Here is a 72,089-nt window from a genome sequence, read left to right on the forward strand (position 1 = left end):
CATTCAGATTTTGAATGTAAATATAGTTGATGTCGTGTTGAGGAAGACAGTAGAGGTGTGTGTGTGTGAGTAGAAGCGCAGCAGCGCAAGTGTATGTTTGTAATACGCAGCAGCGTAGAATGAGTTTGAATTTGAATGAATAGAGTTGAACTGTTTTGTAAATCCCTCTGAACAGCAGAGGAAGAATATTGTATCAAGCTTTTCATTTTAATGAATACAGATCCTAGTTTATGGGTGTAATATTCTGTTCTGGTAAATAATTTTTTTTTGCTTCCCGCTGTGTGAAAATCCTGGAGAGAAACAGAGCTTTGTTCTCTGTGTGCATTTTATATTGTGTTTTTGGGATTTTGACAAAAAAAATTCCCAACACAACGGTATATGGCAGCATCGAAACTGCCTTCTTCCACCAGATCCGCACTGAAGATTTTGAGCCTCTCCCCAGCGCCCGGAATGTCCAGGAGATGCCGCACCTTCGCTACGTTCCCTGGGACATGCACAGTAGCGTGGACAGTGTGAGCCCGTTGCAGTAGGAGCTTGACCAGCGAGGAGGCCACAAACCCTGTTGCTCCGGTCACACAAAAGGAGGTTTTGCATGCGGGAGTTGCAGAGGCCATTTTTCTTTTCTCCGTGTCTACTCAAGATTATTTAATATATCGGGTATATTCTTTGTTAGAGAGCGAAGTGATTTAAGTTGTTCCGGCAGCCGGTGTTCATATGTCATTCTTCTGGTGGTGTTAGTTGCATAGTGAGAAACAATAATATCTTGAAACAATAATATGTTGAAAAATCTGAGGTGGAGGGAGAATATAAATATTCTGAACAGAGTTGTTGTTCTCAGTAACAATGATGGATAGCTAATAAATTCAATGGGCAAAACATAGCAGATCAATTTCCGCTTTACCAAATCCATGGATAGCTAATAAATTCAATGGGCAAAACATAGCAGATCAATTTCCACTTTACCGATGGTTTCTATTTAGATATAGATACAAATCGTAGGCGCCTCCAGATTTGGAGTCGTCACACAAGCAGTTATAGTGAGCCTCACACAGGGCCACGCTACACACAATTTACTTTTGAACGCTGTAGAGCACACTCAGCTATGGGATGATTTGCAAAAATCACACTACATGTTTTCCAAAATTTACAGCAGCTTCATGCAAATTGCACTCAGCACTTAACCATACCTCCTTTCACCAAACCAGCGGCGGTGTTAGGGAATTAATCTGTCAGGCTGGCGTAATTAATTCCCAGAGGAGATGCTCCATTTACGGGATATCATAGAAATATTTCAAAACCCCATCCATTTACGCATTCGAAGCATATTTGAAAACCCCATCCCTGACATTTAAACGCCACTCTATCATTCTGCTGTTTTCACCAATAAATCGCCCCACTGTTTGCTGCGTCATGGTAAATATTATAGTCGAGTTCTGCAATATCTGGCAGAAATGAAAGCAGATCAGCTGCAAAGGGTGATGGTTTCTTCGGTCCGTGGTAGAGAAGAATACAATTGTACAATTATTCAACAACAAATGAGGGTTTCTTCGGTCCATGGTAGAGAACAATACAATTATTCAACAACTAATGAGGGTTTCTTTGGTCCATAGTATGTACATGGTGTAGCACAATGCAAATATTCAACTATAATGAGATTTATGAAGAAGATAATGGCTTATTATTGTGTTATTTAATATATTATAGGCGAGTTGTGCAATATTTGGCAGAAATGAAAGCACATCAGCCGAAGGGTCATGGTTTCTTCATGGTAGAGAACAATATAATTATTCAACAACTAAGTAGGGTTTTTATGGTCCTTAGTATGTATATGGTATAGCACAATGCAAATATTCAACTATAATGAATCAATATTTTTTGGTTAGTAAAATTGTAATTCAATATTATTTAAAATATGTTTTTCAATATATAAAATTTAAAAAAACAAATAAGTATAAACATTTCATTTTTTTTTGTTAAATTCATCAAAATGGGAAAGAAATCACACAACACAAACAAAAACTGTTGCTACTAAAAAATAAAATTAGTAGATTAACTTACAATTCAGTTTCATGGACAATAGTATGGAAAAAAAATAAGCATATCAGATAAATAAGATGGAGTCAACTAAAAACACCTATCCATATGGAAAAGGCATAGGCATATCACAAAAATGAGATGGAGTCAACTAAAAACACCTATCATACATTTTTCCGAACAATTTTTTATTATTAAATTAAAATATAATTCTTTTCCAGAAAAAATACACATGGATTTTTCAACACACAACTAATTTCATAAATAATAGCTTATCACTGTTTCACTAATCACTGTTTCAAATAATCACGGTACTATTCCATTTTTATTGAAACAAATCACTTCAAAACATCATAAAAAAAAAAATTGTTCGACCTAGGAATATCCATATAACAATAACATGGAAAATATTCACTAAAGTTCAAAAGCATTATATCTTTAAATAACATATCAGTCAGAGTCTATAGATGTGCCTAATAAAGGCACCAGATGACCATATTTTTTATCTGCCATCTTTCTGTCCTTGTGCCGTTTATAACGTGGTACCCGATTTTCTCCATTGTTCATATAGAAAAGCGTGACGGCAACTGGGCGTCCAAGTTTATGGTCAGCCCCAAAACGTCTTGTACGGAAGTCTTCCCGCTTCTTCTTCGATTTCAAATCAAGGACGGACTGTCTGGACTCGATAGAGGTGTCGAATATGGTGACAACTAGCGTGTCTGCTTCAGTCCTCGGAGGTTCATACGAATAGATCTCCTCCTCTAAAATTACTAATATTGCAAGACAGCGAAACCATACGTATGTTAACATTACATTACCGGGGGATTCAATCTTTGAATGTAAATGTTGAGGTGAAACAAATACAAATAAAACAAAACATATCATACCTTCTTCGGCATCCATATTTATTTTCACCATGGTTAACCTGCAAAGCAACATAACGATTAATACTTTTATTGTGAAATGATTATAAGTGCAAAATAATGAAGGAGAAGTTGAGTGGAGGATTATAGCATACCACTGTACATATTCTCCACCAGGACAGTTACGATCAGTCATTACCTGTTAATGTGAATTTATTAACAAGTTATTAATTGATTCAATTGGACAAAATATAGATAATTATTTGAATATCATTGTGCAACATATGGATTGAAACAGAAACAAAGTTTAGGTTACCAATACTGCCGAGTGAAGATCCCTGAAATTTTCATAAGTCTTGTGTTTAATACTGATAGGTCTCTCTTCAATTTCCAAGTGTGTTACAGCTTTTTCACCGAATTTTATTTGCTTATTCTTGTAGCACAAAGTAAACTCCAAAAGGGGATCGAAAGGGTCGACGATGCATTCAATTACACAGTATTCCTCTAGCTTTCGCTTCATGTTCTCCATCGTTTGTCCAACTGGAAGATCACCAATCACGAAGACAAAGGACAATTATTAAATCTTTGTGGTTATTAGTATATTTTTGTTGTATATAAAAAGCAATCAAGGGATTATACGGAGAAACCATGTAATTCATAATTTAGATTTAGGAATAAATAGGTAATAAATGTAAGGAAGAAATAATATAATAATAATAAGTTGTTATTAAATAATTTAATGAAAAATATGGGGTGTTGTGTGATTTATTTATAATATATGGAATGAGAAATTGTATATATATTTTCCAAAAAAATAATTAATAAAGCCCGCAGACCACGCAGTCTGCTCAGACCGCGCAGTCAGAAAGCCAAACCTCTTGCTCTACTCAGTTGTTCAGTGACAGATCAAAGGCTAATGGACATTCCAGGGGCGTCAAGGCCCTCCCCCAAAGCAAGTAACCCACAGCAAGGACCTGAAAGGACCATTCTTTTTGGTTCTGTTAATGAGCAAGTGACAAACAGTTAATGAGGAAGTGATAAACAAGGAGATCCCGTGACGGAATGAGCACACTGAAACATGCAGTCAGGGATACAAGACAAAAGGAATACCCGGACTGCTAGGGTTCTCAGAGAAGAAAGCGCTGGGAAGAGAAGAACTGGACTGCTAGGGTTCTCACCACATCTCAGATGGCCCAGTATGCTCAGTTCAGAAAGCCATCACTGACCTGCCCTCTTGCTCTACTCAGTTGTTCACTGACAGATCAAAGGCGAATGGACATTCACATGGGCGCCCTCCTCCAAAGCATGAGGACCTGACCATGACAGAAGGAATACCGGGACCTAAGGACAAACAAGAAAGGAGCTCCTAAGGTCTTCTCTACTACTTGCAAACCAATAGCAACAGATCACCCAGAATGGGAGGACAGAAAATAGAAGAACTAATCCAATATATGAGAGATCATGTTCTCATTGGGAAATTTATAGGGTTCTAGCTGACCGAAAAAGCCCTATATGGTTGGATTGCAGCGAAGTGGAAACCTAAAGGAGATGTTACTCTGCACCTAGGCCCTAAAGGATTCTTCATTGAGATTTTCTTTTGGGTGGAAGACAAATACAAAACCCTGGTTGAAGGATCCTACTTCTTCAACTCAGCTGGTCTATACTTAAAGCAATGGACAGCCAGATTTAATCCGGACAAGTAAGACCTCACCCATAAGAATGTACTCACTTAGACATGAGTACTCGGATGAAGATATTCTCAAAAGACATAGGAAATGGTCTAGGGGAATACATAAAGGCAACAGAAAACACAAAAATGGGAAGACTTGTCCATCATAGTAGAGAGAACTTGCAAAAACACCAAGCTGTTTATGTACTGAATTTATCTATAATAATAAAGAGAGTTTTTCTCTTCTAGAAAAAGAGAAAGGAAAAATGCCAAATAATTGATACTGTGTTCTTATATTTCAACACCTAGAATTTATAAGAAATCACACCTCAAGATGATTTTAAGACATGGTCTATGATAGCATGGATTCAGTTTGTCAATGAATGTCACTAGCCACCTTCATATTGCCAATGAAGGTCACTAGCCACCCTCATATGAAACAACAAGCGACCATAATAATGAATAATTGAATTCTTTTGTTATAAGTTAGGTGAATGGCTCCATAATGAACATAATGCTTATTTGACAGACATATCAGTAAAGAGAATGATAGGAGTTTTCAGATGTGAACAAGATTTAACAAATTATACAATTACATGTCAGAGAGTGTTCTGACTACAACTTTCATTAATTTTGGGCATGGATCTCAATCTGTAGCTTTAAGATCCTATTAACATTCTACAGTCAACCGTAGATCTAGATCCATACACCTTGTTTTTCCTTCTAATGCACACAAGCATGCTCTACCATGAGTTCATTATGGCCTGAATTCGTATTTAACAAAAGTATTGATGAGATGGGATAATCAGAGGTGCCTTTAAGGCTCAACCAAAGCCCGTTAGGAATTTCTTGCTTGACTACCCCTCTTCGAGCTGTCAAACCCAATACCCCTCGTCGAGCTCGTCAAACCAAAAGGTAAGGGTGGGCGTTAAGGCTTAACTGTTATGGGAGAGGAAAAGGTAAGGGTGGGCGTTAAGGTTTAACTGTTATGGGAGAGGAAAATGATGGAAGCTCACTTGGGCCATATTTGTAATTATCTCTATATACATGTGGTCTAAAGTTCTCAAGGCTATTGGGGGAATTGGCCATTACATATTGTGCGAGATCGACTGTGGACATCCATATGGGGTTTCTTTTCAAGTAGAGGAAGAATTCAGTAGAGTATTTAGGGTTCAGTTAAGGTTTTGAAAAGTATTCAAAGATCATGAGAAATTAGTCAGTTACTACTACCTCTACCTGGTCATCCGTGAATGACTTACTTAATGCAGTTGAATCCCAAAAATGATATCTAATATAATGCACTGCGTAAACAACCATACTAATTAAAATAGGGAAAATATCTATGGTCAAATATCTATAATAAGAATCAATAAACATGGAATAGGCTGAAAAGTATTATCAAAAGTAAATAGAATACATACTTGGAAGCAGATTCCTTGGTGGGTGTTGGATGAGAATAGGATAGGACTCCTTCGGCAACCTTGAAATTTTCTGATAGATATATTTCTTCACGGACCTTGAAATGTTTTTAGATACTAGTACTTTAGGTCATTATATATGGTTACATTCTAAGGGTTCAATCCCACTAGTTCTTAATACCAGGGGTCGGTCAATATAATGAGACATTTTTTCATTTTTTTATTATTATTTTATTTTTATAGGGTTATTTTTATTTTCTTAATACCAGGGGGTCGGTCAATATAATGAGACATTTTTTCATTTTTTTATTATTATTTTATTTTTATAGGGTTATTATTATTTTTTTTAACTTAATTAGTGTACATTACATTATATTAATATTTTTATTTTATTTTATTTTTAAAATTTAATTCAATTTTATTTTTTTATAATTTTACTTAGTCAAAATATTAACTATTTAATATTTTTATTTAATTTTATTTTTAGATTTTAATTCAATTTTATTTTTTTATAATTTTACTTAGTCAAAATGTTAACTATTACATTAACACAAATAAAATAACAAAAAATAAATATCCATTTAAATAAACAATTAGCTCCAAGTTGTTAAGTACCTCTCCAATTGGGAGGTCACATGGTAAATTCTCCTCTAAGCCCTTAGGGTTAAGTTGTGCTACTCTTGCCTATAGGCTTTAAAAGATTCCCTTCCCACATTTTCCTTGGATGTCGAGTAATGTTTACCTTGGTAAAATATTTAAATGCTCTAACTGAAAAATTAATTAACTAGGGGGAGAAATTGCAGGGATTGTGAAAGTGGCTAGAATCTAGCTAAAAAAATTTCAAAAAATCACTGGGTGGAATCCATGTAAAAAAATTTTAAAACATTTTCCTTGGAAGTAAAAAAAAAAATGAAAGTAATGTTACCTTGGTAAAATATTTAAATGCTCCAAAGGAAAAATTAATGGAGACTGAATCTAGCTAAAAAAATTTAAAAAAATCAATCGGCGGAATCCATGTAAAAAAAATTTAAAACATCTTGTAGAGGGAGTGTTTGTGTTTTCTATGGTGGAAATGGATTCACCACTATCAAAAACATCTAAAATTTTGAAGTTTAACAACTATAACTTGGATTTACAAAAATCATTGCCTAATTTTCTTTAAATATGACCTCAATTTCCATAACTTCTCACCCTCATTTTTTAATCACATATTTAGTTTATCAAGTACTAAAAGGGATTAAATTTATTGACATGTAAATCTTTTTTCAACTTTGAGATTTGTTCTATTGGCTCTTCTTAGGGTGGTTAAAATTAATATAACAATATTGTAAACAACAATATCCACACCTACTTTACTATAGATATTATTAACTTTTTAAATAGACTTTTTTAAATAACTTTAAATATTTAAATGTTGAGTCAATTAATAATAAAAATTTAAAAGTAATAAAAATAATAAAATTCAATGAGTTATAATGTAATTTTATTTTTATTAATAAAATAAACATTTGATTAGATAAAGGAAAACCATAATATATAAATATATATCCCACTTTTAAGCTATAAATTAAAATAATGATTTAGTAACCATATTTAAATTTAATTTATAAGGACATAAAACTTAATAGTTAGACTATAAAAATATTCTTAACCATGCATACTCCTCCCATTTTATGGTGGATATTATTGACTTCTATAAAGACTTAGTTACAATACCATTTATAAGTACACAAACCATAATTCATTTCAAAATAAAAATATTTTATCAATATTTTATTTAATGTTAAAGTAGGAGTTATCTTTTCAAGTTTTGTGGGTAATTGGACGAAAACATTTGTCACCAAATATTTGTGGCGAATTAGACATAAACATTTGTGGCCAAATTGTTACACTAAAAAATGTCACCATGACTATTTAGAGTTAGTATGGCTCCATCCACTGTCATACTATCCTCCTTGGCAAGTCTCATGCCTCTGCTCTCCATGTCAAACTTCAAGAAAGAGAGAAAAGTCATTTAAAGTCAATTATCTTTGGTACGCAGTTTCTCTTAGCCTTACCTGCGTGTACGCAACCCAAGTTCACAATACCTGCGTACTTGTACGCTCTGTATGTAAAGGGGTGGGTGCGTACTCCTGTAAAGGTCAAAAGGCGCAAGTTTCACTCCAAAAAAGTTACTTGTGGTCATTTCTAGAGTCTTCTAGAAGCTTGTTTGACGTGTATGAAGCGCCTCGAGATGGTTCATGTATCCCTACCAAAGAGGAACTTATCCCATCAATAGGGGAGCCATCCCATCCAACGAGGGGCTTATCCCATTGATGGTGGACCTCAATAACTTCCTCTATAGCACTATAAATACGGGCATTGGGCCAAAGGAAGGAGAGGTTGAAAGCTGAACATTCCTAAGGGTAGATGCTCGTGGAATTAGGACTTTCTTGTAGAAGCTTGTAAGGAGAGATTACCATCTTTACTTGTTTCCATTGGGAGGTGGGTGAGCTCATCAGAGTAAGGGAGAACTCTTGTGGACCCTGGGAGGAGCTTGCACAACACCAAGGCTCAGGTTGTGATGGTTCCTTTTGTTACCTTTTAATACAAATTAGTCCATTCTTCTCAACAATTTGTTATTAATGAGTTGTTTCATATACGCCTTGGTCTATATGTTAAATATGTTTTATTTTATGTGATATTCAGGTGCTATTTAAACGTTTGATTGTTAGTGAATGCAGGTTTCGAAGCGAAGGAGGAGCTCATCCGGATCAACGAAGCTGGACTACTACAACAGCGTTGGATTACAGGTAGGATCTAAACACTTGATTTCTCATATTGTAAAAGCATATTTAGGGAAGGATTGCTCTTATTTGTCTTGTTTGTCATTAGAAAGTATTAGGCTTCTAGGAAGGTCAGTTGTGTCCGCACTAACGACTCTTTCCGCGTGACAAAATGGCGACTCCGCTGGGGACTCCATGAATGTGTTTGAGTTCTTTTTGATTTGATATTTTGGTCTGAGAAAAATTGCTTGTTTTCTGATTTTTGGTTGTCTAGGTGTGTATTTGGGTGGGTTAGCTTAGAGTCAATTTAGTTTTTTATTTTTCTTAGCTTTGCCAGCAGTACGCAGTTTCTGGGTTTGGCACAGTGCGTACTTGTACGCACTGCGTCTTTGTGCACAAGGCGTCCCCGCACCTGTGTCAACAGATCACCTGCGTACCCCTGTCAAACTTGAGAAAATTTCATTTTTCATCTTTTTGCTCTTTAGATTTTGTTTTTACTTTGTTTTTACTCCCGAGATCCATCAGTTTACTGTCAAAGATCTTCACGTGAACTTTTCCCGTTAGTGTCGAGGGTTTTGGTGGAATTCATAGGGATTTTGCCTTAGGGTTTGATTTTTAACTGGTCCTGTAGTGACTTTGGCGTTAGAGGTTGTCAAAATTTGGATCTCCCTGGTTTTGATCAGTCCTCTTAGGAGTCGGGCCTGTCATAGAAGTCACCCTAGTGAGAGACCTACCTTTGTGTCTTCTCTTTGCGAATCTCGAAAAGTTTGTTTGTTAAAACCTTGAATTCCATTCTTGAGAAAAAAGAACAAAAAGATTTCGATTTTGTTTTTTGGTTAGTTTATGATTCTGCATGAACTGATCCTTAGTTGCATTTCGACTAAGTAAAACATCCGGGAATCATCCTTGTAGGCTTTTGTCCTCATTATTTTTTGCTTTTAGGTAAATTTCCTTTTAATTTGCTTTTGAGTAAATTTGATTTGATTGTCTTAGATTTGTTAAATTCGATTTGATAAAATAGTTTTACATGCTTTATTAATATAGAAAAAACACAAAAAATTCTTTTGGAAAAAGTTTGCTTTGGTAGCATTTGTAGACTTTTGGGAGAAAAAGGAAATTTCGTAGAGTAATTAGTGGTCATGAGTCGTGTGTTTTGAAAAGATAAAGAGAATTGTTTCTTTGATTGTCTTTACTAAGAAAGTTGTTTTCTATAAATTTTGCACTTCCCAACTCTCTTAGTTAGGAGATTCATTGAAAAGAAAAGTAGTGTAAATCATCTTAGGTGCATCTTTCTAGTGGTTGCGAGTCGAGTCTACACACCACTAGTTTCATCTTCACTACCTTTTGTCTTTAAGAAAAACCACAAAATTAACGCTTAAAGTAAAATCAACTTAGTAACTTTTATTTACTAGGGCTCTGAAACATCAATTTAGATCAGGTTAGTGTCTTGGAGTAGGAGAGTAATTACCTCTCCAAGACAACAAAACCAAACAAGTAGCTTATCTTGTGATAGAATAAATCCAATTGTCTCATTTGTACTCTCGGAAAGCTCCTCTTAAAGGAGAAGCACGAGCTCGTGTCCGAACCAGTGAGGGGATCAATCCTCCCTCGTTGGGAACGACGCCAGACACGCACGTATTACAAACGGTAAACCTCGGATTAACCATTGTCGAGGAGCCAGGGGTCACTTGTCGGTAAACCTTGGATTATTGTCAAGGAGCCGGCAAGGGGATTGAGCTTGATACTCTGCCCTTGCGTGCTTCCTCTAGGAAACCAAATGTAATAGTACTACTTTAGGCAGTATTCTCACAAAGGCCTGGCCAGGATGCCGCTCAGTTGTGGTAGATGCATCGGGAGCATCAGGGGGGTTATCCATTGCATGGAATACTCAAGCAATAGACTTCTCAGATTTCCATGCCTCTCATCACCTGATACAGGCAGCCTTCCATATTTTGGGCACGAATGTTCATGGCAATCTCTCAAATGTATACTTCCCACAGGACACAGGAAGCAAAATAGCACTTCTAGACACCATCGATGCATTGAACAATAACAGAAGGCACCCACTCTGGATAATTGGAGGGGACTTTAACATGATCACCAAGCTAGAAGAGAAGATAGGGGGGAGAAACAGGCTGGAATAAGAAACCACCCACTTCAAGGATTTCATTCAAAACGCCTCCCTCATAGATGTGCCCTTCTGTAATGGAACGTTCACATGGAGCAATCGCAGAGCCGGAAAACACCAAATCGCATCCAAACTAGATCGCATCCTTATCTCAGGCAATGCGATTCACCTCGGAGGAGACTTTACAGCCGCAATTCTTCAGCATACTGGCTCGGACCACTGGCCGATCGCTCTTCAATGGCAGCGACCCGGAGATCAAAAGCGAAGACCCTTCCGCTTCGAAGGATTCTGGCTCACGCACCCTGAGTTCAAAGACTTCGTCAAAACCACATGGACTTCCTTCACTCCTCCAGAAGGGTCTAAAATGTATATATTTCAACAGAAGCTCCGGTACCTTAAAGGCCACTTAAAGCGATGGAACAGAGAAACCTTTGGAGATATTTTCAAAGCACAGCAAGATCTCAATCGGGAAATGTCGGACCTCCATCAGAAAATAATCACAGGGGGACACACTGAAGGGACCCTGGAACAGGAACGAAGCATCCACAGACAGCTTGAGGAAAGGCAGAAGCAGGAGGAAGTCTACTGGAAACAAAAGTCCAGAATAAGATCGTTGAAGGAAGGAGAACGCAACACCAAATTCTTTCACAGAACCACCATTCAAAGAAGAATGCACAATAACATCCCATTTATCCAAAAGCAAGGAGGAGAGAAAATAGAAAAGCATGAGGAAATAGAGGAAGAATTTCGCAATCACTTCAACCAGATCCTTCAAGAGCCGGAGGGAGACAGAAGGCTAGCAATTGAAAAAATTACTAACAATGTGCCTAGGATCATCAAGGAAGAACACAATTAACTTCTCCTCCGCCCAATACTGCCTCAGGAAGTGGATGAAGCGATGTTCCAGCTCAAAGAAGGAAAGGCACCGGGACGAGACGGATTTACCTCCACGTTCTTTCATACCTTTTGGGAGCTGATTAAACAAGAGGTATGGAAAATTGTGGAAGAATCGAGAGCCCTCCACTGGGTGCTGCCCTCTCTCAAAACAACCTTTATAACCCTAATCCCCAAGGAGGAGGACGCTATCACGCCTGACAAATATAGGCCGATTGCACTCTGTAATGTGATATAAAAGGTCATTTCTAAAGTGGTGGCTAATCGGCTGAATCCTCTGCTACCGCTGCTCATATCTCAGGAATAGTCTAGCTATGTGGAGGGCAAACAAATCATGGACGGCATTCTCCTCATGCACGAGATCATACACTCCCTCAAGCAATAAAAGAAAGCAGGTATGCTTCTTAAACTAGATCTTTCTAAAGCTTTTGATAAACTCAGCTGGACCTTCATACATCAAATGCTAAAAGCTTTTGGTTTTACCTCCATGTGGATCCGCTGGGTCATGAGCCTAATAAACTCCACTCATTTCTCCATCCTTGTGAATGGCATCCCTTCTCGGCCCTTCAAACCATCAAGAGGAATCAGGCAAGGGGATCCCCTATCTCCCTTCCTATTCGTTCTCATGGCAGAAGGGCTAGGCCGTCATATCAAACAAGCTCTTCAATCTCACCAGCTCAAGGGTCTTTCAGTTCATAACACCCCGGCCAATTCCCATCAGCAATTCGTTGATGACACCATGCTTTTTGGTTATCCTTCAGCCCAGGAAGCCACTTGCCTCAAATCCCTGCTCAATGACTTTGCTGCAGCCTCTGGCACGGATGTAAATTGTGCCAAATCGCAGATATTCTTTTTTCATACGCCTCCTCCTGTTAAATCAGCTGTTACTCGCATCCTTGGATTCCCTGCCGCCTCCCTTCCCTCAAAATACCTTGGCGCCCCTCTCACAGCCTCAGCTCTAAAGCATTCCGCTTGGCGAACCCTCATAGAGAAAATGGAATCTCGTCTCAACCTTTGGACACATAGATCTCTCAACCTAGCCAGCCGGGTTGTGCTCATTAAGTCAGTCCTTCAGGCAATGCCTATGTACCTATTCTCAATCCTTGCGGCACCCAAATGGGTCTTAAAAAGAATCAGGCAGCTTCAACGCAGCTTTCTTTGGGGAGGGTCGGCAACTAATCGGAAATTGGCCTTGGTCAAATGGCCTACAGTATGTCAACCAAAGGAAAAAGGGGGTATTGGGCTGAGAGACCCAGAGCATAGTAATGCCATCATGAGTGCCAAAATATGGTGGCACTGGATCACTAATCCAGAAAAGCCTTGGGCAAGGATCTGGACGGCTAAATATGCCAATAACAGACCCCAGGAGGAGCTCATCCGGTTTATTCCCACGGAAAAAGGTTCGCTAATTTGGAATGCGGCCAAACAGCACTACCAGTTAATACAACAACACAGTTTTTGGGAGGTTAGGAATGGCAAAACAGCAAGGTTTTGGACAGATGCATGGAATCAGATGCCAAAGCTTATCCACACTCTCCAAGTACCACTGGATCATGTTAGGCAGGAGCAGCAGCAAGAAAAGATCCATTACTACTGGAGGCAAGAGATGGAGCACGGATTCAGGAAATGGAAACAAGGAAATCATTGGGCTATCACCACTAACTTGCAGGATACAGGGGATTTGGAGAAGGAGCTTGACAAAAGAAGAGTCCGATATGATGAAGGAAACGACATTTTGAGATGGGGATATAGACCAAAAGGCGACTTCTCCACTTCAGAAGCCTACAATATAATCTGCAACAATAATATCCCCTCTGATCCTATATGGAGCAAAATATGGGGTTTTCGTTCATGGCCCAAAATCTCCTACTTCCTGTGGTTGGTCGGTCACAAAAGAATCCTTACCTGGGATAAACTAAGGAGAAGGAATTTCCACGGACCATCGATATTCCCCAACTGTTGTCAAAATGAGGAAACACTTCAACACCTCTTGGACTCCTGTCCCCTAGCCAATCAACTGTGGGAAAAGGCGGGCTTCAGATGTCAAAAAAGATGCAGAACAAAGAACGACATAACGGACTCCCTAAGGCACTGGCCGCAGAACCCTTATAAGATCGAACTCCTCAATTGTTTGTGGAACCTGCTCCCTGGTCTCATTTCCTGGAATATATGGAAAGAAAGGAACAAACGGATTTTCAAAAATCTGAGCTCTAGGACCGAAGAAGTTTGGATCAAACTATGTGGGAACCTGAATGAGACGCTGATACTTCACTCCTGGACAACGGAAGATCTTCCTTCTCTAGACATTGAAAAAGGTATTCTAAGCAACTCACAATTGATCATTCCTCAAACACAACACAGGAACAGTACTTCCACAAGCGGCAGTACAAACAAAGATACTTGGAGCGCTCCCCCTAAGTACTCGTTCAAGCTCAACTTTGATGGAGCCTCCAAAGGTAATCCAGGGAAGGCAGGCTTTGGAGGCATCCTCAGGAATCATGAAGGTACACCCTTGCAGATATACTTGGGATCCTTGGGCTGGGACACCAATAACTCGGCGGAAATTGAAGGATTATGGCAAGGACTCCTTTTAGCTGGAAACCTCAATCTACAGCCCTTGATCGTGGAAGGAGACTCCCAGATTCTTATAAACATGGCTAAAAGAATGCAGAATGGCTCTCAAGTGAAAAAAAATCTCAAACAGTTGGAGACTGGCAGCCGGATTAGAAGCCATCGAACAAGCCCTTCGCAGCAACAGGGCGATCTCCTTTTCCCACACAAAAAGAGAAGGCAACAAGGTCGCCGACCTTGTAGCCAACATAGGGGCAGATAATGATCATATTCTCCTCACAGGAACCTCGACCATCATAACACACAATGCTCAGGCTCAGGAATTAGATAAGCTGGTCCAACGTGATGCTACCTACCCGGATGCGGGTGACACGACTTAGGAGGAGGGTACGCCACCTCGTAATCATGGGCGGCCTCAAGTATGATATGGTTATTAACTGCAATCCGCCGCCCTATATGGCAAGCGTGAGAGAAGAGGCGCGAAGGGACGGCAATTCATTGCCGGGACTAAGCTTCATTTACTGTTTCAGAAGGGAGTTATGGCATGCGAGGATCGAGACAGACCAGCGAAGCATAAAAATGACAAGAATATGGAATGTTATGCATCGGATCGAGTTTGAATTTTGGAATTGGGTTTCTGGACGTCAGCTCACAGAGCTCAGGCTCAAGAGATCCCTTCTGCAATTGGAGGTGGGTACAGGGTTGCAAAGGTGGGTGAAGGTGGTTTCACTCCCCCCATATCCTTCTCCCCTGCTCTGTTGCGCTCATCGAACAGTAAGGAAGACATGGTTCGGCCACGACAGCGTCTCATCAGCCGCCGAGGCTCTGGAAGAGGCGGAACTTCACGCCCCCTGGTTGCTAATCCACCCTCACGCTGCTGTCGCTGTATGTGTCACCAAGTGGCTGAAGCACACCCCATCCAATCGAACTAGTTTATGGACTCCAGAACTCCTGATTCGGGCTCTGCCCCGCTACTTGCGTTTGGAACAGCAGTATTCTCCTTCAGCAGCGCCCAGGGCAATTCCAACATTAATGCTCATGTTTCGGTCCTATTATTGGAGGAACCGAAAGAGGACGTTGGGGAGAAACACCGCGCACAAGTTCATCATGCCGAAAGCTCCAGGGTTGCTGAGGGAAGGTCAGAGGAACACCCTGAGCCGGAGGTTGTTCCACCATCGACTCAACCAGCGTCTACTTCACGTAAGGCCAAGGTTGACTGGGAACCTCCCCCAGAAGGCGAGTACTGGATTTATGAAGAAGAGTCGGATGAATAGGCATACGCTCGATCAAGCTCCTGCCCTCAGACAATGATCAGGTTTTTTTGTGAACTGTCACACTCATTTCAATGGCTCAATATATGTCTTGGATGTCTTTGCTTGGCTTTAGAATTATATAGTTCAGTGTTTATCCACACCCTCGCGAGGGATCTCGCTGAAGAACTTCCTTTTCTCTCTTTCGCCCCTGCGTGGGATGACTAATTCTGCTTTTTCTATTCCCCAAAGGTTTAAGGCCCCTGCGTGGGTAATCCGTCTCAGTAATGGTGCCCCTGCATGGGTTTTTGGTTGCTATGGTGTTGCCCCTGCGTGGGCGTTCAGTCTCGGTGATGTTTCCCCTGCGCGGGTAGTTTTTTTGATCACTATCAGTCCAGAGTGCCATCCTTGGCCTCTGGCGACATGAACTCTTGGCTGTAACTGTTTTTCGTGTTTATGTAAATAATAGAAGTAGCATAGTATTAACGATAAAAAAAAACATCTTAGACATTCAACCACACAAAACCTGTGACTACTCTTCTCGGCTCAATCGATGAGTCCTCCTCAATATGGCAAGCTGCTCTGCAAACCCGTACAGAATCACATATGCAGCGGGGGTTCAAGGTATTATTACAGAGAAACAAATCTTAACTCTTCATGCAAAATGCAACTCCAAACCCTTGGAGACTTTAGCTCAATCTCTGCTCTGTTAAACTCGCCTCCCACGACGTTGTTGGCTTTTTGAATAATTAACTTCTTGGCTGTTAAACTCGCTTCCCACGATGCTGTTGGCTCTTGAATAATTAACTTATTTGTGTTCTAGAGGACAGAATTGAAATTACAATGTCTCCTCTACCAATCCCTTCAACTCTTGGGTCAGTCATTTGATCAGAGAAGACAAATGTGTTGGGAATTTTCTGTTTAATTCCAAAACAAAATAACTTGAACAGAGAATGATACTCTGTTTTATCACATGGTCTTAACACAGGGAAGCTTAAAATTGTTTGCTAAAGAAGAACAGAGTTTTTCAACACACATAAAAACTTTTTGTATTCATTAATAAAAGACTGCCTGTTACAGACTTCTTCCTCTCACAGAGGGATCTACACAAAAACACTTTGGTTCCTCGCAAAAAACATTACTCTGTCTCTTTGCAAACTTTACTCTGTGTGAGATGAAAATCTTTACACTACTCTGTGTAAAAATAAAACTTACATTTACTGCTGTAAAAATCTCTTACATTTTCTTGCTGATTCTATTGCATTTGATATGCAACTACAAGTCTAAAAACAATTACCTTACAATTGCGCTACTCCGCATTCTCTTTTGTTTCAACGAACAACACAAAAATCCCATTTACGTTGTTGCATCTATTTTTCATTACATTACATATGTGTCCTCTCAACAAAACATTTCCCTTACCCTCACAATGCTCTGTGCATTACATCCAACCTGCTGGAAAAATTCTCCTTTCACCTTCGCTCCTGCAAGTTTCACGTTTTTTTCATATACAATGAACAACAAAAACTAAAACATAACAATACATTTTTTGTGCCATACTGCTGTGAGTAATAAAAAAAAAAAATTAAAAAAAACTTTACCAACTTTTACCTATCACATTAAATTTACATTAATTACTTTTACGGAGAAACTGGCGGTCAAAACAAAACTTTAACTTCACGCAGATTCATTGTTGCAGGCTTGTATCAACCATTGATTTAATCCGACGGTTTTCTACCATATCGCGTGGTCCATTTCTGCTGAAGTTTACGCTCCAATGAAAATCGGTTTTGGAAAAGTTGTTGTGGACACGCGTGAGGCAGTGAATGTGATTGGAGCCGTTTGAGAAAATACCACCATTGTGAGAAAGGTGGTGCGATGGAGAACACGCGGTTTTCGGAAATAAATGCTGTCTGCAATCGTTGTTGCCATGGTGGAATCCAGACAGCGCTGCAGTTAAAATTATTATTTCAACACTCCCCTTTAATTTCAACTACTGGGTTATCAGTTAAACCCAAACACTTCCTCAAAAATTCAAAACTTTTCTGCCCCAAAGGCTTGGTCAGAATGTCAGCAACTTGCTCCTGAGTTCTGCAATGTTCTAAGACAATTTCTCCATTGTTTACCAATTCCCTGATATAATGAAACTTTGTGTCAATGTGTTTCGTTCTCTTATGAAACACTGAATTCTTGGATAATGCAATAGGTGAGCTATTGTCACAAAAAATCACAGTTCCTTTTACTTGCTCTTGACATAAGCTCCTTAACATCCTTCTCATCCAAACTGCTTGACATGCTGCTGCTGTAGCTGCCACACATTCTGCCTCTGCTGTAGACAATGCTACAATAGGTTGTTTTTTAGAAGCCCATGAAATAACTCCTAAACCCATGTGAAAAACATAACCAAATGTGCTTTTCCGATCATCTACACTTCCAGCCCAATCATTATCCGTGTATCCAATTAAATCTGAACATTCTGAAGCAGTATATAAAATGCAAAACCTTTTAGTACCTTTAATATACCTCAGAATCCTTTTTGCTGCCTCCCAATGTGCTTCTTTGGCCTCTCCATGAATCTCGAAATTAAACTAACAACAAATATTATATTTGGCTTAGTTGCAGTTAAATACATGAGGCTGCCAACTATGCTTTTGTACAAACTAGGATCAAAATCCTTGCGACTGTCCTCTTTGCTGAGTTTTAATCCCATCACTGTGGGAGTGATTCCTGCCTTGCTCTCCTGCATGTTAAATCTTTCCAACACTTCCTTAACATATTTTGCTTGTGAGATAAAAATCCCATTTCCATTTTTTTCTACTTCTATTCCTAAGAAGTATCTCAGCAAACCCATGTGAGTCATTTCAAATTCTTCTTTCATGACTCTATTGAAATTTTCAATAAGTTAAACATCATTGCGTGTGAAAATAACATCATCAACATACAACACAACAATTAGTAATTTACCATCCTTTTTTATGATGTAGAGGGTGGGTTCTCCCTCACAGTTTTCAAATCCATTTTCCAGTAGATATAATCTATCCTACTGTACCATGCTCTTGGTGCTTACTTAAGCCCATAAAGAGCTTTCTTCAATCTACACACTTTGTGTTCTTGTGCTTTCTTTTCATAGCTTGGAGGTTGTTCAATGTAAACCTCTTCCATTAACACTCCATTTAGGAATGCTGACTTCACGTCCATTTGGTAAACTTTCCACTTGTTTTATGCTGCTATGGATAGAACTGCTCTCACTGTTTCCATTCTTGCAACCGGTGCAAAAGTTTCCTCATAGTCTCTCCCATACTGCTACTTATATCCTTTGACAAAAAGTCTTGCCTTGTGTCTTTCTATTTTGCCTTCAGCATTACTCTTGGTCTTGTAGACCCATTTAACTCCAATGACTTCTTTACCTTTTGGTAACTCAACTAAATCCCATGTCTTGTTTCTTTCTATGGCATTGATTTCCTCATCCATAGCTTCTATCCATTTCCTATCTTTAATTGCATCTTCAAAATGAACAGGGTCATCAAGATGACAATATAGAACAAACAAAGAGTTCATACCTTCATTTGCTGCCTCTTGTTCATAAATGTCACTTAAATTTCTGAAGTTTTTACCTCTTTCATTTTGTGTACAAGTGCTTGAAGAAGCACTTGAATTTCCTCCTTGTGGTGTGCTTGAAGAAGCACTTTCATTTCTCCTCAAGGGTGTCCCTTGCTGTCCTTGTGTTGGTGCTGCTGTTTGGGGATGTATTTCAACCATCTCCTCATCATTTACATCATGTGACAAAGAGCTTTTAGCATTCATTGTTTTCTCTATGCTTCCATCCCAAGCTTCCTCCTCAATGAACTGAACATCTCTACTTACAATAAGATTCTTGGTGGATGGGTTATACAACCTATAAGCTTTGGATTCCTCACTGTATCCAATGAAAATACATTTCTCCCCTTTGCTATCCAACTTCTTCCTTAGCTGATCTGGAATGTATGCATAGGCCACACATCCAAAAACTTTCATGTGGGTGACTCCTTGCTTTCTCCCACTCCATGCTTCTTCCGGCACTCTGTTCATCACTGCATTTGTAGGGAATCTATTCAAAATGTACGTTGCACAATGTACAACTTCAGCCCAATAATCATTTGGCAAATGCTTTGCCTTTAACATATTTCTCGCCATGTCCATGATTGTCCTATTCTTCCTTTCGGCAGCTCCATTTTGCTGTGGAGTGTACCTTACTGTAAATTGCTTATGAATTCCATTTTCTCTACAAAACCGTAGAAATTCTTTGGAGATATACTCACCTCCTCTATGAGTTCTCAGAACTTTGATATGCAGCCCACTTTGGTTTTCCACAAGTGCCTTGAAATTGCAAAATCTTTCAAACACTTCACTTTTGTTCTTCAAGAAATAAACCCAAGTTTTTCTAGTAAAATCATCAATGAATGTTAATATGTAGTGGCTTCCTGCAAGTGATGGAGTTTGCATCGATCCACATAAATCTGAGTGGACAATTTCTAAGGGTGCTTTTGCCCTTATGATTTTCCCTCATGGAAAACTTTTTTTGTGTTGTTTCCCCAAGATGCAACCTTCACAAAGGCTGTCTAGTTTCTCTATCAATGGTAATCCTCTTACCATTCCTTTTCTGCTCAACAAATTAAGACATCTAAAGTTGAGATGTCCAAATCTGACAACCAATTTTCATCTTTTGGTTCACTTTGGAAAGCCTCTTGAGTCACCGCTGTAATTACTTCTTTATTTTTTAAATTTGCTTTCATTCTGAGAGGGAACATCATGTTCCTTGTCATCTTCACTTCAACAATACATTGTTTGCCGGGTGCTCTATCTATGATGGTGCATACATCATTCACAAAGAAAACATTGGAACCCTTTTGAATAAGTTGTCCAATACTTAAGAGGTTACATTTCATTCCAGGAACATAATAAACATCTGATATGGTTTTCTTTTCACCTTTCTTTGTTAAAACTTTTACTTCTCCTTTTCCCATAACAGAAACTTTATTATGAGTCCCTAGTGTGACTTGTGACTTCACGTTCTGATCTAACATAGAAAACAAGGCTATGTTTCCTGTCATATGGTTGTTGCAACCGGAGTCTAGGAACCATACATCTTCACTCTTTTCTTCAGCAATATTACAGGCTAAAAACAAATTGTTTTGGCTGATGTTTTCTCTAGTAAAATTTGCACTAGTTCTATTACTCATATCATGCTGCTTCTTCCTACATTCATTTGCATAATGCCCATATTTTTTACAGTAGTAACATTGGACATTGGATTTTTCATACCTTTCTCATTGAGCATGATGTTGTCCACTTTGTTGGCTGCTGCCTTGGCCTTGGTTCTAATTTTCATTGCTACCTCTTCCTTGAGCATTTGCTGGACTGTTTCTTCCACCTTTGTTTTGGCTTCTGCCTCTTCCTCTTTTGTTTCCTCTGCCTTGACCTCTTCCTCTCCCAAAGGACATCTGGGTCTTGAAGGCATACTCTAGAGATGAGTTTTCATTCCTTCTCAACCTCTCATCATGTGTTATGAGTGATGCATGTAGTTCATCAACTGAGAAGTTTGTGAGATCCTTTGTCTCTTCTATGGTGGTAACAATCACATTAAACCTTGAGTGTAGGATACTCAATAGTTTCTCCACAATCCTCCTTTCTTCAAAAATCTCTCCATGAGACCTTATGTGCGTGACCAGACCAATCACATGTGTGAAAAATGAGTCAATATTATCTCACTCCTTCATGCATAGATTCTCAAAATCTCTCCTCGGCAACTGTAGTTTTGATGTCTTCACTTTCTCCATGCCTTGATAGGTTGTCTTGAGAGTTTTCCATGCTTCTTTGGATGTCTTGCCTACTGCTATCCTTGGAAACACACTCTCATGCACTATTTGATACAAAAATAAGAGGGCTTTAGAATCCTTCTTCTTATAGCTCTTCAAGAGATCTTTCTCTGCCTATGTCAAGTTATTAAACTAATCTTCATCTGCTGGCTCTTCAAATCAATCCTCAACAAATTCCCATAAGTCTTGTGAGGCAAGCAAAGCTTTCATGGTTATTGTCCAATAGTTATAATTTTTCCCATTAAACTGTGGGAGTTGAGTATTAAAGATACCCATGCAAGTCCTGCCTCCAGCCATTCTTGCACTCTTCAAAATACTTGACTGTGTATTAAAATAATTGACTGTCTTCAAGAGCGACACAAAAACCTAGCTTGAGAAATACCTTGGATTTTCTTGACTGAGTCTTTACTCTCCTCGAGAAGTTGCTGCAGCAAGAAACCCTTCCTTCAGCTTCTTTGACACCTTCCAAGAGCCTCGACAAGCTGTGATACCACTATTGGAAATTTTTCTCTTTAATTCCAAAACAAAATAACTTGAACAGAAAATAATACTCTGTTTTATCACACGATCTTAACGCACGGAAGCTTAAAATTGTTTGGTCAAGAAGAACAGAGGTTTTCAACATACACAAAAACTTTTTGTATTCATTAATAAAAGACTGCCTCTTAGAGACTTCTTCCTCTCACAGAGGGATCTACACAAAAAAACTTTGGTCCTGACAAAAAAAATTACTCTGTCTCCTTGCAAACTTTACTCTGTCTTAGTTGAAAATTTTTACACTACTCTGTGTAAAAATAAAACTTACATTTACTGTTGTAAAAATCTCTTACATTTGCTTGTTGATTCTATTGCATTTCATATGCAACTACAAGAAAAATAATTACCTTACAATTGCGCTATTGCGCATTCTCTTTTGTTTCAATGAACAATACAAAAATCCCATTTACACTGGTGCATCTATTTTTCATTACATTGCATATATGTTTTCTCAACAAAACATTTCCCTTACCCTCACACTCGTGTGTGCATTACATCCAACCTCCTCGAAAAATTCTCATTTCACCTTCACTACTGCGAGTTTAACGCTTTTTTTTATATACAATGAACAACCAAAACTAAAACATAACAATACATTTTTTGTGTCATACTCCTGTGAGTAATTAAAAAAACAACTTAAAAAAAACTTTACCAACTTTTACCTATCACATTAAATTTACATTAATTCCTTTTACAGAGAAAGTGGCGGTCAAAACAAAACTTTCACTTAAAGCAAGTTCATTGGTGGAGGCTTGTATCAACCGGTTGTCAACCATATCGCGCCATTTCTGCTCAAGTTTACGCTCGGATGAAAAGGGATTTTGGAAAAGTTGTTGTGGACAAGCGTTAGTAAGTGAATGTGATCGGAGGAGTTTGAGAAAATACCACCATTGCAATAAAGGCGGTGTGATGGAGAATAGGCGGTTTTCGGAAATAAATGTTGTTTGCAGTCGCTTTTGCCATGACAGCCGTGCAGTTGAAATTATTATTCAACAAAATGTTCGTTCTTCTGGTAGAAGCCTCAACACGAAGTTTTTTCCCTTTCATTTTTTTGACTTCAACCCAATTGTTGTGGGTTGAATGAGCAATAATCACTTGAAGATTGGGGTTCTCCACACGGGAGCCCTCCTTTTCTGAATCCGAGGAGGAGGTCAAATGGACGCATTTCTGAGTGGTAGCTGTGTCGGAGGACTGCTTGGGACCATCGATGGAAGGGACCACACGATGAGGGGCTTGATCCATTTCTGCATCGCTACTTTCGTCTTCAGAGCTGGAGGAATCAGAATCCAAGACTCGAGGTGGAGAGCAAGGGGCCCATCGTTTGGACTTGGGCTTGGAGAGGTTATCGTTATTCATTTTTGCTCTCCAAATGCCCTCATTGGTGGCAATGAGTGTCTAGGACTAGACAAAGTCATTTATCTTGAGATTGATTTGGTGTGGAAGTCCTTTGCTCAAATCTAACTCCACACATACTATCGCATATGAGTAGAGATCTTAGGATTCCGGCGAGTAGTCTCCCATCATGAAACTGCCCAAGGTGTTGCCTATAGCTCTATAGACACCAGTATGCCATAAGTGGGCAAGTAAGTTTGGAAGCCTCATCCATACAGGTGTCATGGTAATGACTGCAGTTGCTGGATCAAAATCTGGGAACCAACGAGTCAAGAAGAGCCCCCTAGTTCCCATGAAGGAGGGGCCTTCTTCTAAGGCCTTTTCATAATGCTTACTATTATCAAATAGGACAATGAAATAACATTTTGAACAAAAATTGACCTTACAATGATGAGTCTAGTTTGCATGGATCCATGCATAGAGATAGTGAGATAGCGGCCATAGTCCGTTAAATCTGCAAATGATGGCTCTTTCTGCAAATTATTGAAGTTGGGTTGCAAGATCTTCATGGTTGACTTCAGAAGAGTGAACTTCTTCGAAGGGTTACCACCAAAGAGCTGTTCCTAGTTATGCTGTAAGAAGAGAGGGGAATAAGGTCTTCAAGTTGTTTAACTTGAAAGAGAAGTCTCTCAAGGCCTCAAAGGATCCCTATCCTTAGTTCTAGATGGAGTTTGAGATCCAACACCAGATCTGAAGAACTGACCCATTGCATGATGGTTCTGCGGATAGGATGAGAAATTTGGATCTGAAAAGAGTCAATGAAGTGCCTAGACCTAGTGCCAGGGCTTCTTGTGCTTCCGCCAACAGATCTGTTTCCATCCGGGGTGTCACACCTGCAAGATCATGGCTGATCTGTCTATTGAGAACCCAATCTCATTGATCTATGGCGGATCTGGAGTTTTTAAACATGATCAGATCCGCTACTTAACTCATAAAAGCATAAATAACCCAACGCGCCATTGTGGAAGGCGCAGTATTGAGAGCTTTGATCCATGCAAGAGGCTTCTTGTCGGGGAGAAAATCCAGGTCTCTCCGGCAAGTTTCGTCAATGCACTGATTCTGCTCCTCTGACTCGTTTATGGAAGCTGTGCACGTAGACGATGTGACCACAACGCGCTTTACAGTGTTGGCCGTTGAGCAAGCCCTCAGAACATTCATCGTTTCGTTGATTGATGGCTTCATCACGTCGCGCTCGGTATCGTTGGGGTTGAAGTTGACGGGACTGGCCACATGGAAAACGCCATCACAACGGTCTATGGCAGCATCGAAACTGCCTTCTTCCACCAGATCCGCACTGAAGATTCTTCAGCCTCTCCCCAGCACCAGGAATGTCCAGGAGATGTCGCACCTTCGCTACGTTCCCTGCGACATGCACAGTAGCGTGGATAGTGTGAGCCCGTTGGAGTAGGAGCTTGACCAGCGAGGAGGCCACAAACCCTGTTGCTCCGGTCACACAAAAGGAGGTTTTGCATGCGGGAGTTGCAGAGGCCATTTTTCTTTTCTCCGTGTCTACTTAAGATTATTTAATATATCGCGTATATTCTTTGTTAGAGAGCGAAGTGATTTAAGTTGTTCGGTGTTCATATGTCATTCTTCTGGTGCTGTTAGTTGCATGGTGAGAAACAATAATATGTTGAAAAATCTGAGGTGGAGGGAGAATATAAATATTCTGAACACAGTTGTTGTTCTCATTAACAATGATGGATAGCTAATAAATTGAATGGGAAAAACATAGCACATCAATTTCCACTTTACCCAATCCATGGATAGCTAATACTAAATGGGCAAAACATAGCAGATCAATTTCCACTTTACCGATGATGGTTTCTATTAAGATATAGATACAAATCCAAGACTCTAGGTGGAGAGCAAGGGGGGGCCCATCGAAAATATAGGATGCAGTATTTTCGTAATAGATTGATTTGGTGTGGAATTCATTTGCTCAAATCTAACTCCACACATACTATGGCATATGAGTAGAGACCTTTGGATTCCGGGGAGTAGTCTCCCATCAGAAACTGCTCAAGGTGTTGCCTATAGCTCTATAGAAACGAGTATGCCATAAGTGGGCACATAAGTTTGGAAGCCTCATCCATACAGGTGTGATGACTGTATCAAAATCTCTGAACCAAGGAGTCAAGAAGAGCCCCGCAGTTCCCATGAAGAGGGGCCTTCTTCTAAGGCCTTTTCATAATGCTTACTATTATCAAATAATGGCTCTTTCTGCAAATTCTTGAAGTTGGGTTGCAAGATGTTCATGGTTGACTTCAACAGAGTGAACTTCTTCGATCTTATCAACCAAAAAGGGTCTGGGGGGGTTTGGGTTCTTAGAGTGTACTGCATCTTTGTATGAGAAGGGATGTCAACCAAAAAGGGCTTAGGTTTAAGGGTCTCGGGGGGTTTGGGGTTCTTAGAGTGTACTGCATCTTTGTATGAGAAGGGATGAGCTGTCCTGCTGCACCTCCTCCTCCTCTGAGAGGAAGGGTTACCACCAAAGAGCTCTTGCTAGTTATGTGGTAAGAAGAGAGGGGAAGAAGTTCTTCAAGTTGTTTAACTTGAAAGAGAAGTCTCTCAAGGCCTCAAGGGATCCCTATCCTCAGTTCTAGAGTTTGAGATCCAGCACCAGAACTGACCCATTGCATGATGGTTCTGCCTGTAGGATGAGAAATTTGGATCCGAAAAGAGCCAATGAAGTGCCTAGACCCAGTGCCAGGGCTTCTTGTGCTTCCCCAGCAGATCTGCCATGGGGATTTTCCATCAGGGGCGTCAGACCTGCAATATCATGGCTGATCTGTCTATTGAGAACGCGATCTGATTGATCTATGGCGGATCTAAGGTTTTTAAACATGATCAGATCCGCAACTTCACTCATAAAATAACCCAACCCGCCATTGTGGAAGGCGCAGTATTAAGGGATTTGATCCATGCAAGAGGCTTCTTGTAGCGGAGAAAATCCACCTCTGTCCGGCAAGTTTCGTCAATGCACTGATTCTGCTCCTCTGACTCGTTTATGGAAGCTGTGCACGCAGACGATGTGACCACAACGCGCTTTACAGTGTTGGCCGTTGAGCAAGCCCTCAGAACATTCAGCGTTCCGTTGATTGCTGGCTTCATCACGTCCCGCTCTGGATCGTTGGGGTTGAAGTTGACGAGACTGGCCACATGGAAAACGCCATCACAACGGTATATGGCAGCATCGAAACTGCCTTCTTCCACCAGATCCGCACTGAAGATTTTGAGCCTCTCCCCAGCGCCCGGAATGTCCAGGAGATGCCGCACCTTCGCTACGTTCCCTGGGACATGCACAGTAGCGTGGACAGTGTGAGCCCGTTGCAGTAGGAGCTTGACCAGCGAGGAGGCCACAAACCCTATTGCTCCGGTCACACAAAAGGAGGTTTTGCATGCGGGAGTTGCAGAGGCCATTTTTCTTTTCTCCGTGTCTACTCAAGATTATTTAATATATCGCGTATATTCTTTGTTAGAGAGCGAAGTGATTTAAGTTGTTCCGGCAGCCGGTGTTCATATGTCATTCTTCTGGTGGTGTTAGTTGCATAGTGAGAAACAATAATATCTTGAAACAATAATATGTTGAAAAATCTGAGGTGGAGGGAGAATATAAATATTCTGAACAGAGTTGTTGTTCTCAGTAACAATGATGGATAGCTAGTAAATTCAATGGGCAAAACATAGCAGATCAATTTCCGCTTTACCAAATCCATGGATAGCTCATACTAAATGGGCAAAACATAGCAGATCAATTTCCACTTTACCGATGGTTTCTATTGAGATATAGATACAAATCGTAGGGGCCTCCAGATTTGGAGTCGTCACACAAGCAGTTATAGTGAGCCTCACACAGGGCCACGCTACACACAATTTACTTTTGAACGCTGTAGAGCACACTCAGCTATGGGATGATTTGCAAAAATCACACTACATGTTTTCCAAAATTTACAGCAGCTTCATGCAAATTGCACTCAGCACTTAACCATACCTCCTTTCACCAAACCAGCGGCGGTGTTAGGGAATTAATCTGTCAGGCTGGCGTAATTAATTCCCAGAGGAGATGCTCCATTTACGGGATATCATAGAAATATTTCAAAACCCCATCCATTTACGCATTCGAAGCATATTTGAAAACCCCATCCCTTACATTTAAACGCCACTCTATGATTCTGCTGTTTTTGTTGAAAATGTAATTTCAACGCGCTACGTACGCAGCCCAAAACCACCGAACAAAACCATAAAACCGGCCAGGATCATATCGCACTGCCATCCATGAAAAGTGGTTTCCGTATTGTTGAGCTCCGATGCGATTTGGAGGCGACGCGTGTCACCCGCATGACATCAGCAAACGAAACCCATCGGAAGTTAAAGCTAGGTGAAAATCTGCCTTCCGATATCCTCTCCATCGTCCGATCTGGTTGCGTGTCCTCCGCCGTCGATCTCCTAAAGGTGCACGGGCCTGCAGCAAATTAAATATTGCGTGGAGTATTAGACATTCCGTTGACCGCCGAAAGGAATTTAATGAATTTATTGTTGTTTGTTGAGAGTTGGTATATGATTTAATTTTTTGTTTACGGCACATATGTTTTTGTTCTTTTTATGTTTTTGGTCATATACATAGGTTTAGTTATATATATAGAATATAGTGTAGTGCCGCGGGCAGTGGTGTAAAGTTTTTTTTTTGCTGCAGCAAAAAGAGGGTTGACTTCCATGAAAGCTATGGTGATGCATACCATTGCATAATGTAAAAATGAAAAACCGTGGGAGCGTATATTAAAAATATGTATGTTCCTTTTACTGGTGGTGAAGTAAAGTGAAATACGAAAATGGTGGAGCGCAAGTTTTTTGTTGACCTTTGTTTTATTTGCAAGATGAAAATGCACAACAGTGCGGGGAGTATGTAATTTGTTTTATAGCAGTATGAGGTAAATTTTATTTTACAGCAGTGAATGAAGATTTTACACAGCAGTGTAAAAATCATTTTGTAAAAGAGGCAGAGTATTTTTTTTGGTAAAATCCCTCTCAGTAAAAGAGGATGTATCAGTTTTTGTTTTAATGAATAGAAATCTTTTATGGTGGTGAAATACTCTGTTACTCAGTGAAATTTTTTAAGTCTTCCTGTGCACAAGAGGATCCTGTGGAGGTAAAACAGAGCATTGCCTCTGTGTGTTTGAATGTTTGGTTTTTGGTATTTTCCCCATCAAAAATACCCAACAGTGGTATCAGAGCAGGACCAGGCTCTTTAAGGAAGTTAAAGAAGCTGAAGGGAGAAGGTTGTTGCTGCAGCAAAACCTCTCAGGTAGACAGAAGACTCAGACAGCGAAGGATTCAGGTATTCTTCAAAAGGCATTTCTTTTGTTATTGCTGAAGACAGTCAGTTTTTTAAAAAAAATCACAGTCAAGGATTTAAAACCATAGTTCAAGATGCAAGGAATGGCAAGCACAAGCATGGGTATGTTCAACACCCAGCTCCCACACTTTAATGGGAAGAACTATGACTACTGGTCTATAACCATGAGAGCTTTGTTCATCGCTCAAGATATATGGGAACTAGTAGAATATGGGTTTGAGGAACCAGCAGATGAAACTGAGTTCAATGCATTAACTCAGGGAGAGAAGGATCAGCTGAAGCTCAATAGGAAGAAGGATGCAAAGGCCATTGTCTTGTTGTATCAAGCAGTGGACCAGAGTATATTCCCAAGGATAGCAGCAGCTACAACATCACATGAAGCATGGCAAACTCTCAAGACAGCCTATCAAGGCATGGAGAGAGTGAAGACAGCAAAATTGCAAATGCTGAGAAAGGATTTTGAAAACTTGAACATGAAGGAGTCAGATAACATTGACTCATTCTTCACTCATATGATTGGAGTAGTCACACAAATGAGAACTCATGGAGAAACAATTGAAGATAGAAGAATAGTGGAGAAAATATTGAGAGTCTTACCCTCAAGGTTCGATGCCATAGTCACAACCATTGAAGAGACAAAGGATCTCTCAAAATATTCAGTTGATGAGCTACATGCATCACTGATAACTCATGAGCAGAGGTTGAGTAGGAATGAAAACTCATCCCTTGAGCAAGCCTTCAAGACCCAGATGTCCTTTGGAAGAGGAAGAGGTCAAGGAAGAGGAAACCGAAGAGGAAGAGGTAGAAGCCAGAACAGAGGTGGAAGGAACAGCCCATCAAATGCACAAGGAAGAGGCAACAATACAAATCAGAACCAAGGTCAAGGCAGCACCCAACAAAGAGATCAGTATCAGGCTCAAGGACAAAGGTATGATAAATCTAATGTTAAATGCTATTATTGCAAAAAGTATGGACATTATGCTAGTGATTGTAGAAAGAAACAGCATGATATGAACAACAGACAAAATGCAAATGTTACAAGAGAAAACAGCAGTCAAGAAAATGTCCTATTAGCTTGTAACATGGCTGAAACACATAGTGAGGACATATGGTTTTTAGACTCAGGTTGCAGCAACCATATGACAGGGAATGTAGCCCTCTTTTCAGCCTTAAATCAGAATTTGAAATCAGAGGTCACACTAGGAACTGATAGTAAAGTGTCTGTTATGGGAAAAGGGGAGGTAAAAATATTTTCAAAACAAGGAGAAAGGAAAACCATAGCAGATGTCTACTATGTCCCCGGAATGAGATGTAACCTATTGAGTGTTGGACAGCTTATCCAAAAGGGTTACAATGTTTATTTTGTAAATGATGTGTGCACCATCATGGATATACCACCCAGCAAAAGATGCATTGCTGAAGTGAAGATGACAAGGAACAGGATGTTCCCTCTCCGGATCCGGGCAGACTTGAAGAACAAGAAGGAAATGGCAGCAGTCACCCAAGAGGCCTTCCAAAGCGTGCCAAAGGATGAGAACTGGTTATGGCACTTGAGATTCGGGCATCTAAATTTTGGAGGTCTAAATTTGTTGAGTAGGAAAGGAATGGTAAAGGGATTACCATTGATAGAGAAACCGGACAGCCTATGTGAAGGCTGCATTTTAGGAAAACAACATAGAGAAAGTTTTCCATCAGGGAAGAGCATAAGGGCAAAGACACCCTTAGAGATCATCCACTCAGATTTGTGTGGACCAATGCAAGCTCCATCATTAGCCGGCAGCCTATATTTCTTGACATTCATTGATGATTTTACAAGAAAGACTTGGATATATTTCCTCAAGAACAAAAGTGAAGTCTTTGAGAAATTCCAAAACTTCAAAGCACTTGTGGAGAACCAAAGCGGGCTGCACATAAAAGTATTGAGAACTGATAGAGGAGGTGAGTATATCTCCAATGAATTCCTAAAGTTTTGTAGAGAAAATGGAATTCATAAACAGTTTACAACTCGGTACACCCCACAGCAAAATGGAGTTGCTGAAAGGAAGAACAGAACCATCATGGAGATGGCAAGGAGCATGTTGAAGGCAAAGCATTTGCCAAATGAGTATTGGGCTGAAGCTGTACATTGTGCAGTTTATATATTGAACAGGTGTCCTACAAAAGCAGTCTTGAACAAAGTGCCAGAAGAAGCATGGAGTGGGAGAAAGCAAGGAATCACCCACATGAGAGTTTTTGGGTGTGTGGCCTATGCACACATTCCAGATAAACTAAGGAGGAAGTTGGACAACAAAGGGGAGAAATGCATCTTCATTGGATACAGTGATGAATCCAAAGCCTACAGGCTGTACATTCCATCTACCAAGAAGTTCTTTGTCAGCAGGGATGTTCAATTCATTGAAGAGGAAGCTTGGGATGGAAGCATAGAGAAAACAGTGAACATTAAAAACTGTTTGTCTCATGATGAAGATGATGAGGAGGTGGCTGAAATACATCCCCAAACAGTAGCGCCAACACAAGGACAGCAAGGGACACCATTGAGGACAACACAAGGACAGCAAGGTACACCATTAAGGATCAATGAGAGTGCTTCTCCAAGCACACCACAAGGAGGAAATTCAAGTGCATCTTCAAGCACTTGCACACCAAGTGAACGAGGTAAGAAGTTTAGAAATCTAAGTGACATTTATGATGAAGGAATGAATTCCTTATTTGCCTTGTACTGTCATGTTGATGATCCTATTCATTTCGAGGATGCAATCAAAGATAGGAAATGGATAGAAGCTATGGATGAGGAGATGAATGCCATAGAGAGAAACAAAACATGGGATTTGGTTGAGTTACCAAAAGGCAAAGAAGTCATTGGTGTGAAATGGGTTTATAAGACCAAGAGCAATGCCGAAGGCAAGATAGAAAGGCACAAGGCAAGGCTGGTTGTCAAAGGGTACAAGCAGCAGTATGGGAGAGATTATGAGGAGACTTTCGCCCCGGTTGCAAGAATGGAAACCGTGAGAGCAGTGTTGTCCATAGCAGCTCAAAACAAATGGAAAGTCTACCAAATGGATGTGAAATCAACATTCCTAAATGGAATGTTAATGGAAGAGGTTTATGTGGAACAGCCTCTCGGATATGAGAAGAAAGGTGAAGAGCACAAAGTGTGCAGATTGAAGAAAGCTCTTTATGGGCTGAAGCAAGCGCCAAGAGCATGGTACAGCAGGATAGATTCATATCTATTGGAGAATGAATTCGACAAATGTGAAGGAGAACCCACAGTCTACATCAAGGAAAAGGATGGTAAAATTTTAATTGTTGTCTTGTATGTAGATGATGTTATTTTCACTGGAAATGATATTTATCTTATTGAGAATTTTAAATCAGTCATGAAGGATGAATTTGAAATGACTGATATGGGTTTCTTGAGATACTTCTTAGGCATAGAAGTAGAGCAAAATGAAAAAGGAATTTTTATATCTCAAGCAAGATATGTAAATCAAATTTTGAGCAGATTTAAGATGGAAGAATGCAAGGCAGCAATCACTCCCACAGTGATGGGATTAAAGCTCAGCAGAGAGGACAACAGCAAGGATTTTGATCCTAGCTTGTATAAAAGCATTGTGGGCAGCCTTATGTATTTAACAGCTACTAGGCCTGACATTATGTATGCTGTTAGTTTGATTTCCAGATTTATGGAGAGGCCAAAGGAGGCACATTGGCAGGCAGCAAAGAGGATTTTGAGGTATGTCAAAGGTACCAAAATGTTTGGAATTTTATATAATACCTCAGAACATTCAAATTTGGTTGGATACACTGACAGTGATTGGGCTAGAAGTGTAGATGATCGGAAGAGCACTTCCGGTTATGTTTTTAATATGGGTTCAGGAGCCATCTCATGGGCTTCTAAGAAGCAGTCCATTGTAGCATTGTCCACAGCAGAGGCTGAATATGTGGCAGCGACAGCAGCATCTTGTCAGGCAGTGTGGATGAGAAGAATGTTGAGAAGCTTAGGCCAAGAGCAGGCAAAAGCGACAGTGATATTTTGTGACAATAGCTCAGCTATTGCATTGTCAAAGAATTCAGTGTTTCACAAGAGAACGAAGCACATTGATACAAGGTTTCACTACATCAGAGAATTGGTGAACAATGGAGAAATTGTCCTAGAACACTGCAGGACTCAAGAACAGGTTGCGGACATCTTGACAAAGCCGCTGGATCAGAAAAGCTTTGAATTTTTGAGGAAGTGTTTGGGTATGACTGAATGCCCAACAATTGAAATTAAAGGGGAGTGTTGAAAATGTAATTTCAACGCGCTACGTACGCAGCCCAAAACCACCGAACAAAACCATAAAACCGGCCAGGATCATATCGCACCGCCATCCATGAAAAGTGGTTTCCGTATTGTTGAGCTCCGATGCGATTTGGAGGCGACGCGTGTCACCCGCATGACATCAGCAAACGAAACCCATCGGAAGTTAAAGCTCGGTGAAAATCTGCCTTCCGATATCCTCTCCATCGTCCGATCTGGTTGCGTGTCCTCCGCCGTCGATCTCCTAAAGGTGCACGGGCCTGCATCAAATTAAATATTGCGTGGAGTATTAGACATTCCGTTGACCGCCGAAAGGAATTTAATGAATTTATTGTTGTTTGTTGAGAGTTGGTATATGATTTAATTTTTTGTTTACGGCACATATGTTTTTGTTCTTTTTATGTTTTTGGTCATATACATAGGTTTAGTTATATATATAGAATATAGTGTAGTGCCGCGGGCAGTGGTGTAAAGTTTTTTTTTGCTGCAGCAAAAAGGGTTGACTTCCATGAAAGCTATGGTGATGCATACCATTGCATAATGTAAAAATGAAAAACCGTGGGAGCGTATATTAAAAATATGTATGTTCCTTTTACTGGTGGTGAAGTAAAGTGAAATACGAAAATGGCGGAGCGCAAGTTTTTTGTTGACCTTTGTTTTATTTGCAAGATGAAAATGCACAGCAGTGCGGGGAGTATGTAATTTGTTTTATAGCAGTATGAGGTAAATTTTATTTTACAGCAGTGAATGAAGATTTTACACAGCAGTGTAAAAATCATTTTGTAAAAGAGGCAGAGTATTTTTTTTGGTAAAATCCCTCTCAGTAAAAGAGGATGTATCAGTTTTTGTTTTAATGAATAGAAATCTTTTATGGTGGTGAAATACTTGTTTTAATGAATAGAAATCTTTTATGGTGGTGAAATACTCTGTTACTCAGTGAAATTTTTTAAGTCTTCCTGTGCACAAGAGGATCCTGTGGAGGTAAAACAGAGCATTGCCTCTGTGTGTTTGAATGTTTGGTTTTTGGTATTTTCCCCATCAAAAATACCCAACAGTTTTCACCAATAAATCGCTCCACTGTTTGCTGCCTCATGGTAAATATTATAGTCGAGTTCTGCAATATCTGGCAGAAATGAAAGCAGATCAGCTGCAAAGGGTGATGGTTTCTTCGGTCCGTGGTAGAGAACAATACAATTGTACAATTATTCAACAACAAATGAGGGTTTCTTCGGTCCATGGTAGAGAACAATACAATTATACAATTATTCAACAACTAATGAGGGTTTCTTTGGTCCATAGTATGTACATGGTGTAGCACAATGCAAATATTCAACTATAATGAGATTTATGCAAATATTCAACTATAATGAGATTTATGAAAATATTCAACTATAATGAGATTTATGAAGAAGATAATGGGTTAATATTGTGTTATTTAATATATTATAGGCGAGTTGTGCAATATTTGGCAGAAATGAAAGCACATCAGCAGAAGGGTCATGGTTTAGTCTGTCCATGGTAGAGAACAATATAATTATTCAACAACTAAGTAGGGTTTCTTTGGTCTGTAGTATGTACATGGTATAGCACAATGCAAATATACAACTATAATGAGATTTATGAAGAAGATAATGGCTTAATATTGTGTTATTTAATAATATATTTGAGCATATTTTTTATCTAATTAGTAGAATTATATTATAATATGTTTTTTTTTTTAATTTCAGATTACATTTTAAAGATTTAGAAGCTTTAGTAAGATTAAATATATTTTCATCTCAAATTTCATCCAACTATAAAATTAAAGATTCAAGGGTTGTGATAACAATCATTTCATTTCAGCAATAAACTAGTATAAGCAATAAATCTAAATTTATACTACTTTATTTTATTTGAAATATTTTTCCTAAGTTAAGCAACTTATCAACATAACATTTATAATAGAGTTACATAAGCTATACTTTAAATAAAATAAATTTATTATTTCTTCTTCTTGGTGATGGACAAGACTCATATTGAAGTAATTTTCTGTTGCATGTCATTATTTAACATAACAATTCCTAATGGTAGTACAGTTTCTTTCAGATTTCTATGGCAGTATAGATTATATTTTTGTACTAGAATCTTGATCTTGGCTTGAGATTTGATCAAAGTATTATTGGTATCCATGGTATGATGTTGTTATTATTTATTTTTAAAGATTATGTATAACAAATTTGAATCAATAGTTTTTGGTTAGTAAAATTGTAATTCAATATTATTTAAAATATGTTTTTAAATATATAAAATTTAAAAAAACAAATAAGTAAAAACATTTCATTTTTTTTTTAAATTCATCAAAATGTGAAAGAAATCACACAACACAAACAAAAATTGTTGCTACTAAAAAATAAAATTAGTAGATTAGGTTACAATTCAGTTTCATGGATAATAGTATGGAGAAAACATAGGCATATCACAAAAATGAGATGGAGTCAACTAAAAACACCTATGGTGCATTTTTCCCAACAATTTTTTATTATTAAATTAAAATATAATTCCTTTCAAGAAAAAATAGACATGGATTTTTCACAACACAACTAATTTCATAAATAATAGCATGAAAAAAACATAGGCATATCAGATAAATAAAAAGGAATCACTGTAATTCAACTAATCCCCGTTAAAATATAATTCAACTGTACTATTCAATTTTTATTGAAACAAATCACTTCAAAACATCATCCAAAAAAAAATTGTTCGACCTAGGAATATCCATATAACAATAACATGGAAAATATTCACTAAAGTTCAAAAGCATTATATCTTTAAATAACATATCAGTCAGAGTCTATAGATGTGCCTAATAAAGGCACCAGATGACCATATTTTTTATCTGCCATCTTTCTGTCCTTGTGCCGTTTATAACGTGGTACCCGATTTTCTCCATTGTTCATATAGAAAAGCGTGACGGCAACTGGGCGTCCAAGTTTATGGTCAGCCCCAAAACGTCTTGTACGGAAGTCTTCCCGCTTCTTCTTCGATTTCAAATCAAGGACGGACTGTCTGGACTCGATAGAGGTGTCGAATATGGTGACAACTAGCGTGTCTGCTTGAGTCCTCGGAGGTTCATACGAATAGATCTCCTCCTCTAAAATTACTAATATTGCAAGACAGCGAAACCATACGTATGTTAACATTACATTACCGGGGGATTCAATCTTTGAATGTAAATGTTGAGGTGAAACAAATACAAATAAAACAAAACATATCATACCTTCTTCGGCATCCATATTTATTTTCACCATGGTTAACCTGCAAAGCAACATAACGATTAATACTTTTATTGTGAAATGATGATAAGTGCAAAATAATGAAGGAGAAGTTGAGTGGAGGATTATAGCATACCACTGTACATATTCTCCACCAGGACAGTTACGATCGGTCATTACCTGTTAATGTGAATTTATTAACAAGTTATTAATTGATTCAATTGGACAAAATATAGATAATTATTTGAATATCATTGTGCAACATATGGATTGAAACAGAAACAAAGTTTAGGTTACCAATACTGCCGAGTTAAGATCCCTGAAATTTTCATAAGTCTTGTGTTTAATACTGATAGGTCTCTCTTCAATTTCCAAGTGTGTTACAGCTTTTTCACCGAATTTTATTTGCTTATTCTTGTAGCACAAAGTAAACTCCAAAAGGGGATCGAAAGGGTCGACGATGCATTCAATTACACAGGATTCCTCTAGCTTTCGCTTCATGTTCTCCATCGTTTGTCCAACTGGAACTGGAAGATCACCAATCACGAAGACAAAGTTTAGGTTACCAATACTGCCGCGTTAAGATCCCGAGTGTTCAATTTCCAAGTGTGTTGCTTTTTCACCGAATTTTATTTGCTTTTTCTTGTGTCCTATCCATACACCTTGTATTTTCTTCTAATGCACACAAAACATGCTCTACCATGAGCTCATTATGGCCTAAATTCGTATTTAACAAAAGTATTGATGAGATGGGCTAACCAGAGGTGCCTTTAAGGCTCAACCAAAGCCCGTTAGTAATTTCTTGCTTGACTACCCCTCGTCGAGCTAGTCAAACCAAAAGGTAAGGGTGGGTGTTAAGGCTTGACTGTTATGGGAGAGGAAAAAGATCGAACCTCACTTGGGCCATATTTGTAATTATCTCTATATACATGTGGTCTAAAGTTCTCAAGGCTACTGGGGTATTGGCCATTACATACGGTGCGAGATCGACTGTGGACATCCGTATGGGGTTTCTTTTCAAATAGAGGAAGAATTCAGCAGAGTATTACAGGTTCAGTCAGGGTTTTGAAAACTAAAAAATAATTAAAATACGGAAAATATCTATGGTCAAATATTTTTAAAATTATGATAATAAAAATCAATAAACATGGAATAGGCTGAAAAGTCTTAATTTCCTGATAAAATTAAAATGTTAAAGATGTTATTAACACTAATCTAATATTATCAAAGGTAAATAGAATACTTACTTGGAAGCAAATTCCTTTGTGTGTGTTGGATCATATTCCTGGCGCCACCTTGAAATTTTCTGATAGATATATTTCTCCACCTACCCAGAAATGTTTTCAAATACTAGTACTTTCGGTCATTATATATGGTTACATTCTACATGAATACCACGGTTCAATTCCATTAGTTCTTAATACCATGAGTCAATATAATGAGGCATTTTTTTTTATTATTTTATTTTTATACGGTTATTTTTATTTTTTTTTAACTTTTTTTTAACTCAATTTAAAATGTTTAGTGTACATTACATTATATTAATATTTTTATTTAATTTTATTTTTAAAATTTAATTCAATTTTATTTTTTTATAATTTTACTTAGTCAAAATGTTAACTGTTACATTAACGCAAACAAAATAACAAAAAAATAAATATCCATTTAAATAAACAATTAGCTCCAAGTTGTTAAGTACCTCTCCAATTGGGAGGTCACATGGTAAATTCTCCTCTACGCCCTTTTGGTTAAGTCGTAATCCATTAAGGACACCTAATCCATTAAGGATTAAGGTGTAGGAGCTGAAGGGTCAAAGTGAGTCCATGTGACGTTGGATTCATAATATACATCTATGTTAATAAGAAGAGTAAGTCACTCTTCTATCATTCATGACTGTTCACATTCATGTGTGCCTAACATGCTATGAGAGCCATGATGTGTGGCCTTCTTCGTGGGTTTCTCAACCCCTAATTGTATAGTCTTCTTCCTTATCATTTATGCTTTAGGTTTTCTACCATGAAATTCCCTCCCAACTCTATCATCCCTCACATTTCCTCACATGTGTTGATTCTCCTTCTCCTTGATTAGTGCTCATCTCTCTTGCATGCAATTTTGTAAATAAATTTTTAAAAAAGGAAATGATTTATACTTTGTCCTCTATCCTCCGTGCATATCTCCATCTACCCCTGAGCGTACCACTACCTCGGCCCTCATAATATGGTGTCAGACTTGAGTTGCACACCCAATGTCACGCCCTTACACTAGCGATACTCTTCCAACCGCATTACACCACCGACCCATTTCTTTTTTAACAATACTAACGATCATGGACTACACCTACTTTCGATACTTAGTTTATTTTTCAAGAGCTAAGTATATTCATCTTTAAAACACAACGGAAACATTCATATAACATTTATCATATTAACATAATTACCATTCAAGTGCATAAGAGATTATCATCGGAGGGGCAACTCCCTCCAATTATGAGTTTGCTTGTATCAATAATGTTAATATTCATAATTACATATAAGCTTACATCTAAGGGAAACACCAGATTTCACCTTTACACTTATACAAATTCACTTCCTACGCATGTCGTGCAGCCTTACCCAACCTTGGGCAAAGTCACCTAAACTTTCGTTCAGCTCATGCGCCTCGTGTACAGCTCGCTCATTCGCTAACACCTTCAACCATCGCATGATTCTTTATTTCATCTGACCGGGGCACATTTCACCAACTTTCCCTTCGTTCACTGCTCATCATTGCACATTTCTGCCCAAACATGTCATTCACCCGAACGCCCTGCCGCACCCTCTGTTTAACCCATCGTTTAGCTAGATGCCCTACTGCGCCTTCGCCTAACATTTGACCAGACACCCTACCACACCCTCGCCCGACTCGTCATTGACCTGGATGTCATGCCGCGCCCTTGAACGATTTCTCAAACGAATGTTGTACCGCAACCTCGCTCGATGTTTTAACTGACCTTTTAGCTCGATGCCTTTCTGTGCCTTTGCCTAACTCATTGTTCACCGGAACGCCATGCTGCGTCCTCAAACGACTTCTCGAACGAATTCCCTACCACGCCCTCATCTTGTTTAGGAACCCATGTACCTATGCATCCACCTGCGCCCTTACTCATTTAGATGCACCTTGGCTTGCACTTCTTGTTCCAATGTAGGTGCTTCAGCCCGTGTCCACCTGCACCATGCCTTAGACTTCAAACCTTCACTTCACACTTCACCTTTTCCTTACTTGAAGACTTGTCCTCCTCGTTGGTTGATGGTTGGATGACTCTCCAATGCCACCAAGTTATACCCACTCACCGTCATGGAAGGTCACATCAACTTGCCCAACCAACCTCCTGTTCAGCCCAATGTTTTAACAGTCAAACCCTTCGAATCACCCCTCGACCGACCTAACTCCTCAACCATCATGCCCGTTCGCTTGGTTGGCTTTGCCCGCCCGTCGGCCCACTCACACTGCACATTGGCCTATAAACCAAATGACCCAACACTTCGTTATTTTTGTGTTTTCCTCCATCGCATTGCTGCTCGCTTGGCTCGTCACCTTTGCGCACCCTCGTCGTGTTGCTTACATCTCATGGCGATACATTCTCCCCCACTTGAAATCATTGTCATCCTCAAAAATCCCTTTCCACCCGAACAACCATCCGTCACCAAGATGTCCATACCAATATCAAATAATCCATTAGTATGTGCTCCATTCTTGATCCATAACTTCAACCACTCTATATATTACAAAAATCCTTGTAATATATATAATATGACAGTCTCCATCATGTTTCGTTCCATCATGTGAGCTCCTCTGCATAATACTCGAGTCAACACAACATCTCAGTTGAAACCAAGACATCTATCTAACACAAACCTAGTGCACTGCATGCCCCCATGTCATCGAACTGATTGGGTAGCTACACAACCATAACACTCAACCCACGAGAATGTACCTTCTCCATGCCACCTTGGTTGTTTCTTGAACATCCTGTCACAATCTCAAACTCAATCACGAATCTTCTCAAAACCCATGCTCAGGTCCATGGTGTCTCCATCCCATCTGCAACATGTTGTCCATGATGCTAATGTCAATGTGCTGCCACGCAGTCACATTCATTCTGGCATCATCCACTTGTTATCATAAAGAAGCCTCCTCCAAGGACCCTTGTCAAGGTGGTGCAACCCCTTCCAACCAAGGTCCCTGCACCAACCCATCTCCAAGGTTGTCTATCAAGAAAGGAGGGCCATGAAGTTTCCTCCCTCACTCTCATCAACCCATGTATCAGATTAGTATTGTATCCTCAAGTATCTGTGCATAGCCTCAACCTCTTCACATGTACACCCAAGCTTCCCAAGCTTGTCTTTTGTCAACTGAAAGTCATATATGCCCATAGCATACCTACAAAATTCCACTATGCCAGCCGGATCTCTACCTGCATAATCCTCGCCAACCATTGCCACTAAAAAAGTATTCGGACTTTCTTCATCTGCAACTACATCATGAAGGTCTCTGGTAGAAGATGTCTCTCACAAGTGCTTTAGGATTCATGAGATTGATCTCCCACTTCCTTCTTTCTTCTTCACTCTTGTAATGAAGTCGACTAACTTCTCTTCCTTCATTGTTTGATTCATACTCCCAAGTCCTCATTGCTCCACATCCTCATGCTTCACATTCGGATGTTTGGGATACAAAGTCATAGAAGCCATCCTTGGTCTATACCCCAAGCAACTCCTTCTATTCATCGAAACCAACATGGTTCTCCCTTCAGCTGTGATCAAGAGAATGTCCGAGTCCACCATCGGTATGGCTTGTGCAAGCCTCAAAAAATCTTGCCCTAGCACCATAGAATGATCATCCAAGTCCATGATCCTCAAGTCAAACTTTCCAAACCACAAGTCCACTCTCTCCTGAGTGTTCTCCATCACACTAATAAACAGCTTTCATGGTAGATTTGACTGCTTTGAAAGCACTCCACTCTCTTTTCATCTTAGCTTTCTTTCCAAAAGACTTTGCTACTTTCTTTCTAAGGAAACTATGAGTAGCTCCTATGTCTACCAAAGATGCAAATATCTTTCCATACATAATCACCTGTACAAAACTAAACTTCAAGGAATTACCATCCTCTTTCGGTTTGATCATGCACCTTACATCAGCAACCTTTTTCAACAATTCAACCTTAGAAGAGTCTATCGACTTATGCTTCAACCTGACTTCTTTCTTAAGGTATTTCACCTCCTTGTTTGGATCATCTAAGCAATTCGATCCTTGTTTGGCTTGAATTCCCTCACTCTTGTCCTTCATCGCATTCTGCTCAAGTGCACCAACAAAGTGCCCATTAACTTCTTCCATCGAACTAAGCCTTCGAACATCTGCTTGATTGTCTCAGTAGTAGTTCCCAAGTTTGTCAATGTAGTCGAGCTCATCTTGCTCTATTACAATGACCTTCTTACCATGAATTTCCTTCTTTATTGGATTGTCGTATTGGTCTTTAAGTTCTTCAAGTTCTTCCTTTATCTTCGCATAGCATTTTTGCATCTACATGTTCTCGACTTTCATCGAAGCTCATTTAGAACTCCATTCCCTCATTTGTTCCAATACCTTGTAATGGAAAGCTTCTTCTACATTGTGGCTAGATTCACCTACCATAGGTCCTTCCACCATCTCTGTTATCTGCTTTCTTTACAACCTTGAATCACTTTTCACAAGTCTTGATACCAACTTGTCACGAAGAGCAGTGGGACCAGCTTCCCTACAAATCCTGCACCTCTGAATCAACAAATTCCGCAGAACTTCAGAAACCACGTGTCACGAAGTGTACTGGGATTAACTTCTCGTCTCCAAGCTTTGATACCACTTGTCACAGAGTGATAGTGGGATCAATTCTTTCTGCAAATACGATTCCACTGAATCACCCGTGTCACCATAGTTCTGTAGAATGAGGAGGGCTCTTATACCACTTTTCACACCCCTACACTGGTGGTACTCTTCCAACCGCATTATAGAAGGTGTGGCACCACCGAACCTTTTCTTTTTAACAATCCTAACGATTGTGGACTACTACTTTCGATAGTTTATTTTTCAAGAGCTAAGCATGTTCATCTTTAAAACACAGTGGAAACATTCATATACCATTTATCATATTAACATTATTGCCATTCAAGTGCACAGTGGATTATCATGTGAGGGGCAACTCCCTGCAATTATGAGTCTCCCCATATCAATAATGTTAATATTCAGAATTACATATAAGCTTACATCCAAGGGAAACCCCAAATTTCACCTTTACATATATACAAATTCACTTCCTGCACCTATCATGCAGCCTTGCCCAACCTTGGGAAAAGTCATCTGAAGTGTCATTCAGCTCGTTCGCCTCGTGCACGGCTCACCTATTCACCAACACCTTCAACCGTCGCATGATTCATCATTTTGTTTGACCTGAGTGCATTTCACCAACTTGCCCTTCATTCACCATCGCACGTTTCTGCCCAAACATGTCGTTCACCCGAATGCCCTACCACACCCTTCATTTGACCTATCGTTCGGCGAGATGCCCTATCGTGCTTTTGCCCAACATTCGACCAGATTCCCTATTGCACCCTCACTTGACTTGTCGTTCACCTGGATGCCTTGTCGCGCCCTCGAACAATTTCTTGAAAGAACGCCCTACCATGCCCTTGCCAAGCATTTCAACCAACCATTCAGTTGGACGCCCTACCGTGACTTCACCCGACTCATCGTTCGCCCATACACCCTGTCGTGCCCTTAAACGACTTCTTGAATGAACACCCTACTGTGCCCTTGGCTCGTTCAGCAACCCATGTGTGTGTGCGTCCACCCGCACCCCGACTCATTGAGATGCACCTTGGTTCGTACTTCTTGTTTCGGCTTAGGTGCTTCGACCTGTGTTCACCTGCACCACGCCTTAGACTTTAAACCTCCACTTTGCACTTCACCTTTGCCTTACTTGAAGACTTGTGATGCTCGTTGGTTGATGGTTGGATGACTCTCCAATGCCACCAACTTATACTCGTTCACTGTCATGGAAGATCACATTGGCTCACCTAGCCAACCTCCCGTTCAGTCCAATGTTTTAACACTCAAACACGTCGGCTCGCCCCTCAGCCAACCCAACTCCTCAACTGCCATTCTCGTTTGCTTGGTTGGCTTCACCCACCCATTAGCCCACTGGACCAAACATCGGCCTATAAACCAAATGACCCAACACTTGGTTATTTTCGCGTTTTCCTCCATTGCACTGCTACTCCCTTGGCTCGTTGCCTTCACGGAACCTCGTTCTGTTGCCCGCAACTCATGGGCGTTACACCAGGGGTTCAACTCCATCGAGTGAAAAGGAAGTGGGACCTCGGTGAACATACCTAAGACAAGATCGAGCGGAACAATGAGATGACTGTTGACGTGGATGTGCGATAAGGAAAATCAGTCGCATGAGCTTAGGAAGTATAACTCATGGTTAATTGAGGTGGAAGTTTGAGCAATAAAGACATATCGATTGACTATGTTTTGATCCCTTGGCATACCACACTCAGCTTCGATACCTCCCCACATAGGTGACTCTTCACCTCACTTCCACACCTCCCTTTACACCCTTCCTCTCACAACTCATCTTTATGCTCCTCAATGTTTCGAGGCATACCACAGTTGGTTGGCTTCCCACAATGATACATCCCTTCAGTTTGCATAGATGACTTACCTCTACTCTTGCTCAAGGCCTCGACCTCTCTGCCCTTTCCCTCAAGCCTTGGCCCCATCAGCCTCAACTGCATATTTCTCCTTTCAATTGTCATCTCTAACACCTTCCACTTCTTACCATGTTCCGCAACACCCTTACCCTTGGTTATTTTGATACCTACACCCCTATGTTGCAAGTTATAATATTCATAAGCTAAGTAGGAGTTACACTAAACTAAACTAATATTGCATCCATTTTAGTGTGCTCCAAGCTCATCTATCACCTACAAAGAGGTAGACTCAGTCCAAGCACTCAAAAGTTGAGTTCTTCTTCCAACACCTTCAATAGTTCATTGTCATATTTTGTTTGTTGTTTAACATTTTAAACACTAACCGTTGGATTTGAGAATAGGGACCTCATTTCGGCACCTCGACTAAGGTTAGGGATTGTGCTAATTTTTAATGGAATTTCTCATCTTATACTGAAGGAAAACCGACCGGGCACGTTTCATATCGCTACCACAAGAAGTGTATGTTTTCTAGTATGTGCATTGAGTAGTGAGTCATCTTTATTTAGTTGGTAGTCATATCAGCGGATTGGTGAACTTATACTCTAAAACCCTTATAAATTGCAATGTTGAGTTGGCTTATATATGTGCATCATTTAAGAGAGTCATTTCATTATTAGTATTGAGTTGATGCTACAACTGTCATTTCTGGTTCTTGTTGTTCATATGCATTAGTTGAGGCTGAACGATGACATGTCAATGCATCATATTGATATATAAATAACTCAAATTGTGAGTGGCGCTTGCTATTTTTTCTATAAAAGTCAATAATATATCCCATAAAGTGCATTGAAGTTTCAATATATGGAGCATGGTGCATAATTATTTTGTGAATTGAGTCATGTGGTATGTTAGAGTATATATAGTTTTGATGGCCATATGATGTATGGAGGCACATTTGAAGAGCCTACATCCTTAAGTGATGATATTTTCTTTAAGACATAGCCAATGAGTATTTATCTTCCTGGTTATTTTGTGACTCATTTATTGTTGAAGCACAGGGTTACCAAAATGGATCAAATTGACCCTTTGTTAGAGTTATTAATAACTCTAATAATGTCTACTATTGAAAGCATAGTTAAAGTTAGCAAAGACACTATCACAAATATTCAAACCTCTCTTCAAAATGCACAAGATAAAATTGTTTTTTTGCAACTTGAATGGGAGCTACTGCAAGATGAGTTACATAAGCATAGTTATCATTCTGAACCTATTTTTTTTATAATATTGAGACAGACACCCATCAAAAATAATAAATTGTAGATGTAATACCCATTTCATGAGAAAATGTGCATAAAAATGTAGAATCTCACTCTGCACTTCCGATGTCCATCATTAGACCTTGCGAATATCTTGTCAAAAACAAGCACAAAAATGGTCTTGGATATGACAAGTATGTGTCATTTTATATTCCAGACTATTCCAAGCCAAACTAATTTCAAAGTGTTGGATTTCTTCAAGACTGCTCATAGCCTTCTATTCCTCCTCATTTACAACAACATATTGTGAAATGCCAACATTGTGACAACGTTGGCCATGTGAAATATCATTGTTATGATCTTCACCCGTGTAGGAATTGTGGTCATCATACTCATTCTTCAAACAAATGCTTCAAAAATAAACATCCTGCAAGAACAAAGATTCATCTTGGATGGATCGCTTCTTGGCAATAGACTTCAAAAACAAAGAAGGTATTTTAGTCACAAGTGAGAATCTCTTCTAGAATATTAAAAGGTCTTCTAGTTGAGTTTTCTCCATCTTCTCACCTTATATATGACAGTGCGGGCAATGATTTTCATCTATATTCTTCAAAACCACATCAAGTGAGCTTGAGCGACAACATGCCATATGAATCAGAGTCGTAGTGAGAGACAAAGCATGCCTTCAATTGGTGGTCACCCTTAAAGCATCTATGCACCGTTGTAATGTCCCTTTTCACTTTGAGCTTCTCCCTCTTCAAATAATTGGGGACACTTCATCGAGAAGAATACTTCAACTTATTTCCAGTTTTGGAAGAGTTCCAAGGATTGCATTAAGCATTCTAGAATTGGTGGTCATCCTTAAACCACCAAAGGTTGAGACCCCCCCTTTCATATTGAGGTTCTCCCTTTTTACTGAGGTTGCAGACCTCCCTTTTATAGGTTAAATGTCTCCCTCTTCAAATCATTAGGAGCACTTCCTCTAGCAAAATACTTGAAGTTCTTGCAAGTTTTGGAAGAGTTCTAGGAATTGTATTAAGGATTCCAGTGTTGGTGGTCATCCTTAAACCCCACCTTATGCCTGTTGGGTTGTGTTATATTCTTTCCATGAATAACCCACGTAGTTACTCAGGGTTACAGGGGGGTTACAAGGGGTTTGAGGTGTACTTGTAACCCCACTTTATGGGGTCCAGGGTAGTGCCCCAAAAATTTTGGTTTTGGACCCTATGTTAGGTTGGGCAAACCCACCTATGGTTTTGTGCATGATTTTCGCACATGTTTTTAGACGCAATGGTTTTCGGTCCATGGTTTTGAACGTGATGGTTTTCGGTCCATGGTATTGGATGCTTTGGCATGTATAAATATGAAAGGAACATTATGAAAAATCAAGCTGGTAGTCCCAGTTTTGGGATCCAGTAGAAAATCTCTGTGTATATGTGTTTTATGTGTTATGATCTCACATTGTTTATTTTATGTGTTTTAGAATTCGTATGTAGGTAATTTCTGTATGGGGTTAAAACCTACATTTGGTATCAGAGATTTTTTCACTTCAAGGGGACGCCTTTGTTGCTAAGGGGTTTCGCTCAGGCCTGTGGTAGACCCTATTCAGTGGGAGATCTGCGAGATTGATTTTGTTGTTGAAAGAAGATGACGAGCAGTGGAAAGATAGAGATCGAGAAATTCAATGGTCAGAGTTTTGAGTGGTGGAAACTCAAGATGGAGGATCTGTTGGTGGATAAAGATTAGTGGATCGTGGTACATCCGGGTACTAAACCAACGGGGTTATCCGATGAAGAATGGAAGAAGTTGGATCAGAAGGCAAAGAGCACAATACGATTGTGTGTCTCAGATTCAGTATTGCTCAATGTATTAGGGGAATCTACGGTGAAGGATTTGTGGGACAAGCTAGGGACTTTGTACCAATCTAAGTCTCTGGTGAATAAAATGTTCCTGTGGAAGAAGCTGTATAACTTGAGGATGAAAGATGGAGACTTGGTGACAGAGCATCTTAACGCATTTAATATTGTGGTAAGTCAATTTGCATCTGTTGATATTAAAATTTTAGATGAAGATAAGTGCATCAGTTTGTTGTGTTCTCTACCAGATTCATGGGATAGTCTGGTTATTGCAATAGGTAGCAATGCAACTTCCTTGCAGTTTGATGAAATAGTCTCATCCCTGTTAACAGAGGAGATGAGACAGAAAAATATGGAGAGCTAGAATGGTGATGCCTTGTCTTTACGAGGACAGTCCCAGAACAGAAACAAAAATAATTCATCGAGTGGGATATATAAATATAGAGGGAGATCCAAATTTTGAGGAAAACCTATAAAGGTGGTGTGTTGGAAATGCGGAAAGGAAGGGCACTACAAAAGAGAATGTAAATCTAAAGCTCCTGATAAAGGAAAGGGATCTGATGATGCTCCTCTGCAAAGGTGAAAAACATCTCAAATGAAGGTGGGGATGTGTACTTGGCTTCTTCAAGTACACATGTAGATCATGAGGCATGGTTGATTGACTCAGGTGCATCCTTTCACTTCACTTCCCATAGAGATTGGTTCTGCAAGTACGAGAAATATGATGGTGGTGATGTCTTCTTGGGGGATGATAGGAAGGCTAGAATCGTTGGTTGCGGAAAAGTAAAGTTGAAATTACAAGGTGGAGGGGTTAGAACACTTCCGGGTGTTCTGCATATTCCTGCATTGGCCAGAAAGCTTATTTCTATAAGCAAGCTAGATGATGCAGGTGTAAAAATAGTGTTCGAGAAATATACCTGCAAGATGGTCCGGGAGCACTGGTATTGATGTGGGGAGTTCAGATTGGAACTCTATACAAGCTGCAAGGTAGCACTATTATTGATGGGTGCAATAGTTCTATGGTTCCTGAAAGTGGAGCAAAAAATCTAGTGGTCTTTGGAGGGAAGACCATGTTGTGGCATCAAAGGATTGGACATATTGGAGAGAAGGGCCTTCGAATACTTCATGGTAAAGGTATCGTAGAAGGTATGAGTAATATCTCTTTGGATTTTGATTTCTGTGAAAATTGTGTATATGGGAAGAAGAATTGGGTGACTTTCCCCTCTGGTAGTAAGACGACGAAACAGATATTAGAGCTTGCGCAAAGTGATGTGTTTGGACCTGTGAAGGTTGCATCACTGGATAATTTTGTGTACTATGTGCCATTTATAGATGACTTTGCAAGGAATACATGGATATATTTCCTTAAGAAGAAATCTGAAGTCTTTGAGAGGTTTAAAGAATTTAAGGCTCTCATGGAAAATCAAATAGAGAAGAAGATAAAGGTGTTGAGGACAGATAATGGTGGAGAGTTTTGCAACAAGGAATTTGATGAATTCTGTAAGAAGTGTGGTATAGCACGGCGGAATACTACTCCATATACACCTCAGAAAAATGGAGTTGCAGAAAGAATGAACAAGACATTGATGAAAAGGGCAAGAAGCATGCATAGTGGTGCCGAGTTAGAACAGGAAGTCTGGGCAGAGGCAATGGATACTGCATGTTACCTGGTCAATAGGTCACCTTCATCAGCGTTGGAGGATAAGGCTCCATAAGAGGTATGGACTAGTAAGAAACCCTCTCTTTCACATCTGAGGGTATTTAGATGTGATGCACTTTTCAGATTTACTATCCAGCTTGATTCGTTTCTCCTTTGGAACATGTACATGTTCCAAAGGAGAAACGAATCAAGATGGATAGTAAATCTGAAAAGTGCATCTTTATTAGGTATAAGGATGGTTTAAAGGGTTATAAGCTTTGGAACCCAGTAACAAGGAAGTTTGTGTACAGTTGAGATGTGGTGTTCAGAGAGCTGAAAGATGTCATTAAACATGAAGTTCAACCAAAGGAACCTGAGAAGATAGAGTTGAGCTAAAGGAGGAAGAATCAGACTCTATAGTATAGGAGGAATCAGAAGATGAAGAGCCACAAATTCCGAGTGTGAGAAGATCAGTTCAAGAAGGAAGGCAACGAGAAAGGTATAGTCCATCTCCTTTCTATTCAAATTTTTCTTTATCTATTACTGATGATGATCCCAAAACTGTGAAAGAAGCAGTAGATTCAGAGGATGGAAAACTCTCGAAAGAGGCCATGGTTGATGAAATGGCATCTTTGCACAAAAATGAGGCTTAGGATCTGGTGGAGTTGCCGACTGGAAGGAAACCCATTGGTAGCAAATGGGTGTTCAAGAAGAAGACAAATGAAAAAGGAAATATGGATAAATACAAAGCTCGGTTGGTATCAAAAGGTTATTCCAAGGTGCCGGGAATTGATTTTGGTCATATTTTTTCTCCTATTGCCAAGGTAACTTCTATAAGATTACTTTTATTTGTTGCTGCTGCTTTTGGTTTTTAGGTAGAATAGATGGGTGTGAAGATAACATTTCTTCACGAGGATTTGGAAGAGGAAATCTACATGAAGCAACCTTAAGGCTTTGTAGTGAAGGGTAAGAAAGAACTAGTATGCAAGTTAAGGAAGTCTCTGTATGGGTTAAAATAGTCACCAAGGATGTGGTATTAGAAATTTGATACATTTATATGGGGACTAGGCTTCACCAGAAGCAAAATAGATCATTGTGTGTATTTTAAATTGATTGGTGACATTGTTATTTATCTAGTCTTGTATGTGGATGATATGTTGCTCGTTATAAATTATCCAGGATTTGAAGACCCAATTGTCCTCCAAATTCGACATGAAAGATCTTGGTGCTGCAAACTATATTTTGGGCATGGAAATTAAAAGAGATCAAGCAAAGAGGAAGCTTTGATAAAACCAGAGGAAGTATGTCGAGTCAATACTACAGAGGTTTAATATGCAGAATAGTAAACCGGTGAAGGTTCCTATTCCTGTAGGTGTGAGGTTATCTATTGAACAGTGTCCCAAGACACAATAAGAGGAAGAGGACATGTCCCATGTTCCATATGGAAGTGTAGTGAGTAGCCTTATGTATGTAATGGTTTGTACTAAACCAGAAATTTCACATGCAGTGGGAGTATTGAGAAAGTTTATGTCAAAACAAGGGAAGGAGCACTGGACAACAGTGAAGCGGGTTTTCAGGTATTTGCGTGCCACTAGTAATTATGGTTTGTGCTACCAAGGAAGACCAGGATTGGAAAAAATGTTGGATATTCGTGGCTTTGTTGATGTAGACTGGGTTAGAGATCTGGATCAAAGAAGATCTACAAGTTGGTATGTGTTTAACCTATTTGGAGGTGCAATCATTTTGATGAGTAAGAAACAATTTGTAGTGGCACTATCAACTACAGAGGCAGAATACATGGCAGCCACTCATGTAAGCAAGGAAGTAGTTTGGTTGAAGAGATTTTGTTCAAGTATGGGGTTAGTACAAGGAGCTATAAGGATAGACTATGATAGCCAAAGTGCATTTTATTGGCAAAGAACCCCGCATATCATTCAAAGACAAAGCACTCTGATGTTCAGTGTCACTTTGTGAGGGATATGATAGAGGAAAAAAAGGTGTTGCTGGTAAAGGAGGACACTTTGAAGAATACTACAAATGCATTGACAAAAACTGGGAGCTCTGAGAAGTTCTCTTGGTGTAGAGAGACAATGGGAATTTTAGGGCTGAAAAATGACTAAGCTCTCTTGTGGCCCCTTGTGGAAAGAAAACAACAAGTGGGAGATTGTTGGGTTGTGTTATATTCTTTCCATGACTAGCCCACATAGTCACCTGGGGGTTAAGGGGGGTTTATTGGGAGTTTGAGGTGTACCCTTAACCCCACTTTATGGGGTTTGGGACAGGGCCCTGGAAAATTTTGGTTTCAGACCCTATGTTAGGTTGGGGGACCTACCTATGGGTTTGTGCATGATTTTCGCACATGTTTTTGGACGCGATGGTTTTTCGTCCATGGTTTTGGACGGGATGGTTTTTGACCTATGGTATTGGATGCTTCGACATGTATAAATATGTATTGTAACATTGAAAGGAACATAATGAAAAGTCAAGCTGGTATTCCTAGTTTTGGAATCCAGGGGAAAATATCTATGTATATGTGTTTTATGTGTTATGCTCTCGCATTGTTTATTTTATGTGTTTTACAATTCGTATGCAGGTAATTTCTGTATGGGGTTAAAACCTACAATGCCAACATTTCAGAGAGCACATTCAACCTAGTGCTCCCATTCATTTTTGCACATTTTGTATTACAACTCTCTTCTTGGGCTTGTACATACTAGTTCAGATTAAAGGGGGGAATGTTTGATACCTAATCTGTCAAGGGTTAAGGAGTGGGAGCTAAACGGACAAAGGGATTCCAATAGACATTGGGATATGAATCCAATCGTCACACCAATGTATTGTAAATGTACATATATGTTAATAAGAAACACAATTCACCTCTCTATCATTCATGATTGTTCACATTCATGTGTGCCTACGAGTTTTATATGGAATGTAAGTATTGTTTAATATATTTAAAATAGATAATATAGATTTATGAAATGAGCCTAGATCCATTTAACTTCGGATCTATCATATGCCAAGAGGGATCAAATCCATCGAGATACAAACCTTTCCTCAAATTATTAATCCAAAGTTATTAAATCTACTAATATTTATATTATAATATGTTAATATTAATATATTAATATTAACTCCCTAATAGGGTTGAGATCAGGCCAAGCTATCCACCTTGGGATTCAGATGATGAATGAAGCATTGAGAGATAAGGCCACGAGGTGGCCATCAATCAGTCTCAACATGTGAGAATGACGAGCATTTAAGGCTTGAGCCACATAGATGATGAAGGGAAAGAGTGCACGAGGTAAGAGGCATTTCAAGACGTGTTTTGGTGGGAAGAGAATTTGTTGGAAAACATTTCTCTCCTTAGTTGTTATAGCTAGTTATTTTTGTGGTGGAGGTGTTTCTACATAGCATTGGAGAGCTCAAGTAGGAGTTGCTTCTCACAGGCTCCATCTACACTGTCTAACTACATGGAAATCGTTATGGGGTAGCTTCTTTTATAATGCACCTTTGTGTCTGTGACATGTATGTCGTAGTCGGGATAATGGAAGGGCTATGGGCTAGTTTAGAATGGTTTTCTTTAGAGGTTGTTTGTATGTGGTTTCTCTGCAAAAGGAATTATATATTTGGTGTGTTGTTTATATCATAGTCTTAGTACTGTTTGGCACTCTTATCTTCTACATGGTAATGTTTATTAATATCCAAGGGTGTTGGTAGGTTAAGATTCTCGAGGCATGAAAATGGTAGTAGGTTATTTGTGTGGTTCGCTCTCCTCCAAGTTTTTGTTATCGGGAAATCTAGTGTATATCCAGAGCTGCTAGTCCCACTAAGGCTACTAGCTACCTTAAAAACAAACAAACTAAAACCACTTTCGTTTTCCTTTATGAAAAATAGATAAGAGGGGAATAAAGGAGACTAACCTCTGTCTTGCGCTTGGTTCCTTGCTTGATTCCTCTCCCTTCTGATAGATCTTTGCCACTCGCTTCCTTGTCTACCCAGCTTCAAAGAGCACCTGTAGAATCAAAGCAGCATAATACTATCCAAGAACATAGATCTATTATCATAAACAATATAGGACCAGATATATATTGACCACACAAATGCATATATCATCAATCATACAAGAATGTGGAGGAAAACTTGAATAGCTTTATTAATAATCAAGAATAGTAAAGAGGATTACAACCAATTTTTCTAACCCAGCATCATCCTCTCAGCAAGAAAGCCCTTCTTCACCTCATGAAAAGCTTAGATCACCCAACACTATGATGTTGCACCAAGAAACCAGTAGCACTTCCTTACAAGATACAAAATTCTAGCCTCTAACCTTTGGATATCTGGGATGATATATATATATATATATATATATATATATATATATATATATATATATATATATATATATATATATATATATATATATATATATATATATATATATATATATATATATATATATATATATATATATATATATATATATTTTCAGAGGTGTGAGTCAGCTCTGGGTTTTTGATTAGTGTCCTCTCTCTGACAGTTCTTGATTCCACTTGGAGATCTCATTGATCTCTTACTCATCCTTGGGCAATTCTGAGAGGCAAGAGTCACAGGAGAAGTTTCTGGAAGATTCCATGATCATCCACCTCGCAAACTATCTCCACCACTTGTATATTCTCATCCATCGCACCCTATAGAAGGGCTTTTCAATATGCATTGCACTTCCCGTGTGCATTAGGTGGGATGCATCGCACTTTGACCATGGAGCAGGTGAGATGGTCTAGTTTTGACCAGTTCTGAGTAGTTTTTCATGGAGAACTTCTGGGAGATGATGTAATCAGCTGACCTTGTTCTTTTAGGGGATGGAACAACACTTTTAGGGACTTAGGAGCCCTTGGTTTATGGACATGTTTGATTGGGGTTGCGTTGCCCAAAAATGTCTATAACAGTTTCCCCCTAAAGCATGAGGTCGTTAATCTTTTGATGTCGGGTGAAATGCTTTATCATGAGGATCCGAAGTTTTTTCGAGCTGGAAGTTGACCTGTAATAAGATACAATACAATACATTATCTTCATAATATTTTCATGATCTAGCTGAGGTGGGCATTCCCATGCTCAGCTTTATAAATCCATTTTCATGTACATAAGACAGACAATCGTCTATGTGCAGAATGATGATTCTGGTAGGGCCATCATCCCTTAGATTGGATGATTATCTGTGCAATAATGATGTACATTTGATGTCTTTATTTTCCGGAATATATATCACAGCCCGAATGGATGAAACTAGATCTAGGGTCTTCAATCTCATTCGATCTTCACTCAAAGTACAAGTCGATCCATGTGAGAGATGTTCTGGAGTTGAACATGGAAAGACATCGCCTGATTACCAGCCAATGATGTAAGTTGTTAACAGGCACGAGAGGAATCACCGATAATGATGATGACCCTCAAGGTGCTACAGTACAATTCATGTGGTGTAAATAAGGTCCTTGGCGTCAAACACCACGCAAAATCTTTCGGTCGAAGGCCATTGATGTAAACCTGTCGCCGGAAGTGAGAAACTTTCCATTGAGGCATGCAAGCTTCAAAGTACTGAAAGGGTTGTTCCTAGATCGACTTCCTGGATAATGAACTGATGTCGACAAGAAGTGATCCATCATAGGAGGGCCTTAGTGCATCCCACATCTATGACACGGAACGGAGAAAATGATTTGAATGAAGGTGAAAATGATCTGATGATATAAGGTTCAGGGTGGCGGTCATGAAAGAATGGAGTGTAAATGTATTGCAATGGATGAGACACAGGTGAATTCTCTGAGCGACTTCTCTTGAACATACCGGTAACACTGACATGATGGATTGGAAGAGTTAACCCCAAATATGGATGGTGTGATGGACCAATGGTGATATGACCAGTGAACGGAACAACCCAACCCGACTCGGATGCGGAGTGAAAGTGTCATGTTCAAGAGCGACTTGCTACCAATAAAGTTTCTTCAAGTTTTCTTCCCAATTTTTCCCCAGTCATTGCTAACCAGTACCTCTTTACTTTTGTCAAGCTTGAGGAGGATAACATATGCTTGTTCTATAATTTGCCCTTCGGGCAAACCCATCGCTATGTTTTAACGAGCCTAGCGATAGTGAAACTCGTTCTTGCCTGTATGGACAAGTTTGTTGCTTTTCAGTTTTAATGAGTTTGACGACAAAGATAACTCAGTTCTTTTCAATTTTACAGAGTCTGAAAGGGACGTAAAGAAAACTCCAACAATCCTTTTTCTTCATATAATCCCTTAAGTTCGAAAAAGTATAAAATAATACAAAAGGGATGAATTTTCGGTACTTTTAATGAGCAGAATAAAACAAGCGCTCGATATTTTTGTGTAATAATCCCTCAAGTCCAAAAAGATTAAAATATAAAGGAGGGTTAGCACTTCCGATCACTTTAACGAGCTGGAGAGGCTAATTTCGTAGCAATCTTTTCATATTTTACGAGTCAGTTGGAATGAGCTTAAAGGAGACTCGTTCTTTGAGGAATGAGTGATAAATTTGGGTAGCAGCTAATTCCAGGTAAGGTTTGGAATTTTCTGATCACGGCAGTGTCACAAGGATGACTAACAAGATCACTCTTCATAGTTGTTCCTCGAAAAGGGTAAAAAATCAAATGGAGGTGAATGATCGGCCAATACAGAGTGGAGGTGATGATGAGAACACGACCAAGGCTTCGAAGGCTGATGATAATATATTCATGATGGTTATTTACTAGAAATTGGTTCATTTTTTAATGAGCTTAAACTCTGGGGGGGAATTTGCTCATTGCTTATGTTTATTTTTTAACGAGCTTGAATTCCACATTAAAACTGCTCGATCCAGTCGTATAATAAGGATGTCTCATATAAAAAACAACATTTTTTCAAAGCTTTGCCCCACATCCTTCCTTTATGCAAGTTAGGAAATGACCAATCCTATGAGTTTAAAGGGTTAGAGGACCTACAAATTTTAAAAAATAAATGTTCGCTCTTAGCTTGCATGCCAAAAGGTTTGCATGCCCCCAGGTATAGTGAAGTAGAGTTTCCAGGTTACCTCTCAATTTGCAGACAAAACATCTGTTTTATCAGGAAAGGCCTACGTTAACAGAGGTATCTTATTTTGGTCTAACCCCATTTTCCTAAATGGACGGGTGTGTCAACCAGTCATATATCCTTTGCGGAAACCTACCCTATACCCAAGGTTTTCCTGTCGAAACAGGCCAGGGTGCATGCCCCCTGGGTTTCAGTCATATCCCTCGAATCACTTTCTCTCATCAGGAGGACAGACCGGGGATTGATGAGACATTCCTTGTGTGAAAAGACCATTCAGGGATGGTATATGACTATTTACTATGTGTGAACCGGGGAATGAAAGCTGGTCTATGAGCTTGACCACTCTTCCTTCATGCGGAAACACATTACTCTAAAGAGTGAGGAGACAATGGCTCCCATGCAATAAATATAGTCATGTCCAAGGAGTAGATTATAATCCAGGTGTCCTTGGCCTACCATTACGTTCATGTGAACAGTTTTACTTCTCAATGTTATCGTCACACTGGGAAGGATCCCTAACGGTCGACTGGTTCCTTTGTCAAAGCCTATTAGATTTCTCATTTCAGGTGAAATCGATGGCGAACCAAGCACTTTCCAAGCAGTCGAGGAAAGGATACTCACAGAAGCCCCTTCATCTATGATGGTATCGGCCATGACCATTCTGTATATTTGAGCAATGATTCGAAATGGTACACTAGCAGGTAAGCGGTGTGTGCCTAGTAGATTTCAATCAAAGGAAACAACTAGGTTGCTTGGAGGTGGGACTGAATAGATGGCCAGATATGACTCTGACGGACTTCCTTCCTACGGTAAAGGAATGGGTAGACTGCCCCCATGTTCATCGGAGTCTGTGCTTAGAAGAGAATTTCGATGGTGTCATTTTTGTTCTCTCCGGTGACTGTATCATCTGAAGATGGATCCTCCAAAGGCAAGACCGGGTCAACTACCACCTCGACCTTTTGACTTTCATCTGGTGTGGATTCAGATTGTTTATCTTCAATGATAGATGCTTCGGCCAACCATAATGGCATGTCAGCCGGATTTTCAACTAGTGACGGACTCGGCAAGAGTTTCTTATATCCAGGAGGAAGTCGTTACGATGAAATCGGATGGTCGTCCAAAACCCTTTTAGCCTCGTCTAAGAAGGGACAACGGTGGACGGCGTGATCGCCTTCACACAGTTTACAAGGAAATTTACATTTTCCTTTTTGTCCAGGGGCTTCACTTTCACTAGTCGACGGTGTATTTTCAACGTGATCATCAGAGGTTGATGACACCGGATTGTGCAAACGAGGAGACCAATCCCTTAAGATCCAAGGGATTCAAGGACAATCTCGATGATAGTGGTCTCCTTTGCAAATGACACATGACGATTTAGGCCTGGACGGTGCAGTGTGTGGATTTTCGCTAGATGATGCTTGGTTGCCCCTTTCGCCTTTGGCTCCTTATTCTTCTTCTATTTCTTCTTCTTATCCTTCTTCTTCTCAGTTACTTGATTTTTGGCTTTACGAGCTTCGTCAAGCAAAGAGGAAGGAGGAGAGTAAGAATTGGATGAAGTAGAAGGTTGGGGGGTAACTCTGGTATCGTTTAGTTGGTGACTTGATTGTTCAGGAATCATGGTGTTCTGAATGACAGAGGTTGAGAAGAGCCATACGGGCAAGCCGATTATCAATCCTGGAAGCGACAATGTTGACATATGGGGTGCACCAACATCTCCCCAAGAGGAGAAAGTACTAGGATTTCCCCCAAGGTGAACTCCTTGGTTGGTGGACTCCATTTTTATCAACCTAAGACCAATGTATGAAAGGTGATATTTATTCTGATTAAAATAAATTTTAGACACTTTGACACAACTTGTTTTTTCAATTTTTAAGAGTCAAGAAAAAGCAAAAGATGACTCTAGTCGCCTTTGATTTTTAATGAGCCTAAAGTGAAAAGTGATCAGATGGACCTTTTACTTTAAGGAGTCTGAAAAGGAATGAAAGAGACTGCTTTGGAAATCTAGACAGAGGGATTACCAAACCAATCGCAAAATTGCAGAATACTTTTTACGGTATGGTAGTCAATCTTCCCGAATGTTGTGTTCAGTGCATTACGATCGATAGGGCGATAGACACGACTTCCTATGGATAAAGGATAAAGCTTATTGTGGTCTCCCAATATATACTCGACGGTACGTGGGATCACAAGTCCATACTGGCACTTATCATCTCAAAGTGGAGGAATCAACCAACCATCAATGAAAACAAGAGTTACCAGGATTTACGACACCGAAATACGTCTCTAGCCTAGACTTCTAAATGTTGTGCGTTAGGTTCCAAAGCGTTTTTAGATTCATTAAATTTATTTTACAGTTGATCTTTCTTAAGAAATTTTCCTTTCAGGTTCACCATGTGATGTAGATGTACAATTCCTAAAATGCAATCTAATATGATAAACAATAGTTTAATCTTCTTTTTGCAATGAAAATCCTAGCTACTAAGGAAAGAGAGATGATATTATTTCAACATAGAGCAGAGAGCACACACTATATGCACTGTCCTAAATCAAACCAACAAACAGTCTAAATGCAAATGCACATGCGTGTATTTGTTTTCAGCCTTCTTAATGTGTGAATGATAAAAAGAAAGCTAAGCGCAAATCTGAATTATTTTTCAAAGCGACATTACTAACAAGTTTCTTTTCAAGACAAAATGAAGGCAATGACGACACTTTTCAATTTGGTATTGAAAACTTGCTTTTGACACTTGAAAAACTACTAATTCAAATCAAATACAAGAGTAACAGTGTAATCGACTATCAAGAACAAACGGATTCTCTTCTATGACTGAAAACGACACTTGCGACACTTTCAAATCAAGAAACGACAGTTCAATTACGCTACTTCTTTGTAAAAGAGAACTGAAAATGGCTCAAAATACATAAAAATATTTAAAATTCAATGGAGGTGAAATAATGGCAAGGAAGGGGGTTTCAACAGAGGTGTACTGACTACAGACAACAAAACTCCTGAATAGAGTTGAAAAGAGTGAACACAGAAACCAAAATCTAAGAGCAGAAGAGGCTTGTCTGATGAACGCACCTATAACGCAGGGAAAAAGAGATGCAGTGCACCTACTACACTCAGGAAGTGCGATGCATCTAGAATCCAAAGAAGAGACAGTGCGATGGTCTAGGGACGAGACTTCAGTTGAGTTTTGGGTCACAATTTGTAGCTCAGTTCAGGGATTTAGGCCAAGCAAGTAGTAATCAGTAAATCAATCACAGGGGTAGATCTAAGGAGGTTACTAGAGCCACCACAAGGGCAATTAGAGAGCTTGTAAATTGATTGTTCAGTTCATAAACAAAACCCAGAGATAGACTGAAGCAACATTGATCTACTTTGCACTTGCATAGCAAATGCAGTTCGAAGGCTAGCTGGCTTGACTTCAGGCTCCGTCTGTAAGTTTATAAAGTAAACAAATGTAGATAAACAAACAATATATTCGCTCCCCAGTGGAGTCGCCATTTTGTTATTGGGAAATCTAGTGTCTATGCAGAGCTGCTAGTCCCACTAAGGCTGGTAGCTACCTTAGAAACAAATAAACTAAAACCACTTTCGTTTTCCTTTATGAAAAATAGATAAGAGGGGAATAAAGGAGACCAACCTCTGTCTTATGCTTGGTTCCTTGCTTGATTCCTCTCCCTTCTGACAGATCTTTGCCACTCGCTTCCTCATCTACCTAGCTTCAAGGAGCACCTGTAGAATCAAAGCAGCATAACACTATCCAAGAACATAGTTCTATTATCATAAACAATATAGGACCAGATATATACTGAACACACAAATGCATATATCATCAATCATACAAGAATGTGGAGGAAAGCTTGAATAGCTTTATTAATAATCAAGAATAGAAAAGAGGATTTACAACCAATTGTTTTGACCCATCATCATCCTCTCAGCAAGAAATACCTTCTTCACCTCATGAAAAGCTTAGATCACCCAACACTATGATGTTGCACCAAGAAACAAGCAGCACTTCCTTACAAGATACAAAATTCGAGCTTCTAACCTCTGGATCTCTGGGATGAGAGATCTATATATAGATATTTGCAGAGGTGTGACTCAGCTCTGGGTTTTTGATTAGTGTCTTCTCTCTGATAGTTATTGATTCCACTTGGAGATCTCATTGATCTCTTACTCATCCTTGGGCGATTCTGAGAGGCAAGTGTCACAGGAGAAGTTTCTGGAAGATTCCATGATCATCCACCTCGCAAACTGTCTTCGCCACTTGTCTATTCTCGTCCATCGCACCCTATAGAAGGGCTTTTCAGTATGCATCGAACTTCCCATGTGCATTAGGTGGGATGCATCACACTTTGACCATGGAGCAGGTGAGATGGTCCAGTTTGGACCAGTTCTGACTAGTTTTTCATGGAGAACTTCTGGGAGATGAGGTAATCAGCTGACCTTGTTATTTTAGGGGATGGAACAACACTTTTAGGGAATTAGGAGCCCTTGGTTTATGGACATGTTTGATTGGGGTTGTAGTGCCCAAAAATGTCTATAACAGGTTTGTCTGTTAATTGCCTAGTCTCGTACTATGAGTTCTATGGCTTGGTTTGTTTGGGGCCTCAATATGGCGAGAAACTATTTAACGTAGACAAATTTATGGATTGTTATTGAAACAACAAGGGATGGATTTCTAGTTTCTCTATGTAACAAGTGTTTCACTAAGTATATAAATGGTGGAGCGGTCCACCTCGAAAAATATTGGGTTTTTTTGGTGGCTCAATCCTCACTTTGTCTCTCTTGTGCCGCTCTATAATGTTAATGTAGTAAGTATTTATAATTCATGTTTCTATTATGACTTTGTGAGCAAGTGCTCATTTGAGGCTGGTGTCAATATACCTTCACTAGATGAGTAATGCTCAGTTTGAATGTTCTCTTTTTATGATGGCTCTGCATGCAAATTCATCGATTTCTGGAGGTAGTGGTAACAACCTTCGCCAAAGGTAAAACATAGACAAAGTGTCGCTATCTACCCCACCCATGAAGAGGAGCAACAAGTGCACCGATGCTTAGATAATAAAAGAGGTGGTGCATGCATATAATGTTGGAACTCCAGTTTATTTTAGGCAACTAATTACAACATGGGAGAGAGAACTCAACTAAAGGGAAATCGCAGAATTTCAAGAGTAAGATTGGAGCAATCTTTTCCTGACCTAGGCAACACCCATGGGTGTACCACTGAGTACAAGCATACTTTTCAATTAGATTGGATCATGAAAAGTCTCTTGGCCAAAGCCATTTTGACCCCTCAGATGAATGGAGGGCAGCCTGATCTGGGGTAGCATGAAATTAAAAAGAAATTACAGTTGATCAAGATCTAGATTCAGCAACAAAACAAGCATTTTGGCTGCATTAAGGAAAAAAAATTGTGTCTCCCCCAATCCGAATGGCTTGGTTTGAGTACAAAGGACCCAATCCCTATGGAGTTCTTAGATTAGTAGATGTTACCATGTTTAGCTTTGTTGGATTTTTTGTTGGTATTTTTTGTTATATATGTCAATTACTATAGAATTTTATAGATATCTAAATAGACATTGGTGGCTACATATTCAGGCCTTACTCTACATGCTCAAAACTTTCAGATTTTGGATGGCATATAATGCATTCGGTGGTCAACAGACCTGGTTTCCAATAGGGCAGGTTGAGGCCTCTGACCATCTTTTTATGGTTGTAACCTGCATTAGTAATGAATGAATGAAGAAGGACCTATAGAGATTATATCTATATATATATATATATACACACACACACACTTTTCTTTGTCCCATGAAGAGGAATAGTCACCACTCTGGTGATAACTATGATGATTTTGTTGAACTTTACCTTGGGAATCCTAGTATAGTACATTAATACTCCTCCCAACACCCATCCTAATTAGCTCAAACCTTATGTAGCTTTGACATTCATACAGTTGGTCCCTACCACCCCTCCCACTTATTTACTTCTAATGCAACCTCATCAAGAAGCTACTCCTCGTGTGAAAGAAGATGGTGAGGGGGGGGAATCTCAAAAAAACAGGACCAAAGATATGGAAACCTAAGTGGCATCCTCTCCATTTGCAACACCTAAGCCTCCTCCTCCATGTTTTTTGTCTCATCTCCATGTCCATGCAACTAATAATTTTCCTAATCTCCTATCTTAAGGGTGTGATTTCTAAATATTAAATGCAATGAGGCCTAAATGTTTGTCAGGTGCAAGTCACCTTACTTGAAGTGTCCAAAGAAAATAAAATTTTATGCATGAATCACCCATGCCATTTGTACAATATGTACATACACTTTTCACATTCTTACCCTCATCTCCACTTTTCTTGTAATACCCTTACTATTATTTGAAATATGGATGCTCCAAGTAGTGATGTCTCAACTCCTATACCTATTGCCCCTTGCACCTCTCATTTACCATGGTAGGAGGCTAGTCAACCCACTATCATGATTCAACCTATTGATATGAAGAACTCAACAAATATAATACACATGTTTTAGCTTGCATCATCCATGGGATCAACAACTTCAAACACCTTAGGAATGTTTGAATGTGAACCTTCAGTAACACCTTTTGTTTTCAAGGTCACTTTGGTCTCAACATTAGTGGAACTTCAATCAACTAGTTGATCCAGATGGATCATTAAAGATGTACTGGTGGCATGGTAAAAGGCTCAAAACTCAAAGTGGAAGCATTTGGATAAACTTAGCAGCGGATCAAAGTGGTCTTCATCCTGATTCCAATGATCCAAATGACCCTTGAATCCAATTTCATATGAAGAAGTTAGAGAAAGTAAAAGTTTATGTTTGACTTGTCCAAGTGATAAGAGGAGATGATGTGGCAGACACTCTTAGCGAACGGGGAAACACCAAGTGGCATGCTACCATTGGTCTCGCATATCACAGATCATAGAAGAAAAGGTTTGCGACTTAAGGAAAATTGGACATTGTTGCGATGAGATCAAATCGAAATCGCATTTCACAAGTGTTTAAAAATCGGCCCCTAGAAGAGCCCGATTGTGATGTGATAAAATCACAATCGCAGATCACAGTGGGAGAAGTTGTATGGAGTATCTCCACAGCCTCCACTGATTTCAATTTGTGTTAGGGATCTGGACCCGATGTATTATATATTATGATTAATAATCTGAGCGGGTGCCTATGTAGGTCTGTCCGCCGATAGGCTCTGCCGATTAACATTTGCGATGGGGTTCTCGCATGTGATATTTTATATGTTATGGTTAAAATTCCCAACAGGTCCATGTTTATTATACGGTGCTTGATCCACAGGTTGGTCTTTCCACCAATTGGTAATGCCGATGGGGGGAACGCCGATAGTGAAAGCCATCGGTTTCAATGTGTAGTTAAAGAAGTTTCGTGCCATGATTGTAAGGGGTTTCTCCATAATTGTAACTTTTGTTTCCATGTATCATTCAGGCCCGAGAATCGTTTCCTGAAACAAACCCACCGTCTAAAACTTGTCATTGTTTGGAACTACCTTAGAGTTGAGGGATTTACCACCAGCTTATATAAAGGACCATTCATGTAGGATAAAGGTAAAGAGGACTGGCTTATTGGTTCAAAAGGCATTGTACGTAGTAGAACCTGACCTGGCAGTAGGTCAAGACCTCACCTTGAGCATCAAGGAGGTTCCGAGAAGGTGCAAAAGTCCCCATTAACTGAATTGGGTGTTTGGATAGGCATTTTTGCACGATTTTTTGCCAGTATTCCATTGGTATTGTCTGTTTCTGAAGTTGGACACTCCATTCTTCATCCATCTTGTAGCTTGGACATATAAGGATTGTAAATAATGTTTCTTGTACTTTTATCTCTTTTTTATGCCACTTAATAAATGAAGGCATCCTTGCTATTGAAGAGGGCCTAAAGATGTAGTCCAAATTGGATGAACTCTGTAATCGAATCTTTGTGTCATGGTTTCTTGCTTATCGTGTTATTTCTGCATTTTTTTGTGTACTTGTAAGTTCCATGGTTAATATGCTTCATTTAATGTAATTTTTATGCATCTATAAGGAAAGGATCTTGGATCAAGTTTGGTATTAGAGAAGGTCTTTGTCAATGCGAACTACATGAGTATATGATAACTCAAAACCAGATGCAAAAAGGAGAAGGAATGCTTAAGTCATTTGATCCTGAAGTAGGACATTCACAACGAAGAACAAACATGGAAAATGAAGAAGGTCGGTGGGAAGAGGAATATAATTTTCGTAATGTATTCTACAATATGGCAGAGAAAGTGGAAAAGCTATTTTCAGAGTATGATAAGGCACTTCAGCACGAGAAGGAAGGTGTCGATGATAATAGCTCAAAAAATCATGAAGGTGGTGGAAAAGAGCCTCCTCCCTCTCCTTATTCAAGTGATAGTTCTTATCACTCTCATCGAGATTCCAAACACACATCCAAGAAACCGTTCTTCAAGCTAATGTAAAGTTTGATCTTCCCATGTAGAATGGAGAGTGTAGTGCAGAAAAACTCAATAATTAGACAAGACAAACAGAGGTTTACTATCAAATCCAGTAGTTTGAAGAAGATGAGAAAAAGGTCCACTTACATCTCTTCAACTAAGTGGCACTACTCTCATTTTTTGGGAGAGCAAATTGCAAAAGGGAAGCAATAAGTTAGGTAACCTTCTTTCCTCTCGGTCTAGTTTTATTTCTACATTGAAAGACCAATTTTACCCTTTGGGTTATGTTAGGGTCCCACCCTAACCCCCTTATTTATGTCATCGGATCACGTCATAGTCAAGAGTCAATAAAGCCCATATTAATATTTGTAAGTGGTTAACCCGCAATTAATGACGGGACCACAGTTAGTTGCAAATGGGCAGTAGTATTAGATAGATGGTATTAATAAAACCCACGGTATTGGCCCGTGGTATTGCATGTATGAGTCATATATAAAGGATAGAGACTCACTGCGAGGAGTATCGTGTCTTATTTTGTAATCGAGCTCTGCTCTATTGGAGGTTGCCCCCTCTAAGAGGCCTGTGAACATTGCTCTTTGAATAATAAAATCATTGCTATTCCGTGTTCTGGGTATCTTTTCTTCGCATATTCTGTGTTCTGGGTATCTTTTCTTCGCATATTCTGTGTTTGGGTATTACTTTGCAGGTTAAGAGCATAACAAGTGGTATCAGAGCACTTTCCAGGGCTCGGTGGGATCTCTAATTTTTAGCAAAAATTTTTTTGGCTAGAGACGTGTTCTGGCGTCTTTAAACCATGGGATCTGTCGTTAAGCGCATAAACCTACAGATTTGGGGAGGCATGCACGCAAGAAATACAAGAGGTGGTCACGTCTGTTGGACTCCCTTGTAACCCCTGTGGGTACCCCTTCGAGTAGTAGCGCATTGGACAGAACCGCGCACGGACTGTCTTCCACGTACCCTCTGGGTATATAGGAAGCCCCCTAGGCTCCCTTGAAACCTCGCCATAGATAAACCTTCGGCTGTCTTGTGGCTACAGTACACCGAGAACAGCACTCAGAGAGATTACTCGCCCATACGATAGGGTAGTCGGGTTGTACGGCTAAGGGTACGGTCGATCCTCCTTAGTTAGAGCCCTGAAACATTGGGCCGAGTACTACTGTCAGACCCTTATGTATATTGCGATCTGTAGCACCTGACACTCCTCAAGACCATAGTTCCCTTTCTATCGCGGGATCACACATCATCTATTCTAGATCTGTGGGTGCAAAGAAGTGCAGCAGCAACAGACATCAGTCCGGCAGCTCCATCAGATCAGCAGCAGCAGTTGTTCCACCATTCAAATCTCTCAGATCCACCAGATCGGAGTAGTTGTGAAGGGTTCCTGTACCTGGATATACTTTTCACAGGACTTTTGGCGGCATTGAAATTTTGAGGATTTGGCGACTGTAGTATTGATCAGGAAGGAGTAAAACTCCGTTAGGAGTTTTCCAAAAAAAAAATAAAAAAAAAATTGAGATCTTCCGGGGCGCTTATTGGTGACCTAGCCCATCAGAATCAGGACGACGAGCTGAGCAAGGTGGTACCATTCAATTTCTTAGTAAAAATTTTTTAGGCGGTCCCAATTTTTCATCAGGTTGGTGTATGGTAGAAACTCGCGCTCAAGCGATGGCCAATGAAAGGATGGACAAAATTGAAGACCAGGTGAACTCCATCCAATTTTCGGTGAACGAAATACAACATGAGATTAAAGGAATAAGTATCCAGATACAGAATGCACTCTCGAAGGGCAAGGAGCCAGCCCACGAGGAGGCGAATAATCGCCATGAATACCATGAGGGTGAGTCTAGCCACTCTCCCCACGTCTGGCACACCCATCCACCACCCAGTCAGCGACCTCCCAAGTTGGATATGCATAAATTTGACGGTTCTCACACGTCCGCATGGCTAGCACAAATGGAGCAGTATTTCCAATTGAATCATATCATAGATGAGGGGACTAAGCTTATGGTGGGCACCATGTACTTGGACAATGAACGATGGCAATGGGGGGAATGGCATCAGCGTTGCAATGGACATTTTCAAAATTGGGCCCAATTTGCCAAAGCTCTTCGAAATCGCTTTGAACAGGAAGACTCTTTTTTGGGGCGTCTCACTAAGCTCTGACAGACGGGTACAGTGGATGAATATATTACCGCTTTTGAAGCCTTAGCCTTCCGCACTAAGGGTCTCACAGATGAGTTCTACATGGAATGCTTTATCAGCGGTCTGAAAGAAGCCATCAAAGCTCAGGTTCTACTCCACCACCCTCCCACGTGGACAGAGGCTTGCCAGGTAGCTCGTAAGGTGGAACGTGCATTAACAGCCCAATCCAACTTCCTCAACTTCCCCGCTAAAGGTCGTCCCCCACAGGCTCCCAACACGACTCAGACACTTAAGATTCAAAAGGTGTCACCTGCGGAAATGGCCGAAAGAAGGAAGCAAGGACTATGTTACTACTGTGATGAAAAATATTCCCCGGGTCATAAATGCAAGGAGCCCAAGTTTTTTCAAATAGATGCCACTGACTACAGCTCCACCGAGGAAGATCCACCACTTGAGGAACCGGAGGCGATCGAAGAAGATAACCAAAAGGAGATTGTATCTGACGAACCAATTATTTCGCTAAATGCATTGGCAGGAATTTCTTCCCCTCAAACTCTCAAAATCAGGGGTTTTGTTAAACATCGCCCAGTAGTAGTCTTGATTGATAGTGGAAGTACCCATAATTTCATCCATCAAAAGATCGCTAAAGCAGCGCATTGTTTTGTCCGGGCAGTTTCTAACTTCCAAGTCCAAATTGCAGATGGGGGCACAATGAAATGTGAAGGCCACTGTGAAAATGTCAAACTTCAAATGGGGGATTATCAGTTGAAAAGCCACATGTTTGCAATACACATGGGGGGTTGCGACATTGTCCTAGGCGCGGAATGGCTCCGCACTCTGGGGCCAATCACAATGGATTTCCAGGAGTTATATATGAGTTTTAAGCAGAACAACTCCACACATACCCTCCATGGACTACAGGCGGGAGCCCCCTCTATCATCAGCTCACATAGGATGGAAAAATTGTTAAAAAAGGGCCATCATGGAGTGGTAGCTCAATTTAATGCCATCCAGGTAGTCGAAACCATGTCTCTGCCAATTCATCCTGAGATGCAATAGATTTTAAATAAACATCGGATGGTCTTTGATAAGCCTCATGAGCTTCCACCCTCGCGAGGGGAACATGATCATAGCATCACATTGGTTCCAGGGGCCCAACCCCCAAATGTGCGGCCATACAGATATCCGTTCACCCAAAAGAATGAAATAGAGAAAATCATCAAGGAATTGTTGGAAGCAGGTGTCATTCGTCCCAGCATTAGTCCTTATTCATCCCCAGTGGTCATGGTCCTCAAGAAAGATGGGGAGTGGCGGATGTGTCCCGACTTCAGGGCCCTCAATAAGTTGACAGTCAAAGATAAATTTCCCATCCCGGTGGTTGACGATTTGCTGGACGAACTCAATGGGGCTCAATTCTTCACTAAGTTGGATCTTCGCTCAAGCTACCACCAAATTCGCATGAAGGAAGTCGACATTCCCAAGATGGCTTTCAGAACTCATGAAGGCCATTATGAGTTCCTGGTCATGCCATTTGGTCTCTGTAATGCCCCCTCTACTTTTCAGAGCCTTATGAATCACCTCCTCAAACCATATCTCAGAAAATTTGTCCTTGTCTTCTTCGATGACATCCTCATCTATAGTGGCACTTGGGCGGCACACCTTCAGCATGTAGATCTACTCTTGCAACTACTCCGCCAGCATAAATTATTTGTCAAGATGTCTAAGTGTTCGTTTGGCATGGAAGAAGTTGAGTATTTGGGCCACATTGTGGGGCGTGAAGGTGTCAAGGTGGACCCCAAAAAGATCCAGGCAATGCAAGAATGGCCTCAACCTAAGACCTTGAAGAGCTTGAGAGGATTTTTGGGTGTAACAGGCTATTATCATAAATTTGTCCGCAACTATGGCCGCATAGCAAAGCCCCTCACTCAACTCCTAAAGAAAAATTCCTTCTTCTGGAACGAGGAAGCACAACAGGCATTTACCGCTCTCAAAAACGCCATGTGTTCCACTCCCGTCTTAGCACTACCTGACTTCACCAAATCCTTTGTCATTGAATGTGATGCTTCGGGTACAGGTATTGGAGCGGTCTTAATGCAGGAAGGGTGACCATTGGCCTTCACTAGCCAACAACTCAGTGGGAGGAATCTGGGCCAATCTACCTACGAGAAGGAAATGATGGCCATCTTACATGCAATCGAGACCTAGCGACCTTACTTATTGGGGCGACGTTTCCAAATCCGCACAGATCATCACAGTCTTAAATATTTTTTGGAGCAACGCCTATCCTCCCCACAACAAAATAAATGGTTAGCCAAAATGTTGGGATATGATTATGAGATCATTTACAAGAAAGGGAAAGACAACAATGTAGCAGATGCATTGTCGCGCCAATTTGAGGAGGAAACTACTCTGCTCACAATTTCCCTCCCCATTCCAGACTGGATTGAAGAGGTTCGCAGGGAATGGTTTTCACACCCCGGGCTCTCCCAACTCATTTCTCAATTGCAGGTAGATTCTAATTCCAGCAAGGGCTACTCGTGGCAGAATGATATTCTTCGCTACAAGGACAGAGTCGTAATATCACCAACATCCACCCTCAAAAGTCGCATTTTCGCAGAATTGCACTCATCTCCCATTGCAGGACATTCGGGCTTTCAGAAGACGTATGCTCGCACCAGAAGATCATTTTTTTGGACCGGCATGAAAATGGACATCCTTACTTTCGTAGCAGAATGTGATGTCTGTCAACGCCACAAAGGGGAGACCATCAACACACCAGGCACATTACAACCATTGCCCATTCCGGCATCAATTTGGACGGAGGTTTCCATGGATTTCATTATAGGTCTTCCAAAGTTTGGGAACAAGTCAGTCATCATGGATGTTGTGGACCGACTGTCAAAGTATGCTCATTTTTGTGCCCTACCCCAACCGTTTACACCAACTTTGGTTGCTCAAACTTTCATGGATCAGATCTTCAAATTGCATGGCATGCCCACTTCTATTGTGTCCAACCGCGACCCGATCTTCACCAGTAATTTTTGGCAGGAACTCTTCAGAATACAAGGCACTCAACTCAAACTCAGTACTTCATATCATCCGCAAACAGATGGTCAAACCGAAGCCGTCAACAAATGTCTAGAAACCTACCTTAGGTGTTTCACTTCAGAAAAGCAACACCTTTGGGTACAGTGGTTACCTCTGGCTGAATGGTGGTATAACACCAACTATCATGCCACCACCAAAATGACTCCCTATGAAGTAGTCTATGGTCAACTTCCGCCTTCCCCTACTTCTTATCTCACGGGGTGCTCCAAAGTACAAGCCGTGGATCAACTCCTACAACACCGCACAACCATGCTCGCCCATCTTCGCGAGAATCTTCATCAAGCTCAGAATCGCATGAAGCAACAGGCCGACCAACATCGCTCAGAGCGCCAATTTCAAGAAAGGGATCAGGTCTTTTTGAGGCTGCAACCATATAAGCAAACATCACTCAAAGACAAGGGTTGTCAAAAGCTCTCTCCAAAATTCTACGGACCATACCAAGTACTTCAACGCATTGGAGAAGTGGCTTACAAGTTGGCTTTGCCACCTACAGCAAAAATCCACACAGTTTTCCATGTATCGTGCCTCAAGAAAGTGATTGGGAACAATTGCCGAGTTCAAACCAGTCTACCTGAATTGGACGAAGAAGGGTCAATCTGGCTTCAACCCGAACAGGCTCTAGACACAAGGGACAAGCACCTGCGCGGCCGCATGATTAAGGAAGTCCTCGTCAAATGGAAAGACACCTCTCCGGAAGATGCAACTTGGGAACCAACCACGATTCTTCAGCAGTTTTCGCAGCTTCAACCTTGAGGACAAGGCTAGTCTTAAGGGGGAGGGCATGTTAGGGTCCCACCCTAACCCCCTTATTTATGTCATGGGATCACGTCATAGTCAAGAGTCAATAAAGCCCATATTAATATTTGTAAGTGGTTAACCCGCAATTAATGACGGGACCACAATTAGTTGCAAATGGGCAGTAGTATTAGATAGATGGTATTAATAAAACCCACGGTATTGGCCCGTGGTATTGCATGTATGAGTCATATATAAAGGATAGAGACTCCCGAAGAGGAGTATCATGTCTTATTTTGTAATCGAGCTCTACTCTATTGGAGGTTGCCCCCTCGAAGAGGCCTGTGAACATTGCTCTTTGAATAATAAAATCATTTCTATTCTGTGTTCTGGGTATCTTTTCTTCGCATATTCTGTGTTTGGGTATTACTTTGCAGGTTAAGAGCATAACATGTTATAAAAAAAAGGAACTTATGGAATGGAAATATATAAGGCAAGGTAAATGCCAAAATATTAAAAGATTCACTGAAGAATTTTGGAAACAAGCATTGAATCTCGGTATCTCATTAGATTCGCCCGAGACTATAACTAAGTACATTGGTGCACTACATAGTTACATAAGGCACTAATTGTTATTGTTTGAGCCTAATACAATTGATGCAGCCAACATAAAGTCTATTCATCTGGAAAGTTGGGGAAAGAATGATAGAGATGACAAAGCTAAGAAAACACCATTCAAACCTCAACATGGAAAATTCTAGAAGAAAGGCAAGGGGAAGGATAAGAAGATTGTCGCAGCCAAAAAAGGGGATGGAGCAACACCGTCTTGCACTCATTGCAAGAAATATGGTCATGATGAGGACCATTGCTAGAAGTTTCATGTAGAGATGAGACCAAAGAGATTCAGTGGAATAGGGAAGCAGAAGATAGTGGCAACAGTGCAAGACCTTCAATCAGATTCTAGCAATAAGACAATGATCACAGTCATGGGTGCAAGAGGTACTCTTTCTATTAATAATAGTTCTGATTCAATTGCAAGTACTAGTTATTTGAATGAGCGAGTACATAATTAGTGAAGGAGAATTTATTTATTCCACATTAGACTTATCATAAAACATACAAAGGTGAAAACTCTATTCGATTTAGGTTCCCAAGAAAACTTAATCATAGAGTCCATACCCACTTGGTTGGGTAAGCGATAAAGCTAAATTAAAGGTACCCCAGTATTGTAGGGCCAAATTTGTGATTTCTTCCAAATTAGTTGATGAGGTAGAGTTAAATGTTGTACCTTTGGACATCAGTGGAATCATCTTGGGAAGCCCGTAACTATATTACAGAAAGGCAGTTTTCTTTCGGCATGAAAACAAATACCACCTCACGAAGGATGGTGTAGAATCTATAGTCAGAGCTCATCATACAAATAATGACAGAAGTGTCCTCAGACATGTAATTTTATTAATTAGAAAAAATAATTACATATTTGATTTTGTAAGAGTTTACACCCGAACAACCAAACACTCTTGTAATGAGCTATTTTTAAGCTCAATATCCTAACTACCTCTAATTATGGATCACTTATTAAATAACAAGTGTCCATCTGCAATAAATGATATTCAAAACAACTAGCTAACAAATCTCCTAAAATAGAGCCTAAGATACGACTCATTTGGAGAGTCATATCTTGTTACAACAATATACTAATTCTAAATGACTCCATTAAATAATTAAACATTCTAGAGTAATAATTATTAATTTAATATCTTAAATTAATAATTATTTTTT

The 72,089-nt window shown here is 39.8% G+C and overlaps 2 protein-coding genes and 1 pseudogene across 2 annotated transcripts; all 3 read right to left on the bottom strand.

Moving 5' to 3' along the window:
* Positions 1-2,484: 2,484 nt before the first annotated feature.
* LOC149244870 (CEN-like protein 1) lies at positions 2,485-3,426 on the bottom strand. The gene is made up of 4 exons (XM_089436324.1): positions 3,214-3,426; positions 3,053-3,096; positions 2,922-2,959; positions 2,485-2,804 (listed from the first exon to the last, which is right to left on the bottom strand). The coding sequence occupies exons 1-4, from the start codon at positions 3,424-3,426 to the stop codon at positions 2,485-2,487; spliced, it is 615 nt and encodes a 204-aa protein (XP_089292450.1).
* Positions 3,427-26,244: 22,818 nt separating this feature from the next.
* Positions 26,245-26,799, bottom strand: LOC149244871 (putative anthocyanidin reductase pseudogene; annotated as a pseudogene).
* A 9,052-nt stretch (positions 26,800-35,851) lies between these two features.
* LOC149244872 (CEN-like protein 1) lies at positions 35,852-36,793 on the bottom strand. Its single transcript, XM_089436352.1, has 4 exons — positions 36,581-36,793; positions 36,420-36,463; positions 36,289-36,326; positions 35,852-36,171 (listed from the first exon to the last, which is right to left on the bottom strand). The coding sequence occupies exons 1-4, from the start codon at positions 36,791-36,793 to the stop codon at positions 35,852-35,854; spliced, it is 615 nt and encodes a 204-aa protein (XP_089292478.1).
* Positions 36,794-72,089: the final 35,296 nt, after the last annotated feature.

The sequence above is a fragment of the Pinus tabuliformis genome, chromosome 7, assembly GCF_031772625.1.
Source record: "Pinus tabuliformis cultivar Carrire ecotype Pingquan chromosome 7, CPIR1, whole genome shotgun sequence".
NCBI lineage: Eukaryota > Viridiplantae > Streptophyta > Pinopsida > Pinales > Pinaceae > Pinus > Pinus tabuliformis.

What these genes read in the sequence shown, in the direction of transcription:
- LOC149244872 (XM_089436352.1), bottom strand. Translation starts at nt 36,793, where the DNA reads ATGGAGAACATGAAGCGAAAGCTAGAGGAATCCTGTGTAATTGAATGC. An exon ending in ATCTTAACTCGGCAGTATTG is followed by an intron (nt 36,464 to 36,580) that starts GTAACCTAAACT and finishes TCACATTAACAG; the next exon opens with GTAATGACCGATCGTAACTG. An exon ending in GGTGGAGAATATGTACAGTG is followed by an intron (nt 36,327 to 36,419) that starts GTATGCTATAAT and finishes GTTGCTTTGCAG; the next exon opens with GTTAACCATGGTGAAAATAA.
- LOC149244870 (XM_089436324.1), bottom strand. Translation starts at nt 3,426, where the DNA reads ATGGAGAACATGAAGCGAAAGCTAGAGGAATACTGTGTAATTGAATGC. An exon ending in GGTGGAGAATATGTACAGTG is followed by an intron (nt 2,960 to 3,052) that starts GTATGCTATAAT and finishes GTTGCTTTGCAG; the next exon opens with GTTAACCATGGTGAAAATAA. An exon ending in AAATATGGATGCCGAAGAAG is followed by an intron (nt 2,805 to 2,921) that starts GTATGATATGTT and finishes TTGCAATATTAG; the next exon opens with TAATTTTAGAGGAGGAGATC.